A 72089-nucleotide genomic window follows, 5' to 3' on the forward strand; every position below is an offset into this window, starting at 1 on the left:
GCCAGGCAAGTTGCATGAACACCAGATGCTAGCATGATAACAGGGAGATTGGCCTGACATCACTGACATTGGCCTCTGCATTTTTGGAAATACTTCAATCTGGAAGATGAGTCAGAAGTAAGTCCCCATGTTTTCCGGTACAACCAAAAAGGTTCTAGTTGAGGAGATGAGGTACAAAGGGGCATCTTCTTTCCATCAGATGGGGAAAAGATGCCAAAGAAGAATATTTGAAAGGTCTGGAGAGAATTGGCAGTGTTGGCAATGCTAGCAGCACCACCCAAGTGACCTGGATTCAATGCAAGAAGAATCTCAGTGTCTTGGCAGCAAAGATGAATATAAGTCTTCGTATGCACATGTATACCTGGCAACAGCACTTTCCCAGCCTTCTGACCACTTATTTCCCTTGCGGTATATCCTTCATACTATTTCTTCTCTTTCTCATTCCAGTCACAAAATCTCTGTTGCTTGCAGACTTCACAGCAGGCACTAAAAGCATTCTGTTGTCACCATAGCAATTCCAAATTGATGAACTTCTGTGTTAACTAATTTCTAACTTCATGGTTCAGCCACTCTACAAGTATTAGCAGCACAGAAAACAGGTAATCGCAACGCACTGATGCTGGTGCATGCGATCCAAACAAGCTTCCTCCACCCCCTTGATCTAACCCCATCAGCACACTCTTCTATTCCCTTATCCTTCCTGTACTTAACTAGCTTCCCCTTGAATGCATTTATTCTATTTATCTCAATTATTTTCTGTGGTCATGTGATCCATATTCTAACCATTCTCGAGGTACATAAGTTTCTCCTAATTTCCCTAGACGCGATTCAGCGGCCTCAGTCATGATGGCAGCTCCGGGGGTCTTATTGGGGATGTACGTCACCGGGTCATCGGGCACTGGGCAGGTTGGCACCTTGGCACTCCCCTGGCACTCCCAGATTGGCACCTTGGCACTGTCACCTGGGCACCTTGGCACTGCCAGCCTGACACATTGGCACTGTCACCTGGGCACCTTGGCAGTGGCACCTCACACTGCCAGGGTGGCTTGGTGACATTGGCAGGCAGGCAGGGGCATTTCCAGGGTGCTAGGCTGGTAGGGCCCAGGGGTTCAGGTGCCAGGTTGCCCACGCCAGGGGCCGGGCCCTGGGGGGCCTTGCCCATAAGAGATGGGATGAAGGAGGGGGGGGGGGCTCAATGACACTGGAAGAGGTAAGTTAGGTGAAGTGGAGGGGAGGGCTTGGGGGGGGGATAGAGAGAGAGAGAGAGTCCTGAGGCCACGCTGAGGTGGGATCAAAAGATCGGAGCTGCATTTAGAAATGGCGCCCCGATCCGCATGGAGTCTTCCTGCATGGAGAGCTGAGTAAATGACTAAAATACGGCCTTTTCGGGCAGTTCCTCGTCGAGGCCAAGAAAACATCAAAGTGCCGTTGAACGGCGTGGTCTTTCTCAGTGCTGCAGGCACTGGGAAACACCCCTCTAAACGTGATGGTCAGTAGAGTTTACCTCAAGTCCGTTGATTGCGCGCCCCATTAATTTTATTGGTGACTATGGGCGCAATTCTCTGGCCTCATTGCACTCTCACTCAAGCGGAACAAGGTCAGTGAATAACAGGAGGGGCAGAAAATGAGAACCGCGCCAGGCATCAAACAGTTTGCGATACAACCGGCCCGCTCCACAGTCAAAATGGGATCTCGACGTAGCTTGGCAGGAAACCAATTATCACCACTTAAGCCTAATTTCCTTACAATTAACGAGAGTGACCCCGTATCCAACGGCCTCCCTTCATTCAGCGGCCTCCCCAGCAAATGGTCACGCTGACACCGATTGGTACTCCTTTTGAAAAACGTGAACCAGGTGGTAGGGCTTCTGTGGGGAGCCGAGGAGGTGAGTAGCCATCTTTCTTTACAGGCAAGGAGCCCGGGGGCATTGGACGTGCCACCCCAGTGCTTGGTGGGAGAGTGGGGGACCCTTGGCTGGGGGTGGGGGACCCTCCACAGGGATGAGCCGCCATGGGAAGATGGGGGGAATGCACTGGGGAGACAACCAGAGACAACCAGGGGGCAACCATGTGCAGCACCACCATGCCAACCCCTGGATCATGTGCACCCATTCCTGTGTCAACTCTTGTCCCTGTCTGTCTGCCCCACCAACCACCTATAACCCCCATCGACTGCCGAGGCCTCTGGCCGTGGGGTTAAAGGCTATTGCTAATAGGGAATTGGCAATCGTGGTTAAGTGAGCACTTCACACAACCCAAGTGGATTCTCGTGGATGCACAGGCAAGTAGCATGTGGGAGTCATTGCCTAACATTTCAATCACACCTTGAAGCATGGACACTGTGCTTGAACAGTGCAGGAGGCTACACCACACATGCAGCAGACAACATCCAAACACCCAGGGGATTGGACACAGCTCTGGGGACATGTCCATGGCTGGACGGTGGGTGAGTGCCACGGGGAGGGCGAGATTCCTGGAGAGATGGACCAAGGGTTGGGAGCTCGGCCTGCATTGCAGAAGTGACAGTCATCTTACTAATTGCGCACAAAGGTGTTTATTGTGTTTTACAATTCCCCACCTGCCCGATAGTGCTGCCCCCTCACCGATCCCCAGGCCCCTCACTTCCTACCTCCTCACCCCCCACCCCCTCCCCATGCCCTCAGTGATCCTCCTAGATCTACCACTACATCTAGGTGTGTCCCCAGGATGCACATATGAGGTGGAGGCAGCCAGCTGCTAACCTCATCCTGTGGCCTTAATTGGAAAACATTTTTAAAATATAGATATAAAATTTCCATTCCCTATCCTGCTCTAGGTAGCATTCCGCACCTTTGGGCCGGTGCGATGCCCGTCTGATTGGCGCCGTTTTTGGCGCCAGTCGGCGAACATCGCGCCGTTGGGGGAGAATTTCGCCCCTTGTATTGATATGGCAGCATGCCATCCTGTCGTACACACCCGGATACTGAGCGAGGATGTCGTCAATGCTAGCCTGAAGATCCACATTGGAGGATGCCATTGTATAAACCCGCTGCACGAGGTTCAGCTGCTTGCAGGCATGCATGCCAAGTAGGGATGCCCTGCCTGGCTTGACAATTTCAAACCGTAACCGAGCATGGGTGCTCCGGTTGGAGACGAGTAGATGGCAGGATCCCAGCGCCATGATGGCATTTCCATTGCAGTCCAGGAGCCTGAAGGCTGCTGGAAGGACCTTGTGGGGGCTTCTTGATTGGTTTGAAATCTGCCTGTGAGAGGAGGTTGGCAGAAGCACCTGTGTCCAGCTTAAACTGGATGGAGGAATGGTTGACCTGCATCACCGCACGCCATTCGTCCGCAGAATCCACAGCGAGGATGGATTGATTTTGTGATGAGTTGGATGTGGCCTATTCACATTTGGTAATGATGCCCACACAGTAGGCGGAGGCCAAGCATTTTCCCTCTGGATCCGTTGTGCTTCCAGGATCAGAATCCTGTAATCGTTGTTGCACACTCTGAACGCGCTGTCATCAGAATTGGGAGCGCTGGCCCCTGACTGGTGGTGCAGACCTGCACAAGGCTGCATAGTGTCCAGGCTTCCCGCAGTTTAAACAACGCCTGCCTCTTGCAGGGCAGTGATTCTTTAAGTGGGCGTTGTCGCAGTTCGAGCACGTCATATGACGTCGGCGTCCTGACGCTCCGCGCGCCGTCGCACATGCGCAGTGCGGGTGTCGGCCGCTTCGTTGTCCCGTTCGCATCGCGCATGCGTGGGGTCCTGGGAAAAACGTGCAAAATGGCCACTTTCATCAATGCTGAGGCGCTGCATCTGGGAGATGGCCTGCACACTCTCTGCCTCGTGGGAGGCAAGTTTCTCATTTTCAGCCGATTTGTACTCGGCATAGCGATTTTTGGCGTGCTCCTGCACTGTGCATGTTTCAATCGCGACTGGCAGGGTCATGTGATTGATTTTCAGTAGCTGCTATCTCAGAGGATCAGAGTGAACTTCAAAGACGATTTGGTCTCTGATCATGGAGTTAGCAATATCACCAAAGTTGTAGGACAGCGCTATCAGGGGGAGGTTAGTTAAGAAGGAGTTGAAAGATTCATCATCACCTTGTAGACGCTGTTTGAATATATGGCGCTCGAAGATTTCATTGGTGTCCACTTCACAGTGACTGTCAAAGTTGTCCAGAATAGTCTGAAACTTTGTCTTGTCCTGGCCTTCGGTGAAGTGAAAAGAGTTGAAGAGTTCGATGGCTTGATCACCCACTGTTGAGAGGAGAAGCGCGATCTTCCTTGCATCCGACGCACCCACGAGGTCTGAAGCTTCGATGTACAGCAGAAACTTTTGCTTGAATGTCCACCAGTTGGTACTGAGATTGCCGGAGGTCCTGAGCTGATGAGGAGCCTGAATCTTCTCCATTGTGGCAGGATACATTCGCTGGTCGTCACGGAACGGACTGAGGTAAACCACTTAGATTAAAAAGTCTCCTGGTAGCATGTTGTGTTATGTACTCTGGGATAACACAGGCTGCAACTGGATGCAGCTTTAACCAAAAGATACTCCAAACCTTGAAGTCAGTTCAATCTGATTTATTGAACCAGTAGCACAGTTAGCACAGTTCTTTATGAGTTCGACTCTCTGCTAACCTAAGTGTGGCTACTCTGTCTGACTGAACCAGACTAGCTCTTAGCCATGTGCTGGAGGTGTGATACTGTACATACACCCTGACTCACTCTGTCGATGTTCATCAGTGGAAAGAGGCGGAGTGTGAATGCCTCGTGCCTTTTATAGTGAGATACCACCCCTGAGTGTCCTGCCTGCTCATTGGTCATGTCCTGTACTCTGTGATCATTAGCTGCCTGTCTGTGTCTGTCTGTATATCATTATCTGCATGTCTGCATATCATGACAGGGGTGAGACCCACGCAGACACGGGGAGAATGTGCAAACTCCACAATGCCAGTGACCCCGGGGCTGGGATCGAACCTGGGTCCTCAGCGCCATGAGGCAGCTTTTGCTTGAATGTCCACTGTGCCGCCACGTCACCCTGAATGGAAATTTTGAATGAGATGGAGGAGTCAAAGGAGCTGAGATGCTCGTAGGAGGAGAAAGTGCCAGAGCAGTAAGAGATCAAGTCAAGGCGACTATCGATGATAAGTGCCACTGCGATGAACTAGGTAGGGCAAGTGCTGGAAGATATAGCCAGTAGGTAGGCTTTATTAAGGGGAAAGGTGTTATCACTCTTCAGACACATTGTTATCAAGGCTGTGATGTTGATACAAACATTCACAGCAAGCCCATGGGTGGCAAGGGCATTGTTCACAAGTGAACATCTGAAGAGATGTGCAGAGGGGTAGTGAGAGCAGTGAACAGAGAGTCAGCAGTGGGAGAGGTGAGTTTGTCAGGAATGAAGTTGGGAAAGTAACATCTAGCAGTGTACTGGACAGAAAGGTTGATGAGAGAGTGGGATTGGGCAATTGGGACTGCTGAGCTGCTTGGTCAATGCCTCAATGTGCCCTTTATTAGGATGCCAAGAGAGACACTGAAGAAAGCTGTAGGCTTCTCTAAGACGGAGTCTTAGTTTTAATTCTTAGCAAAGGTGTTAAGATACCTACCTCTCAATGTTCTTTAATTCTCCAACCCTGACACATCTTGCCTTACCAGCAGGACAGACAGACCAGAGGTGAGGACATGGTGGAATAGTCATTTAGGAACAGCCCAGGGAATCCTCAGCAGTGATGCTGGACCCCATGAAATCAATCACGATCAAGGGAAGCTGCTGCTGATTATCACCTATTGCTCTTTCAGGCAATGAATTATATTTAGCACCACTTGGAAGAACCACTGAGTGTAGAAAGCGGGCAAAATATCTTCTGAATGGGGAACTTCAATGTCCATCACCAAGTGACTCAGTTGTAGCACCACTGTCTGAACTGGCCATAGATTCATAGATTCATAGAATTTACAGTGCAGAAGGAGGCCATTCGGCCCATCAAGTCTGCACCGGCTCTTGGAAAGAGCACCCTACCCAAGGTCAACACCCCCACCCTATCCCCATAACCCCACCCAACACTAAGGGCAATTTTGGACACTAAGGGCAATTTATCATGGCCAATCCACCTAACCTGCACATCTTTGGACTGTGGGAGGAAACCGGAGCACCCGGAGGAAACCCACGCACACACGGGGAGGATGTGCAGACTCCGCACAGACAGTGACCCAAGCTGGAATCGAACCTGGGACCCTGGAGCTGTGAAGCAATTGTGCTATCCACAAGGCTACCGTGCTGCCCCCCTAAATTCATGGGGGATCACCACCCCGCCAGAAGCAAAGTCAGTCAATCCGCTAGCGGCTGTAGAGGGCGGAACTTCCTCCCACTGAGCGGGGGGGGGGATCCCTCAATCTCACCTTGTTAAGCAGGTGCCCCAGCATGTTATGGCTGTGGGCTGGGCTTCCTTCCGGCTTGTCGTCTGCTTTTCGGGGATGGTGGAGGAGGGCAGGCTGCTAATGCAGCCCCAAAAATGCTTAACGGGCTATAAAGCATCTTGGAGCAGCCCTGGGGGTTGTGAAAAGTAAGTTCATTTTTTTATTTCCAGGGCCGTGGGTTGAGAGTGTCACTCTCTCAAATTTACTCATGCTAGATTCATAGATTCATAGACACATAGGCCATGTGCTGACAAAACTGGATACCCGACCAGGCTTGTGGCAAATAGTAAGGAAACCAGCATGAGGGAATAAACTACGTGGCCTCATCCTCACCAGCCTATGCACATATATCTGTTCATGACAGTATTGGTACACGTGACCACAGCACAATCCTGTCTTCGCACTTAAGGAGAGCCTCTATTATGTCACTTGACACTATCACCATACCAAATGGGATAGGGTAGGAACAGATTCCGCGGCTGCAAATTGGGGATCCATGAGATGAATGGGCCATCAGCATCTGCAGGGCTGTATTCCACCACAATCTGTAATTTCATGGACCAACATATCCTTCAGTCCTTCTGCTCCATGAGGTGCAAGGAAGAGCGATGCCAACTGTAGCACCAAGTGAATCTGAAAATACCAAACTGGTGAAGCTACAACACAGCACTACATGCACGAAAAACAATAGAAGCTGTATGCTTTAAACAGCGGTGAGTGATCCGGTACCAAAAGATCAGATCAAAGCTCGGCAGTCCGGCCACATCCAGTTGCATTTCCTGGCACACTCTGACAGAGTTACAACAGCTGCCTAGAAACCTGAATTATTCTGTGGCACTGATTACTGACCAGCTGCACATTGATGGAATGAAATCTCCTCCTGTTAATGAATGGTCTTGGCTGTTTTCCTGGTGGTTTGATGGTTACATGTGTTCAGTCTATGACCCCAGGCACACACGGGGTGCCAGCCACCGCGACATACCCTAGTGACTTTTTATTCTGACTGCTGACATTCATTGGGAAGGCAATATAGCTGTTGGTTCCGTCAAAGTGGGCATTGGTGAGATGCTGATGTACATATGAGTAGCAGACTGAGAAATGCAGGAAATATTTTGCAGAATCTTAACAGTTCTGAGCTTTGACAAAGAGTCATCGGACTCGAAACGTTAGCTCTTTTCTCTCCCTACAGATGCTGCTAGACTTGCTGAGATTTTCCAGCACTTTCTCTTTCGTTTCAGGTTCCAGCATCCGCAGTAATTTGCTTTTATTAATTGAACCCCGGTCCCTGGCACTGTGAGGCTAACCGCTGAAGGCACTGGATACTGCAAGGGCCATGGCCCCAGACAATATTCTGGTAATAGTACTGAAGATTTGGGCACCCCTAGCCAAGCTTTTCCAGCACAGCTACAACACTGGCATCTACCATGGGGGGGCATGGTAGCAGCGGCTTGCACTGTGCTTCACAGCGCCAAGGACCCGGGTTCAATTCTCGGCTTGGGTCACTGTCTTTGCAGAATCTGCACATTCTCCCCATGGGTTTCCTCCGGGTGCTCCGGTTTCTTCCCACATGTCTTGAAAGATGCGCTTGTTAGGTGAATTGGACATTGGCTGTTTAGCACAGGGCTAAATCGCTGGCTTTGAAAGCAGACCAAGGCAGGCCAGCAGCGCGGTTCAATTCCCGTAACAGCCTACCAGAACAGGAGCCGGAATGTGGCAACTAGGGGCTTTTCACAGTAACTTCATTTGAAGCCTACTTGTGACAATAAGCGATTTTCATTAATTCATTTAATTCTGAATTCTCCCTCAGTGTACCCAAACAGACGCTGTAGTGTGGCGACTAAGGGATTTTCACAGTAACTTCATTGCAGTGTCAATGTCAGCCTTCTTGTGACAGTAATAAAGATTATTAAATTATTTTAACCTGGCAATGTAAAAATTGCCCACAAAAGTTGGACAAATCCAACCTGACCACTTACAGTCCCATCAATCTACTCTCGGTCATGAGTAAAGTGATGGAAGGGGTCAGCAACAGTGCTATCAAGTGACACTTGCTTAGCAATAACCTACTCACTGATGCTCAGTTTGGGTTCTGCCAGGGCCACTCAGCTCCTGACCTCATTATTACCTTGGTTCAAACATGGACAAAAGAGCTGAACTCCAGAGGTGGGATTGGTGCCTTTGACATCAAGGCTGCATTTAACCGAGTGCAGCACCAAGGAGCCCTAACAAAACTGGAGTCAATGGGAATCAGGGGGGGAACTCTCTGCTGGTTGGAGTCATGCCTGGCCCAAAGGGAAATGGTTGTGGTTGTTGGACCTTAATCATCTCAGCTCCAGGACATCACTACAGGAGTTCCTCAGGATAGTGTTCAAGGGCCCAACCATCTTCAACTGCTTCATCAATAATGGGTGGCATGGTGGCACACTGGTTAGCACTATTGCCTCACGGCCCCAGGAACCCGGGTTCAATTCCAGCCTCGGGTGACTGTGTGGAGTTTGCACTTTCTCCCCATGTCTGCGTGGGTTTCCTCCGGATGTTCCGGTTTCCTCCCACAGTTCAAAGATGTGCAGGTTAATTGGATTGGCACCTCTAAATTGCCCCTAAGTGTCCAAAAAGGTGGGGTGGGGTTACTGGGTTGCAGGGATAGGGAAGAGACATGGGCTTAAGTAAGGTGCTCTTTCAAGGGCCTCCTTCTGCACTGTAAATTCTATGATTCTATGATCTTCGTTCCATCATAAGGTAAGTGGGGTTGTTTGCTAATGATTGTACAGTGTTCAACATCATCCATGACTCATTAGATACTGAAGCAATCCTTGTCCATTTGCAACAAGATCTGGACAATATCCAGGCTAGGGCTAAGTAGCAAGTTACATTCGCGCCACAAAAGTGCGATACAAGGATCATCTCCAAAAAGAGAGACTCTAAGCATCACCCCTTGTGGTGGCATGGGCTTAGGTAGGGTGCTCTTACATAGTGCCCTCCTTAATCACAGCTGTGATATCATCTCTGACCAGTAATGCAACTCCTCCACCCCTTTTACCTCCCTCTCTATCCCTCCTGAAGCATCTATACCCTGGGATATTTAGTTGCCAATCTTGCCCTTCTCTCAACCAAGTCTCAGTAATACCAATAACATCATATTCCCAGGTACTAATCCAAGCCCTAAGTTCATCTGCCTTACCTACTACATTTCTCGCATTGAAACAAATGCACCTCAGACCACCTGTCCCTTTGCGTTCATCATCTCTTCCCTGTCTACTCTTCCCCTTAGTCACATTGAGTTTATTATCTAGTACCTTACTGGCTTTAGTTGCTGCCTCTTTACTGACCTCTAACTTCCTAATCTGGTTCCCATCCCCCTGCCATATTAGTTTAAAACCTCCCCAACAGTGTTAGCAAAAGCACCCCCTAGGACATTGGTTCCAGTCCTGCCCAGGTGTAGACCATCCGATTTGTAATGGTCCCACCGACCCCAGAACAGGTTCCAATGTCCCAAAAATCTGAATCTCTCCCTCCTGCACCATCTCTCAAGCCACGTATTCATTCTGACTATTCTTGAATTTCTACTCTGACTGTCTCATGGCACTGGTAGCAATCCTGAGATTACTACCTTTGAGGTGCTACTTTTTAACTTATCTCCTAACTCCCTAAATTCTTATTGTACGACCTCATCCCGTTTTTTACCTATATCGTTGGTGCCTATATGCACCACGACAACTGGCTGTTCACCCTCCCCCTTCAGTATGTCCTGCAGCTGATCTGAGACATCCCTGACCCGTGCACCCGGGAGGCAACATACCATTCGTGAGTCTCGTTTTCGACCACAGAAACGCCTGTCTACTACCCTTACAATTGAATCCCCTATGACTATAGCCCTGCCAGTCTTTTTCCCGCCCATCTGTGCAGCAGAGCCAGCCACGGTGCCATGAGCCTGGCTACTACTGCCTTCCCCTGGTGAGTCATCTCCCCCAACAGTATCCAAAACGGTATACCTGTTTTGGAGGGAGATGACCGCAGGGGACACCTGCATTGCCTTCCTGCTCTTTCTCTGCCTTTTGGTCACCCATTCCCTGTCTCCCTCACCAACCCTAATCTGCGGTGTGACTAATTCACTGAACGTGCTATCCACGACCTCCTCAGCATCGCGGATGCTCCAAAGTGAGTCCATCCGCAGCTCCAGAGCCGTCATGCGGTCTAACAGGAGCTGCAGCTGGAGATACTTCCCGCACATGAAGGAATCAGGGGCATCGGCCGCATATGGAAACATACCACCGTTCCTTCACTGTCGCTGAGTCCAAATCCTGGAACTCCTTCCCTGGCAGCACTGTGGGTGTACCCACACCACGTGGACTGCAGCAGTTCAATCAAGAAGGCAGCTCACTGATTGTCGTGGTCATTAGAGACCAATCATTTTAGCCCCAGGATATTGCTGCAGGAGTTCCTCAGACAGAGTCCATTGGGTCCAACCATCTTCAATTGTTTCATCAATGACCTTCCCTCTATCATAAGATCAGAAGTAGGGATGTTCTCCGATGATTCTGCAATATTCAGCATAATTTGTGACTACTTAGGTACTGAAGAACTCCGTATCCATATGCAGGAAAATCTGAGGTTTGGACTGATATGTCGCAGGTAACATTCACACCTCACAACCGCCCCCCCTCATCTTCTCAAGGGTTCTTAGGGATAGTCAACAAAAACGTGCCACTCATATCCCAGGAATGAAGAAAAAAACTTCAAAATACTATTTCAAGTTCCAATTACCTGTACATGTACCTTTATTCATGAGGCTCCCCTGTTTCTGGAGCGCGCCTTGAACATCTAATTAAATTAAGATGGTGGTGGGGATCAAAAAGAATTTGGCAGTATGTCTCCTGATACGATTTTTCTCTACTGCCTCCTTGTTCCAGCAAGGTGGGGAAATTAAGATTTTTGGGGCACGAAAATGCCCCAGTAATCCGGTGATGGTTATACTTTAGTTCCCTGAAAGTCAGGTGGCAAGTAAGTTGCTAATTCTCCAAAGGTTGTCCATAAATAAAGATCTTTATAAATTAGAATTTTGATTGGCTTGTAAATGTTAAAATTATTTTCAAAATAATGGGGCTCTTTCCAAAAGTAGGACGGTATGAATTCAGAGCGTTATTTGTGTCAGCTATTATTTACTTGCCAGTTGAAAAGTTAAATTCAATTGATTTAAACAGTATAGATGGTGGGGGACAATTTCCACAGCGTTCATCCAATTCCCTGCCACAATCTTGGTGGAGAATCTGCAGAGACACTAGAAAAATGTTATTAACTCTAATTTTTTTGCCATTTACACTGTTGTTCCACATGTTACGACTACGTTCCATAACAGCATTCCTGCAGGTATTCCAGACGTGTACTAATATAATTGATACAGCAATGATAACAAAGCAATTTTGTTCCAGTAAGCCTTTTTTTAATAAACGTGAATGTGTATATTTTATAAATGATTCACAAACTGCAATTTATCATAGTGTTATTTTAATGATTTGAACAAATGGGGCCATGCAGCTAGCTAGCTGTTACCTTATTCAGAGAGATGTGTGTTTCGGATCCAAACACACGGGCAAATTTGCATGGATAACGCCAGTAAACTGGCAAGACTAAACAGATCTGTTCCTTTGTTTGTCTTTGCAGATTTACTGTAGTGTTTGCGTTAATCAAGGGCCTCCTGAAGCCACTTGCATGTGGCTCAACAATGCCAGGCTTGTGTGTGACAACAGTCACTATTTATTACTTGTCAGACTTTAAACGTTTCTGCTTGTGCCATAGATTCCTACCATGGATCCCTGCAGCAGTACTTCAATTCGCTCCACAAGATAAATCAACAGTGAAAGAATGCATGACATGCTAATGTAATGAATAGCATAGATGCCAACAATACAGGTAATATTGATTTCTGGAAGCTGTGAAACCTGAACTCCTTTGATAACATTGAGCAGCTCATGATTTTCAGGAGTGAGACAAAAGCACCTTGAGTTGTCCTAGTTAATGTTAAAGACACTGTCTTGTCGTGCACATGCAGAATATAGTCGCTTTTCTGTGGCGTTGCTCAACCTCTAGTTCCTCAGCATCCTTTCTGGTTTTTCCATGGTTTCCATTCTTTCTGTCTCCCTTTCATAACTCTCCCTTCTTTTGTCATCTTTGTATCTGTTTACATCCAATGCTTTCCTCCTTCCTTTAAGTCTGTTTTCCACCATTTACCAACATCCTGGCCGGGATTCTCAGTTTCTGAGACTAAGGGCTGGATTTACCATTTTTGAGAAGTGTTGACGCCAGCGGAATATTATGACAAAGAAATCGGCACCTATCCAGCAATTTGTAATGGGCTAGCACCGGAGCCATGTGCAACACAATCAATTACAGGAGAAATGGTGCCGGATTCATCGGGTCTGTGATTGGCACTCATGAAGCTCACACACCGCGCAGCCGCACTTAAACGGTCCTTCGCCCACACACACCATCCCAGCCAACAAAATGGCTGGAAGGAGATCAGCGCCACGGTTCAGGGACGCTGAGATGGAGACCCTCCGGGCTGACGTGGAGGAGAGAAGGATGACCCTATATCCCGGCACGGGAGGAAAGCCGCCAGGCACCGCCGTCCGCCATATCTGGGCACAAGTGGGAGAGGTGGTCAGCGCCGTTGGCAATGTCGCCCGACTGGCATGCAGTGCCGGAAGAAACTCCGTGACTTTCTCAGGGTGGCCAGGGTGAGTCGACTGCTCCGTGCCCCTGACACTGACCCCACACACCTATAACCCTGCCCCTCCGCGCCCCCCCCCCCACCCAATCCGGGGAACAGCTGAATCTCCACCCTGCCCCACATGCCAGCACCCCCACACACTACTCACCATCACACCACCCCCTCAACAACCACCGACCCCCCCCCCCCCCCCCCACCACCCCGGCTTCTGCCTAATCATATATGTTGTCTTGTGTCTTGCAGGACCTGCTGGAGATGGGGTCGGCCATCCGGTGTCCCCCACCCCCAGCCAGTGTCAGAGCCAGTGCCCCTCAGACATCTGAGCACTGATAGGGAGAGAAGCCCAAAGACCAGCCCTCCACCCAACACCCCAGAGCTCGGGTCGGAGGATGACACTGGCTTTCTCTCAAAGCTGTCTCCTACACCTTCCACCATCCCTGAGACTATCTGGGGGCCCGGGCTCCGCAGCGAGTTCTGGCGGCTGGCCCCCTGCATCACCACCACCCCCCCCCAAACCCCGCTGGCTGACGAGTAGAGGCATCCTCCCTGCAACCACCATGGGAATTGCTGGGTCACTCCCCCGAAGAAGGCTGCATGTGTGTGACCCGGTTACACCTACTGATCCCCCGTCAGAGCCCCGCACCAGAGACTCCCACCAGAGACACCCACCAGAGATCACCCCATGTCAGAGAACCCCGTAACAGGGAACTGTAGCCATCTGAGATCGCCACCTGCAAAGGGCCATGGGAATTATGGCCAACCCAGGACTCAGGCAGATACAGAGCTTGTGTAAATTTGCAACCCAGATAGCTAGACCTGATCGAAACCCCTGCTCATGTGCATTCTAATGGCCCATTCCCCCAGAACAATAGGACTGCACTCAAGAAACCGATACAGACACAGACTGATCGGCGCCACTCCCTTTACTCAGAGAGCCGAACTGCCAAGGTCAATGACTGCTAAGGATCTGCCCAGCCACCAATACACCCGCCCCTTTATTGGCCAAAATCGAAGGCAGTGATCGAAGCCTGTCGAATTATTGGGTCCAAGATTAAGGACCGCCCCAAAGAGCGCAAAATGCCAGAGGGATAAAAGGAGACACAGCCATGTGTTCTGCCTCTTTTGGACCCAGCCTGTGCCAGCCTCTTTTGGATCCGGTCTGGGCCAGCCCAACTGCAACATAACGACCAGACAGCCAAGTTCAAGACCAACGATCGCTACCTGACGGATGAGCCCAGCAGAGACAGAGCCACTTCTTCAAACCAGCCACATGAGATCAAGATAAAGGCCTTATCCATTTGCACAGTGCCGGTCGCCTGAAGTTAAGTATAGGTTATTGTAGTTGATAGGTGTAGTTTAACTTGTCGTATATTGTGCTTGCATGTCGAAGTAACCCTTGTGTATAAATAAACCATCTTTGAACTTGAACTGACTAACTGGTTGTGTGGTCATTTGACCGATATACAGGAAAGCCTTGTGGTTCAGTAAGAGAAACAGAAACACCCACAGTATTGGCGACGCTGTTGGGACATAACATCATATCATAAAAAGAGCCTCAGTATCATATTGGCGACTCTAGAGAGCAACATTATTGGTGACGCTGGTGGGATAGTATTCCATTAAATTGGCAACAGAACCCACCCACATCAGAGAACACCCCATAGCAGAGAACATCCCCCATAGCAGAGAACCCCCATAACAGGGAGCCACCCAAACAGGGAACCCGCGCATTGCATAGAACCCCCCCCCCATAACAGAGAATACCTCATACCAGTGAACCCCCCATAACAGAGAACCCCCCCGTAACAGAGAATCCCCCATAGCAGAGAACCACCCCATAACAGAGAATCCCCCACATAACAGAGAATCCCCCATAGCAGAGACCCCCCCATAACAATAACAGAGAATCCCCCATAGCAGAGAACCCACCATAACAGTGAGCCCCCCCATAACAATAACAATAACAGAGAATCCCCATAACAGAGAACACCTCCATAACAGAGAATCCCCACAAAATAGAGAATCCCCAAGTAACAGAGAATCCGCATATAACTGGGACCCCCCCCCCCAAAAGCAGAGAACCACTCCCCCCCAATAACAGGGAACCCCCTTGACAGAGACCCCCCATAACTGGGAACCCCCATAATGGAAAACCCCCTCCAAATTCCAGAACCCCCAATAGAATAGAATCCTGCATTGCAGAGAAGTGACCCCCCCCCCCCACCCTCTCACTCCGCTGCCATACCAGAGAATCTCTGTCTGGAGGCTAAAGAGCAGTCCAGGCAGAAACAGTGAAAAAAATCACTGCCTTTTCACTTACCTGTGCCTTACACCTGCCACCTCAGACAGATGCCTAGGAAACAGCAGCTGTAAGTTAATAAAAAGCCAAATTCACATCACAAGGTTTGAAACCCCCTCGGATTCTTTGATCTGCAAGGCTTCTATTCACTTCAAAGATAAATAACTTTTAGTAGCCTGTAATTGACAGCTTCCAGAAATCCAGATGTCTCCCTTCACGCTTGAATGCATCTTAAGTAGCCGAACCACAACTTTGATAAACATCTAGGATGTCTTTTTCTCAGCAGATTTTGATATGGTGACAACCTAACAATCAAAATTAAATGCTTATAAAATGCTATTGGTGGGAGGGTTCTCTGTTATGGGGGAGATTCGCTGCTCTGGGAGGTTCTCTGATATTGCGGGTTCCCTGTTATGGGGGGAGGTTCTCTGTTATGGGAAGGTTCTCTACTTTGGGGGGGGGTCCTTGCTTTCAAGGTTCTCTGCAATGGGTGGGTCTCTGATATGGTGCGGGTCTCTGGTGGGGAGGCTGTGCGTCTCTGGTATGGGAGCTGTGAGTGGGGTCTCTGGTGGGGGTGGCTGGGGGAGGGGGTGGGCAGGATTTGCATTGTGGGTGCGGAGGGGTCTTCTGGTGAACCTTGGGGGCAACTAACTTAAATACTTAACGCCCTGACCAACTGTGAGATCCACCATATCAGGGCCATGCTGGCAAATACTTGCCCCAATCCATGCCAAAGTGACTCCTGCCCCAGAGAGCCAGAGCATCATGGAGCTGTGGAGAAGCCAGCGCCCAACCCGTTAATAGGATGCAAGTGGGTCATTTTGACCCATTTGCATCCTTCTGCTGGTGCGGGGCATCATCCTTGATGCCGTTGCCAGCTGGGGACCGGAGCTTCGCAAATCCCGTTTTTTCCCCCATATGGGATTCTCTGCTGCACCGGGAACGCCACTGCCGGTGGTGGGCAGTGGAGAATCCAACCCCAAATCTCCATCACCAACACTGACTTCTTCCCCCTGAGGCCCCCCCCAACCTGATACACACGGCATTACAATTCCCATCCAAACTCGCAGTGCAGTAACATGAGCTTTCATTTGTCGACCTCAGCATGACTAGTCTCCTTATGACACTGGTGGCTATCCTCCTTGGTGCACCTCACCTTCTACCACCCATCCATCTAAATCATCATCATGTACCACAAGGTCCAGCAACAAGGGAGATAAGTGCGACATTCAAATGCAGAATCAATCTTGAAAGTAGCAACCTACAACTAATGATGAAAATACTGGAAAATGAGCTTCATTTTTAAAGGAGCATCCAACCTTAAACTTCACCTAACTTCATTATTTTTCCCACCAAATGGTGTTTTAGAATTTTGATCAGGTCCTGACCATTCCAGCATTTGATTGCGAATTCAAATCTTATCGGAATGGATCTTTGTTGTGGTTGCATAAATCATGATAGTGTTAGTTTTCTTCCCAGCGCATCCATGCATCCATTTAGGACTTGAGACTGGAACAAACAAACCACAATACAAAGAGGTGCAGGTTAGGTGGGGTTACAGGGATAGGGCAGGGGTGGACCTAAGTAGAGTGCTCTTTCAGAGGGCCGGTGCACACTCGCTGGACTGAATGGCCTCCTTCTGTACTGTCGGGATTCGATGGATTCGATGGAAACCTTGCTCTCAGCCGCAGCAGCAGAGCTGAAGGAACAGGTAGGCCAGGACTCAAACTAATTACCATCTGGTTAGGAGACAGAGACTCCCACTACCTGTGTTCCTGAGATACCAACAGATGTGCCCACTGAAGAGAAGCTGAACTTCACCAACTAATTAAATTCTACTGACTGAAAATATTCCCAAACATCAGCAGAAGGTAGTAAATTTGACATTAAAATGCCCCAAAGACACACTTTACATTCCAAAATAAATATGGTAGTATATCCACAGCAATCTTTCTTTCTTCTTGGTAACTTGGCCATGCTCATTTTATTCCTTACTCTTCCAAAACAAGTCAAGTGGCACTTCACAAGTTACGGACACTGCTGTAAACCCTCAAATTATACATTGCCTTGAAGATTCTGCCCTAATCTCTGCTCACCAAGTAGCTTTTTGAGGCCTTGATGCCAGTTAGGGCTTCATTTCATTCCCACGGCATGGTCTTGGTAGCAGACCCTGAAACAGATGTTGTCACCACATGGAGGAATGCGGACAGCCAATCATAGTCATGCAGCGGGCAGTCAGCTGGCATCACAGAGGTGCAGGGCCCAGCCACTGCTGGAAATAAGGCACCAATATTGATGTCACCAGACTGAAAGGCAGGTGCTGGAACATGTTGCAATGCCGCCTTGGATCTTTGCAGCAACAATGTTGAAGACCCCTTTGGCTGCGTTCTGGATCCCTCTCTCCTGTGAGTGCCGTGCATAGCTCTCAACTCCAGAGGGTCAAAGTAGGATTCAAGGAGCGAACTGAGAGGCTGCTGCCAATATGCTGGCGGGAAGGAATAGATAGAGCTCTACTTTTTCACAACGCCTCAATGCTCGGGAAAGGCAGGAGCTACTCTTCCCAAAGGACAGCTGGCAGAGACACGCCTGCCTGACCAAAAAAGACTCAATGGAGGTATCAGTGGAAGTTAGCAGTCGATCTTGGGTGCAGTACTGCAATGACCTCCTCCAGTCCATCTGGGTGTGCCCTACTTAAGGCTCAACATTTTGGGGCTTGAATGAGGCAATGCGGGATGGATCACCACACTGTGGGGGAAGGGGTGGGGGGTGGTGCAGCTGGGTGTGGGTAGTGGCAAATCATAGAATCATAGAATTTACAGTGCAGAATGCCAGCAATAGTGCCCAAGGGTACATGGCCGCATCAAGACAACAGCCAACTATCTTTCCTCACCCTCACTATGTCTCATGAGAGTAGAGAGAATGGAAGAGACACTTGAGAGTCCCCCATCATTGGTCAGGTCGAGGGATGTCAGTAGCGGTTAGTCTATGTCTGTGTGGAGAATCACAGTATTCCTCCAGGAGAAATGGGTCCATAGCACCAAGCAGAGTCAAGATCAGTGGTGGAGTGTCCGACATGAGAACACCGATGCCTGCACGGGAGATGCCCTTGAACTGATTGTAGTGCCTAGTGTCCTGCTATCTCAGATGGTGAAACTGAAGTTGTGAGCCAAGAGAGTGAAGAGGCATCGGCCTCTGGCAGGCAAGGATGGGAGGTGATGTGACGCCCCGACCACTAAATGTTTGGGTTCTCTGGTGCTGGTTTCCAAACTCCAGGTTTCCACACTCCAGAAGTCAAGGTTGAACTCCTCATTTACCTGATCTGATTGATAAGTGAGGTCCAAATGCTCAGTCAGCAACTGATGCAGATCATTCATTTTAATCTGATTGGGTAGTTCTACTACATTTCCTTGCTGGAGTTATTGTTAATTGGTGTTAAACAAGCAGTCCGAGCTGTACGGCTAGAAAGTTAATGTTAAAACATCTCAAAAGGCTAAAAGCATAGATGTGGCCCATTAATGAGTCAATTGCTGCCTCACCAACAGTTTCTGTGCTCCTGGCTAAAATCTATTGGGCTGAATTCCCCGATTCTGCGACTATGTCCGCAGGATCCGTACGTCGGCGGCGCCCCCGCACCGATCCTCCACCCGGTGTAGGGTTGGCAGCCGCACCGCGTAAAGCCCCCGGCTTTACCCATGGATACGGCCGCAGAATGGCCGGGTAGAAGACTCCGGCTGAGCAGGGGGACAAGGCAACATATCTGCCAGATCATGGCATACCTGGCACCGCAGGGGAATGAGGGGGCATCGCTCCTGGTGGCCGTCAAGACACCGCAACCCGACCACACACCGCCTGTAACTAATCCGTGAAACATACCTGCCGCAGTACGGGGTGCAGGCCCTGGGTTGGCAGTAACAACAGGTATGGTCCTTGGGATAGAGGATGATAACAACCCGCTCTGCGATGAATTCTGGTGCTCCACATCGTTCGACAATGTCTGATTCCAGCCCATGGTTAACTTTCCACCATCCACCTGGGTGATCCTTGCATGCGAGCTGGCCATTCCATCACATGGTGTCATGAAATCCCTGGGGTGGCAGAGGTGGAGATGTTGGGGGGTGTTGGGATGGGGGTGGGGCACCAGAGCGAAGTGCGCTGGATTAACTGCAGTCCCTGAGCCAAGCCCACCCAAAATGTAGGCCTACCGCCTCCCCCCCCCCCCCACCCAACTGTGCCCCCTCTGCGGCAGCCCAGATCATCCCTCACACCCTTCTGACAGAGCACCGAGGCAGGTGTAACATTATGCACAGGTATTTAATGTGAAAACATAGAAACAGATACATGCCCAAGCCTCTATCACTAAACTGTGCCCTGCACCAGTGCCAACTTAACTGGTGTCTACTTTCCTGGCCTTACAGGCCATAACATTACATCTAGGTGGTTCCGCAGATGGCACATCAGGAGTGGGGGCGGGTGCTGTGGTTCCAGCCCTGTGGCCTGGCTTCCCGGGGGTGCGATCGGAGCTAGCCCCTGAGGCTTTCCTGCCACCTGGCACTGCCAGTCCTGGAGGCCCGCTACCATTATGACCAGGGTCTGAATGCTAGCGACCATGGAGCACAGGAAGTGGATCACCTTCTTCTGGGACTGCGCCACAACACTCATTGACTGTGCCACCTTCTGGGTCTGTACCACATCAGTCTGTGACTGTGCCATCTTCCTCTGGGATTGGGCCACCTCCCTCTGTGTCTGTGCCACATCGGCCAGTGCCTTGGCAATGCTGCCGATGCTCTCAACCATGGCCCGCTGCTGACACCATCTCCTATAGATCCAAGCACAATACCTGTCTGGACAACAGCTGGTTCCTGGGATCGAGCAGCCCTCCAGCTGTCTGCTCTCTCGGGGGGCCCTACCTCCACCTGATGTGCTGCAGCATGTGTGGCGTGCACACCTGAAGGTGACCCAGGAGCCTCTTCATTAAAATGCCCCACCGAGGTGATAGTATATGCTTTGGAGGAATGTGCAGGTGAATGCAATGCTGAGATGTCGGTGTCGTCCCAGGACTGGTCCTCCGGGGTGTGCTGGGTTTGTGGCAAGGGGTGATGTACCCAAGAGGGGCCGGCCTGATCTGATGGTGATCCTGCAAGAGAAAAGTCAAGACACATGGTGAGATCTTGGGAAGCAGTGGTCTGGGGGAAGAGAAGTGACTCACTTGCTATTGGGCCCTCATTTTGCATTGGGGTTCACTTTGTTGGCACATGCCAACCCCCACCTCAAAGATAGCCCTCTCCTGCACCTCCCCGGTTAACTCCATCGCCCTCTGCTCTGTGGGGTGAGAGCCTGGAGGTCCAAGATTAGAAGATCAGTCTTCTCCCAACCTTTCTGTTATGGTGCAGACTCGATGGGCCGAATGGCCTCCTTCTGCACTGCATGTTCTATGTTCTATGGATGCAGGTAGATGGGTTTGGATTTGTCTTCTCCAGGAGGGTAGGAGTGTGATGTGAGTAGTGAGGGGCAGGAGTGATGCCAGCGGAACAGAGGTGGTGAATCACCCGTGCTGCCCTAAAGAGGTCGTTCAACGTCTTGCGGCACTGTGTGCCAGACTGCCTGGTGAAGCTCACAGCGGGGAACGCCTGTGCCACACACACCCAAGCCCAGCTAAGGATAGCAGGTTGGAACCTCCTGCCCACCTTGGGGAAGAAGGGGTCCCGTCTCTCTTCCATTGCATCCAACATTTGGCCAAGCTCCGTATCTGCAAATCAGGGGGCAGCTCTTCTCTGGGTCATCTTCTTGGCTGGAATGAGAGTGTGTGGGGAGAGTCAAGCTCACCAGTGCCAATTCCGATCCCAGCGAATCTGATGCCGGCGGGAATGAGAATTGCTCTAGATTCACACAGGCAGAGTGCTAGTCCATTAGCAATTGCTTCACAGCTCCAGGGTCCCAGGTTCGATTCCCGGCTGGGTCACTGTCTGTGCGGAGTCTGCACGTTCTCCCCGTGTGTGCGTGGGTTTCCTCCGGGTGCTCCGGTTTCCTCCCACAGTCCAAAGATGTGCAGGTTAGGTGGATTGGCCATGCTAAATTGCCCTTAGTGTCCAAAATTGTCCTTAGTGTTGGTTGAGTGGGGTTACTGGGTTATGGGGATAGGGTGGTGTGGGCTTGGGTGGGGTGCTCTTTCCAAGAGCCGGTGCAGACTCGATGGGCCGAATGGCCTCCTTCTGCACTGTAAATTCTATGTCGAAAAAAAGTGCCCCCAATGGAAACGCAAACTGCACACAATTCAGTCCCGGTGTCACCACTTAGTCTCCCAAATGGAGACTTTCACCCAATGTCTGCAAAAAGAGCCTGAGAATTTTTTCCCTGGCTAAATGTTGTAGTCGAGATTTTATTTCACAATGTTTTCAATTACCCCATCTAAAACAATTTCATAATTATCATTGCAAGCATTTGGTAGTCTTGTTTTAATTCATTAGCAATGATCAAGCTACATGCGTATAATTTTCATATTTGGACCAAAATGTTACAGGAGCATATAAGATAAGGTCACAAGCAGGATAATTATAGCTAATAAGTGGCATAACTAATTACTGAAAGTAAAATAATTAGCATTTGTTTTTATAATCCAAATAATAGACAATGGAGATGGTTATGGAAATGAAATAAAAGAAAAATTGATGCTAAAAGTGTGAACGATTGATGCATTCGGAAATTTTGTCCTGTGCAAGCTAATGGCAGGTTAGATAGTCCTGAAATTTATAGGGTTCAAATTTATTCACATATGCAAACACTAATAAGGGCGAGGGGGTGGGTGGGAGTTGCTTTTCTAGAGTGCCTTAACGTTGAACAAAATTGCAAGCTGTTTGCAAAGCAATGTCGAATTGACAAAAATCCTTTACCATCCTGTTGCTTTGCTCCTGCACTTAGAAGTACATGGGCTGAATTCTCAGATTCTGCGGCTATGTCCGCATATTCTGTCTGGTCGTACGACCAAAACGTCAGCGCCGCTCCCGCGCCAATGCTCTGCCCGGTGGGGGGGGGGGGGCGAGCAGCCACGCCACGTAAAGCCCCGTCTTTACCTGCGGATACGGACACAAAATGGCCGGGTCTGTGTCCCCGCATGCGGCGTCCGCGCTGAATAACTTGGCGCAGGCCGCGCGCGGACCGGGCCTGCCAAAAACTGCCCCCTTTTACCCCCCCTCGCCACCCCCGGACCACCCCCCACCAGTCCCCCCCCCCCCCCCCCAGCCCCCGCCGAAGCCCCCCCCAACCAGCGGAATGACTCCTCCCCAACTGTGGCACAGTCTGCAGCCGCAGACATGTGCTCCACATGTGCTCCACGCTGTCGGGGACTCGGCCCATCGGGGGGGGGGCAGAGCATTGAGGTGACGTCCTGAGGCCGTCCCAATGGCGTGTGGCGTACTCCTCTAGTACTCCGTTTTTGAGGGTGCGAAGCACTGGAAAAACGGTGCTGCCTCGATTCCGGTGTAAAAATGGATTCTCCGGCCTATCGCTGAACGCGATGTCAGCGTCAGCGATTGGAGAATCCCGCCCCATACATTTCATCTGCCAGGATCCGGTGAGGAAGAAAAATAAACAGAGAAAGCTGTTAGACCTCTGCAGGTCAGACAGCATCTATGTGGAGACAAACCGAGTTAACACTTCCGGTTGATGACCGTTCATCAGGATGATTTGAAACAGTGGGCGGGATCTTCTGGCTATTCAGGCTGGCAGAATCTTGCGGTCCCATCAACATTGCACCCCCACCATAGAGTTTACAGCAGTGAGGGGAAACATCATTGACAGCGGCTGAACCAGAAAATCCCACCGTCGATCATCGACGAACCACCCACCGCTGCTGCAGAACGCACAGGTAGAGGGGAAGGAAAATTCCACCCATCAACTCTGTTTCTCACTCCATGGATGCTGCCTGACCTGCTGAGGATTTTACAGCCTTTCTGTTTTCCTTTCAAATCTCCAGAATTGGCGGTAGTTTTGTTTTTTATACCAGGTGCAAGAAAGCCAGATTTGGGTAGAAGGTGGGGCTGAAATGAATCTGAGCTGAGTGGGATGGATGGCAGGAAGGACCCAACAGAACAGGGGCATAAATCATCAGTCGCAACGCCTCAATAGGACAGGTAATGTAATTCCAACAGGAAATTGAGTCCATACGGTCAGATCAGTGGGGCATGAAATAGCACGATCTCAGGGAGAAGAGCATTGTTCAGCTTATGGGCTTAGAGGAGTGATACTGTGAACAGGGGGATGGATAGTAAACAAAGCTGTGATAATGACTGAAAAATAGGTTGGAATTTCCTTCCAAAAATATGATTGTCTATGGTAAATATTAAACAGTGCTGAAGTCAGATTGGTCAGTGGGAACTAAATGAGTGCCTTTTGCTTGGTTCAACTCTTCTCTGTGTCGTCAAGGCCGGAGCATCCAGCAATGGTTTTTCTTTCCACCCTTCAAGATTACTAACAAAATTCTTCAAAGAGCCAAAGAAGAGGAATGCAGGACTTGAAATGTTAACTCTGCTTCTTTCTTCACAGACGCTGCCAGACATGCTGAGCTTTTACAGCATTGTCTGTTTTGTATTTCAGACTTCCAACAACCACAGTATTTTGTTTTTCCTCAGGATCTACCTTTGATCTCCTACACTTCCTCATCTATAAGCAGTCCCTTGGCAACATCACCAACTGGCATGGAGTTTGTTTCTATGTGTATGCTGGGGACAGCTTCCATCCACTCTCTTGAACCCTCCATTGTCTCTGTGCTGTCAGACATCCAGTTTTGGATGAGCCACACATTCCTCCAATTAAACATTGGGAGGACCCCAGCTGTCGTCTTCAACTCCCAGTACAAAACTCATACCCTCACCACCGATTCCATCCCTTTTCCCCAAACGCTTGAACACCCAGATGTCGCTGGCTGTGAGCACCTCAGGGGTCCCAACATGAGCAACAGCAGCTGAGGCCATTGAGGAAGCTCCTTGTAGGAGTAGTAAAGTTTGCAGTCCTTTTAGAGTAAGGTACAATTGGCATTTCGGTGAGAAATATAATTATTGTCTTTGACATTAAAGTAATCTTGATCGCATTTGGGGACTTTTATTTGGAGTATCTTTGCATGGCAGTTTCTGAGTTGGTATTTGTGGTATTAGAGGTATTACGGTACCTGACAGGCTGTAGCACCATTGGTGGAAACTGTAGCTTTCTATTGGTTTGGATCTATGGTAGCTCCGCCCTGCTGGGCGGGGTATAAGAGCCTGTGCCATCCCAGCAGCCTTCATTCTGTATCTGAGCTGCTGGGGGAAACATTTAGCTTATTAAAGCCTTCAGTTGGACTACAGCCTCGCTTTAGTGGTCATTGATCGTGCATCAGTATTATCATTCATGAAGATTTAAGGGAGTGAAGAAGAGAATAACAAGGTTTATTAATGCAGAAATGTTTTGTGTGAAGCTTCAGGGCAGTAAAATGAACAGATTATGCCCCATCAACTGATCCCTAATCACGCTGGCCAGATTTTGGTGGCCTTTTTCTCCCTTACCCTCAGGCAATTCTTTCTCATCAGATGACCATTCCTCCTGTTGCTCTGCCTCTTTCATCTGCAATCCTCTCTTTTTTGCCCCATTGTGCAGCATGCAGGCAGACACCTGAACCTTTGCTTCAATAGTGCAATAGTTCCTGGAGGTCCCGTGACTATGATTGCATTTGAGTTGTTCAGCATGTCAGGGTTGCGGTTGGGTATAGTCAGCCACCTATTCAGCGAATAGCATTTATTTTGCAAGCTGCAATCTTGCTTAGTTCTGGATAGTGGACTAGTGGAATAAATGTGGGACTGAAACATCTTGGCAGCTGCCTATGTTACTGGCCCAGTTGTGCATGTTCCTTCTGCAATGATCACATACCAGCTGGACATTAGTTGAGTGATAGCCCTTTCTGTTGATAAAAGCTTCTGGTTGGTCCTCTAGTGCCCTGATGTTTGGTTGAGTGCTGTCTATAACTCCTTGTACACAAGGGAAGCCAGCCACTGTTGCAAATCTTAGAGTGCTTTCAGTGTTGGTACCCATAAGAAAGGTAATATTGGTCAGCTCTAGAAAAGACAGCATGGAAGCCTGCTCAATCCAACTATGCCTTGCAGACTGTGAGATGCCTGATGGAAATTAATTTATGGTAGTGGCCATTTTGACAGCTTTTGGTGAAGTATGACTACCAGCAATCCAGTTGCCAAAGACAAGGTAGGTTAACAATAGCCTGCCTGGTGATGCACAACTTTCTTCGACAATAAGACCAGAAGAAAAAGGAACAGGAGAAGGCCCTTCGGCCCCTTGAGCTTGTCCACCATTCAATAGGATCATGGCTGATCTGACATTTCTCACGTCCACTTTCATGTCCTTTTCCCGTAACCCTTGATTCCCTTACTGATCAAGGATCTATCTATCTTAGCCTTAAATATACACAATGCAGTGGCTCCTCCATTCCCTGCTGCCAGTAACGGGTTTCCCAGTCGCGTGAAGAACGGAACGTGGGAAAAAAATGGGATCGATGCCGGATGCCAATCCCGTTCCGGTGCCCCGTCCCCTGTGGCAGCAAGCTACGCGTCCTGCACTGGTGGGAGGATGTCAATGGGTCATTTGCATCTGATTAATGGGCTGGAAACCTGATTCTCCATCCCCCTGTGATCCCTCTCAGCCTGGATTCAGGCGGGCGTGAATTGGTGCAAGTATTTACAAGCGTGGCCCTGACCGTGTGGACCCCGTGGTGGGTCAAGGAGGTCAGTGCATAACAGAGGTGCCCCTCCAAAGTCCATCGGAAGGCCACTCTTCCCCCCACAATGCAAACCCTGCCTCCCTGCACTCCAAACCAAACCCCCCCCCAAATTAGGCCCCAGTCAGCAAGAGGTATTATTGTGTGCATCATGCAAGTTTGATCATCAAGGGCAACAAGTACAAGAGCCTGTCTGGAAAAAAGTTAATGAAAGATAGAAACACAATCCTGAAGTAAGGAGAACTGGGGCAAAATTCTCCGGTATCGGCACGATGCCCGCCGACTGGCGCCCAAAACGGCGCAAATCAGTCGGCCATCGCGCCGCCCCAAAGGTGCGGAATGCTCCGCATCTTGGGGGGTCGAGCCCCAACCTTAAGGGACTAGGCCCGCGCCGGACTAATTTCCGCCCCACCAGCTGGCGGAAAAGGCCTTTGGTGCCCCGCCAGCTGGCGCGGAAATGATATCTCCGGGCGGCGCATGCGCGGGAGCGTCAGCGGCCGCTGACGACCTTCCCGCGCATGCGCAGTGGAGGGAGTCTCTTCCGCCTCCGCCATGGTGGAGACCGTGGCGAAGGCGGAAGGAAAAGAGTGCCCCCACGGCACAGGCCCGCCCGCGGATCGGTGGGTCCTGATCGCGGGCCAGGCCACCGTGGGGGCACCCCCCGGGGCCAGATCGCCCCGCGCCCCCCCCAGGACCCCGGAGCCCGCCCGCGCTGCCTTGTCCCGCCAGTAAGGTAGGTGGTTTAATCTACGCCGCGGGACAGGCATTTTAGCAGCGGGACTTCGGCCCATCCGGGCCGGAGAATCGCCGTGGGGGGCCCGCCAACTGGCGCGGCGCGATTCCCGCCCCCCGCCGATATCCGGTGCCAGAGAATTCGGCAACTGGCGGGGGCGGGATTCACGCCAGCCCCCGGCGATTCTCCGACCCGACGGGGAGTCGGAGAATCTCGCCCCTGATGTATTTTGGTGAGAACGCGGAACAGACCAGTAGAGTCTAGAGAGACTCGAAGAGACTGGCAAGAAACAAAGGTGTGAATTCCTCCCTCATCATTGATGTGAACACGTCAATGGTAAAGGCCATACTGGGATGCTGTTATTATGTTGCTGTTACCTAGGTAATTGGAAATACAATCAACAGAAAAATAAACCCATGCCAGGTACAAGCTTAGATTAAAAAAAACAATGGGCTGGATTCTCTGTTCCTAAGACACCGGGGCAGGATTTGTGGACTTTCATGACAGCAAAACTGCCGCCAAATCTGGACTGATTCAACGACTGTGGGGGAGCTAGCAGAGGCACCACGTGGAACACACGTGGAACGCAATCGATTCCAATGAAAAACAGTGAGGAATTCGCCGAGAACGTGATTGACACTTGGGAAGCTGACAAGCTGCAGCCGCAAATAAACATTACAATCCCCCAACAGGATGGCACTGGTTGTGCTGGAGTGATTCGGCTGGGGCCAGAGGCCACCTGGGGGGGTGGCCTGGGAGAACACCTATACGACCCGTGGCCCTAAGTTCACAATGAGCTGTCAGCAGCATGTGCAGCTGCATGGCTGATTGCAGGCTGTGGCAATGGTGTTCCGTGCCCGTCCACCGGACCACAAGGCCCATCTCATGGCCACCCCCTGATACTCTCCCCGTCCCTGACAGAACCCCCCGCCCCCCCGCTGCCAGCAGCATAACTGTCAGCAAACAATGGTAATGTTCGATATTTTCCGGACCACCTCTCTCTCCCTCAGCAGCCACGACTCCGGTTTCATGAGTTTTAAAAGCACAAGTGAACCGCACCGTCGGGAACTCAGCCCATTGGAGGAGGAGAACCACAGAGGCCCTGGAGAATGCCGGGTCAGGCCTGATAATGATGTGCATACGGTGTTTACTGTATGTGTGTTCCGGACCGGATTGACACCGCTGTCGAGGGTAACGGAGAATTGAGATTTGCCGTTAAATCGGCGCCCGTCACGAATTTGCCGTCGGAACCTGTTCTCCGCCCAATCGCGTTTCAGATTTCGGCGTCAGCCAATGGAGAATCCCGTCCAATACGTTTGTTGAAGAACTTGGGTAATGCAGGCTTTATTGCAAATAACATAATCTTAAATATAGCCTATCCTCGTTGAAACATTATCCATTATGTCAAGCAAAGAACTAATGATGCCGTACCCTTCATTCTTGTAGAATTGCACAGAGTTTCAAAGGATGAGATCCTTCCATCTACCACCCTTTTGTATTTATAAGAAATTATTCACACCGGCAGAACAAATCAACATCAGTCAGGTATTTTAAAAATGTGCAATGGTTTTAGTTTTTGGGAACGTTCCACTCGGTGCGGCATTATAAATGGACATTTCAGAACGGTTTATATCAGGTCGGTTAGGTGGTCATGGCTGCTCATGCAGAGATGCTGAGGCTCTCTACAGTTTGAAGGAAGTCCCCAAAAGATGCCTGTACAACAAAACAGACCACCAGGTTCTTCATTGCCGTTGAGACAGGGAAGTCCGACTCCAGCACCTCCCAGGTAACAAGGAGAGACACTTTGTAGGAGTGCGTGTAAGCACAGGCTGCCGTCCCACTTCAAGCACTGATGAGTAATAATAATAATCGCTTATTGTCACAAGTAGGCTTCAATGAAGTTACTGTGAAAAGCCCCTAGTCACCACATTCCGGCGCCTGTTCGGGGAGGCCAATACGGGAACTGAACCCGCGCTGCTGGTATTGTTCTGCATTACAAGCCAGCTGTTTAGCCCACTGTGCTAAACCAGCCCCTTACACTGTGATTTCACTTTTCACATTATGTATATCACCTTGGAGCACTTCTTTTTTTTTTAAATTTAGAATACCCAATTAATTTTATTTTCCAATTAAGGGGCAATTTAGCGTGGCCAATCCAGCTGCCCAGCACATCTTTTGGGGTTGTGGGGGCGAAACCCACGCAAACACAGGGAGAACCTGCAAACTCCACACGGACAGTGACCCAGAGCTGGGATCGAACCTGGGCCCTCGGTGCCATGAGGCAGCAGTTCTAACCACTGCGCCACCATGTTGCCCCCTTGGAGCACTTCTTGAATATATTTTCTTGCACTTGTATATGACTCGGTGTGTTTGTACACGAGAGAGTTCCAAAAGAATAGTAACATTATGAAAGGAATTCTTACCAACAATGAGGGTGGCTTGCTGGGGTCAATCTCAACATGTCAACAGGAGGATCAAGGTTATCGTTTGTGATGCTCTGAAGGGCTATTTCTTTCTCTGGTGTATCACACAAGAATCCAGAGGTCAAACCGTCAAGCACTGAGATTCTCCTTGTATCTTTCATTGCCCACACAAGCTTTACTTTAAGGGAACCTCACTGATCAGACTCCACAAACAGACGCTGGGCAGCAGATACATCCCAAGCATGAGTGCTGGGTGCAAGTCTTTCATCCGTATTGCTGTGTTACACATTGGCCTATGGTGTCAACGTTGAAGCTCAAGAGGCCATGTAGCCTCCTAGTAATATTGGTCGTCTGCTTTCCCCATTATTTTGGCTGCATTTGCCTTCCAGGTTTTGCAAGATATGCTTTGTGTGGGAAGTAAAAGCATATTAATGCCAGGAATGCTGCATGTGGCACGCACATCAGAAACTGGGTTGGAATGGATGGTGTGCAATTCCTTTCAAAGAGCTGCTGCTGCACAGTTATGGCTTCTTCATGCGCTTATCTGCATATTTGCTATGACATGCAATACAATTAGCATGTATCCGGGTTTTATGTCTGCTGTTGTGTCACCTACGGCACTATGGCCATAGTTTGATTATGGACAATGCCTCACTGCACCAGGGACCTGGCTTCAATTCCGGCCTTGAGTGACTGTCTGTATGCAGTTTGGATCCAGTCAGATTCATATGACTGAAACCATCACCATCATAACCATGAATCTCATCATATTGCAAACGCACATGATAATAAGGCCTCCCACGGTCTGCGAGGGTTTCCTCCCGGTGCTCTGTTTTCCTCCCACAGTCCAAAGATGTGCAGGTTAGGTGGATTAGCCATGATCAATGCAGAGGTTACGGCAAGAGGGCAGGAAATGGGCTGAGGAGAGTGCTATTTTGGAGGATTGGTGCAGACTCGATGGGCCAAATGCCCTCCTTCTGCACAGTAGCGATTTTATGCTTCCAGGAATTTGGAAGCATGAGGCCCTCATTTACAGACACTGGTGTACATGTGAGGGGGCCATAAGAGTTTCCAAAACCCACTCCCAAAAACATGCTTTAAAATCTGCTTTCACAACAATGCTTTCCATTAGCGTTTTGCATTCTGAAATCCAATCCAGGTTTTCTAAATGACTCTTTGAAACAAAGCTTTCACTCCACTATTAATGGCAAATCCAGGTTTGACACCACCCCTTTAGGATTTATTTGTCTTGACAGTTGTATAAACTGTTCACAATTGCTTTAACTCTCGATTCCCAGACTCTATTAAAATGGCATCAAACTTTTGATTTGCCTCTGAAGTCTGCTTTCCCACTTTAAGTCAGGTTACTGAAATTGTCTCTTTAACTCAGAAAATGTTGTTTACTCTCCCTTGAATTCTTCTGAACAATGCCTTGATCTCTGTTCTCTTAACTTCAATTGTCTTAAGACATTCTTTCTGTCCCAATTCCCTCGTTATCTGGAGAGTAACTGGTTCTTTGGGATGCCTGCCTCTTTGCAGCTCCCGTCCTATCCAGTCTTTCCTCTGGCAGAGTTGAGAGATGTTCACTCCATGGTGTCATACTTCAACTGCATATTTCCACTGAAAGCCTAAAAACGTTCTGCCTTACAAGGCCCCCACAGTTGCTAAGCAACACTGCTAATTCATTTATTCTTCACACCATAACCCTTTCTAAGCACAGAAGAATCACAGTTGGAACTTAACATATACAAACACCGTAGTCCAGCATGAAACCAACTATAGCTATTACCCTTCCAGGCACTGAAACATTAAATTAAACCCATTTACAACTGTACCTTATTTCTAAATGTTTACCAATACAAATGTAAATCCCTTAAAACCATCTGTTCCCTAACAAAATTGCCTTCACAGCCAATGGCAGAGCATATTGGGGAGGGGGGGGTTGTGTTGATGGGCTGTGACTCAAGTTGCTGCTGAAACTTGCTGCAGATGTCTGTCACCACATCATGGCTTAGTTTCAGTAGTCTTTGACGCTGGTTTTCCATCATATTGAGGTACGGTGGTTTTGGTCTGTACACTTTTCCCACAAGGTTGTCCTGCCTCTCCTCCTTGATGAATGTGCGGCAGTCACTTGTTCCTGACATTCTGTCCACGCTCTGCTCATGGTGACTGGTTTCCATGGCCTCTATGTACAAAGATATCATGCCCATTTTCTATGTTACTTCACACATAGTACGCTGTGCCCTTGTCAAGCACAAGGTACTTCCTTGTACCTGGGTGCACAAGTGAGTAGGGACAAAATTAATTGTCCTGAGAGACCAGGAGTTCAATCCTCCAACAGCTTTGGTTTAAGGTAAGATGGTTGGAATTGATTTTGTGCCACTTCTGGGGCGGGGAATAACATTTTTAGAGCAAATTTTGACACTTAAGGAGCAATTTAGCAAGGCCAATCCACCTAACCTGTACATCTTTGGACTGTGGGAGGAAACCAGGGCACCCAGAGGAAACCCACATAGACAAGGGGAGAATGTGCAAACTCCACACAGTCACCCAAGACCAGAATTGAACCTGGGTCCCTGGCACTGTCAGGCAGCAGTGCTGACCACTGTGCCCCCGCGTTGCCCTTGGGGAAGACCATTAAAACGTGATTTTCCTGGCAGCCTGGGGGGCCCCAACCTTTGGAATTATAAGAATTATAAAGAGTTTTACCCACCGAGCTGCACCGGACTCCAAGTCATTTGATGAGTTGGTTACACTACTGGTTGAATGCTATGATCCAAAGCCTCCCATTATAATGCAACGTTATAGGTTCAATACGGCTGTACGTTCTCCGGGTGAATCGGTAACTGACGTTTTGACCCGCCTTAGGTGGCTGGCGGAGCACTGCGTGTTTGGGCTATCTCTTTCGGAAATGTTGAGGGATCGGCTTGTTTGTGGAAGCTGCTGGTGGAGCCCATGTTAGACTTAAAACAGGTCATTGAGTTGTCACTATCTACTGAAATTGCAGAGAAAAGGGTACAGGAGCTTCAGGGGCCCATGGACTATGGGGTCCATAGTTTGACCCGCCCACTGTATCGGATTCCCACAGCATCACAGGGCAGTGCCAGAATAGCCAGATGATCCACCAAGGGGCAATTACGCAGTCGAGCCCAATACTCAGGAGCCACTACAGGCCTGCAGGATACCTCCACCGAGGATGAAGGGAGGACTGACCACATTTCCAGATGTGTGGACAGAGGTGGTCAGGGCCGCCAGGACTGGCGGAGAGAACATTGTCCTGGGCAGCTGATGAGGTCACCATGAGCCAGGGCCTTGCACGTAGCCCCACCAGAAGAAGACAATAATGATGCTGCTAAACTGCATCACGACCCCAAAGATGTCACTGATCCAGGTCACAATACAGTGGGACGGACATCATCCGGTGATGGGAATGGACACGGGAGCTGCCATCTCCCTCGTTGTCCAGCAGACCTTCTGCCGGCTGCATACAGGGAGAGTATCCATAAGATAGGGAGAGTATCAGGGTCACCACAACTTCATCCACCACTGGTGGGGATGGGGGAATCATGGACAGCGGGAGAGCATCCTCCGTTTTGATTGGCAACAGATTTTCCGGATGGGTACCGGAAACTTGTATGAAGTCCTGTGCAAGTACCCTTACATATTCCAGGAGGATCTGGGCAGAATAAAGGGGGCCAAGGCTCATATCTAAATGGACCCAGAGGCTCAACCCAGATATTTTAGGGCAAGGTTCCTTACACCTTCCCTGCCAAAGTTGATGCAGAACAGCAGCACCTAAAGGATCTAGGAATCATACGCCCAGTACAGTGTGCAGAGTGGGCGGCACCCGTAGTGTCCGTTATGAAGCCGGACAAGTCTGTCCGACTCTGCGGAGATTACAAACTCACGGTAAAGGTAAAAATAAAGATCCTTTGTTGTCACAAGTAGGCTTACATTAACACTGCAATGAAGTAACTGTGAAAAGCCCCTAGTCACCACACTCCGGCACCTGTTCAGCTACACAGAGGGATAATTCAGAATTCTCAGCTGGTATGGGAATTGAACCCGCGCTGCTGGCCTTGTTCTGCATCACAAACCAGCTGTCTAGTCCACTGAGCTAAACCAGTGAATAGGGCTTCTCACCTGACCGTTACCTGAGGTCCAGCATGGAAGACTTATACGCGAAATTGGCTGGAGGTCCGTTTACAAAGCTCGATGTGAGTTATGCCTATTTGCAGGTAGAACTGGGCTCTTCATCCAGGAAATACACAACTATAAACACCTACAGGGGGTTGTGTGAGTACTCACCACCCATTTGGGATCTCGTCAGCTCCGGAAATCTTCCAAAGAGTAATGGAAAGTATTCTTCAAGGGCTCCCAAAGGCAGCTGTATACTTAGATGAGGTGCTCATCACGGTGCCATTGACAAGGAGCACAGGGAAGACATGGAGGAAGTGCTCAGGCAGCTCTCCCAAGTTGGCACCTGGCTAAAGAGGAGCAAATGCATGCTCAGAGCAAAGACAATATCAGCATTCAGGATGAAGAGGCATCTATCTTCTTTGCAATTCCTCACCCATCTCGATCGCTCGTCCTGATTTGTGATGCCTCCCCCTATGGCATTGGGGTGGTGCTGGCCCACAAATGGAATGATGGCATGGAGCGCCCTATTCCTTTTCTATCAAGAACTCTGGCAGACATGGAACACTGCGATGCCCAAATAGAAAAGGAAGGCTTGGCTGTGATATTTGGGGTCAAGAAATGTAATCAGCATGTCTAAGGGCGACACTTCATCATTGTTTCCAATCACAAGCTGGGTGTCTTTAAAAAGGACAAGAGGATTCCCCCGTTGCATCGACCCAGACTCAGCGTTGGGCACTCGTGCTCGCAGCATATGAGTACCCATTCCAACATCATCCAGATACACAGATACCCCACTTGGACACCCTTAATCCTCTCCCGCTGTCCATGATTCCCCCATCCCCACCAGTGGTGGATGAAGTTGTGGTGACCCTGAATTTTATGGATACTCTGCCGGTTGGCAAAGCTCTGTCACAGAATATTATATGGCTGGTTACAAGAGACCCCCAAGGGACCCCACCCCCCAGGGGACCACCCCAGGGGACCCCCTCCCCACCTGTAAGGGGTGGGGGGGGGGATGCTCACATGGTCTACCCACCATAGGGTCAGGAATCCCTCCTGAAGGACCTACACAGTGGTCACCTGTGTGTCTCAGAAATGAAGATGCTGGCTTGATGCTGCAACTAGTAGCCTGGCATCAATTGGGACATACAGTGAGTCACACAAAGTTGCCTGGCATGTCAGGAGCACCAAACATTCCCATTGGTGGTCTCCCTTCACCCCCGGGAATGGCCAGGGCGTCCCTGGGTGAGACTGCATGTTGATTACGCCAGATCTTTTATGGGGTCCATGTTTCCCATCGTTGTGGATGCTCATTCCATGTTGCTCAATGTCTATAAAATGACTTGGACTGCACCAAGGGCCCCCCATCGAGAAGCTGAGGTACTTGTTCAGCATTCACCAAGACCCAAGCGAAGAGTTTACCACATTCACTAAGCTGAACGGAATCCAACACATCAGAACCACCCCATACCATCCTTCATCTAACGGCCTGGCTGATAGGGCAGCTCAGATATTCAAAATAGGCCATAAAAAGGTAGTCGACCAACCGGTGTGCACCACCCGACCCAGACCCGCCGCAGGCAGAAGCTCAGCCTCGGGTGAAGCGGTGCTGAAGGCCTCCTCAGATGGCGGCAGAGGGGCAACGTTCAGACCTGCTGAGGGAAGGGTGTAATAACTCCCACCTGGCCCAAAGGGAAACCATTATTGGCCTTCCCATGTGGCTCATGGAGTAGGAACATCCCAGATAGGGGACAGAGGCCAACCTATGTGGGGCCTGTGAGAACCGGGCATTAAAACCAGCCCCAACAGGTACCAGTTGGTTATGAAAATCACTTATTGTCACAAGTAGGCTTCAATGAAGTTACTGGGCAAAGCCCCTAGTCGCCACATTCCGGCACCTGTTCGGGGAGGCTGGTACGGGAATTGAACCGTGCTGCTGGCCTGCTTGGCCTGCTTTAAAAGCCAACGATTTAGCCCAGTGTGCTAAACCAGCCCTTCTGGGACTGGGATTGTCGATAGTTACTGCCGTGGGAAGATTATTGTTCAAAGTAAAATAAATCTTTTCCTTCCTACCACTGGCTTCCTCAGTCATTAAACCGTGCTCAGGGACGGGATTTATGATTTTAAGCCACTTCTGCCATTTTCACCTCAAATCAGGGCCGCAAAATGCTGTCCTTTATTTTTCAGCGGACTCAAACTCTTCTCCTTCACGCTACACATGAATAATTTATAGTTTTAAAATAAATGTGCCAATTTGAATCCTCATGAGATGGTCACATTCAGAGCACTCACTGAAGAATAATATACTGCAATATGAAGTTCAATATGTGACAATATTTAACATTTTGTGGAGTTTGCCATTTTTACACAGTTTAATTATCACTACTCAACATCTTGTCTCATGTGCCTGAAGCAAACCCGAGTTGCAAAATAACTGAAAGTTAATGGATGATAACCAGAAACTTTGGATAAGTCCCGGGGTTCCCACGGGAGGCGAAACTTTTGTATTTGGTGGGCAGGATCGCAATTTTTGGCAGTTGTGATTTCTCTTGGCGAAAGCATAATAAATGCAAAACATTCCACATGTCTTCCTGCCTCCCATGGGATCCAGGGTCAGACAAGCAAAATTTGACAGCTATTATTTATGTAACTGATGAATCAATGGTTCTTCGAAAAGCATGCATTCAGCTTTAATGTAGTTGACAAAAAGGAATATTCGGAAGTACTTAGCTATATAGTGCTGGAGTATATCTTGCCAGTAAAAAGACTGAGTAGATGATTTCAATTTCCAAGCCTGGGATTTTCCGGCCCCGCTGTGGCGGGACTCGGCAGTGGGAGACGCGACTGCGGACCTGCTAAATGTCCATCGTCACCTTTCTAGAGAAGAGAAATGTTACATTATTGTCACTTTGCTGCACCTCCGGTTCGTGTGCCCACGGATGAAGAGTCAGTATGAGGGTGAATTCTGTGCCGGCGAGATTTTCCGTTCCACCGGCAGTGCGCCCGCGGATTTCCTGGCAGCATGGGGTGGCCACAATGGAAAATCCCATTGGCCGTCGGCGGGAACGGAGAATCCCGCTGCCGGTGATGGAGGGCCGCCGAGGGACACGCAGCTGGGGAGGAGGATAATTCACCCCATGGTCTATGTGCAGGTTGGATGCCAGTGTAGGTGCCGGCATCCTGCCACTTCCTACGCTGGAATGTGTGTACTCATCGAGTTGACAACCAATGATTCGACCAACTGCTTCTGGGACCATTGTGTGCGGCAACTCGGAGTTCCCATCCCTGGGATCCATTGCACTCAAGTGTCACTATAGGAGCTCCCTGTGGTGGCTCCCACACATTTTATGTCATAGACTGTGATCGGATGCCTATCAGTATGCAAATACTTGTCCTTGGTCACCATCGATGGGATCGCTGAGACCATGATGGGGGCCATGGGGTCCACGGGACGCACCATTGGGGGTCCTGTTCTTCCACTGGGTGAGGATTACCGAACTCTGCGCCATTGACCAGCAGACGACAGACTGTGCGGCACAGTTAGAGCTGAATGTTTATGTCCATTCTGAACTTGCAAACTTCATGCTGTGGAACCAACCTTCCAAACCCATGACCGTTACCATCGAGAAGGACAAAGACAGCAGACACACAGAAACACCACCTGCTGGAATTTCCCCTCCAAGTTACTCACTATCCTGACTTGGAAATAAATCGCCGTTCCTTCACTGTCGCCGAGTCAAATTCCTGGAACTCCCTCCCAAACAGCACTGCAGGTGTACCTACACCACAGGGATTGAAATGGTTCAAGAACCGTACAGCTCAGCACCACCATCTTCCCTAGGCCAAGCCAATGGTGCCACATCCCACAAATGAATTTTTAAAAATCATGCCTCAAGTTGTGGAAGCCAATCTGAAATTGCATTTTTAAAATTTGTACATGAAATGTTTTCTAAAACTCTCCAGCGGGGGATTGTGCCACTTGTCAGACTGGTCTCAATAGCTGTGACCATTGTGGAGGCCAAACCACCTGTACATCAGCTTCTTTTTCAAATCCAAGCTTTAGCAGTTTCCACCTCCATCTCTTGGTTGTTGGTTTACCTGTAAGGGGCAGATGTAAGTTCTTCCCTTTTCAAGATGCTGAGAAAATGTCTGAAAATGAGAGACTTGGGAGGACAAGGTTTCCATGTTTCTGACACCGGAATTGTGGGTGAAGACGGGTAAATCCCAATAAATCAGTGTTTGGAATTGTTTCGCAGTTTCAATCGCATCAGCGAGGAATTTATTTAGTTGGGTTTTCAGGTACGCAGAGCTCGGCATATGCCACCTGATGTCAGCACGACAGAGATTTCTGGAGTGAACGGACAGCGAGATCATTCGCAGGACTTTTGAAATTCTTACTGAGACTCGCGCTTCACCAAAATAAAGGCAGCCTTTGTGCATCTGAATTTGTGTTGGAGACGCCACCCACAGAGGTGCTGCAATTGAAATGGCCTCCTCCCCGTGGCCATATATTCACATTCTGCAAAGTTACAGAAGAGGAGGAGGAATAGCAGGAACGAGAGGCTCTGCGAATGAGCAGCCACAGCAGAGATGCACAGAGAGGAGATGGAATGGAATGGAAATCGCTTATTGTCACAAGTAGGCTTCAAATGAAGTTACTGTGAAAAAACCCGAGTCGCCACATTCCAGCGCCTGTTCGGGGAGGCTGGTACGGGAATTGAACCGTGCTGCTGGCCTGCCTTGGTCTGCTTTCAAAGCCAGCGATTTAGTCCTGTGCTAAACAGCCCCAGATGCAGGGTTAAGGAAAGGTAAGCAGCCATCTCACAAGACAATTATCAGATTTGACTGGATTAGCTTGTCATAGAAACTTCCAAGTGCTTCGCTGAGGCTTTAGAGAAAACGAATAGTGTTTTAATATAGAAAGGACAATTAAAGGCAGAAACCGAGCTTGTCAAAATATGATCTCCTAATGTCACTAATGCCACTGAACCTGAAGTGCACTAAATTCCGCTCTCCTTCATTTTAATGGAGAGTAAGTAATTGTGGGTATCCTTGCACTGACGCCGTGGGTTTCACTGAGTGTGCAGCAATAACCATTCCAGAAGATAATTACCTTTTCATTTCATCTTGGCAGTGAAAAAGATGAAATTCATTTTCAACCGAGAGGATTGAAAATAGTACTCATTACTCAACATCCTGTTACACGGTTATTCTGGTTCCCATAGTTGGTGAGTTATTCTCATTAACTCTGCACAACTTCATTAATTTAAATTTAATGTTTACGGTGAATTGCGTGTAGAATACTCTCTGAAAGGTTAACCAGCTAAAATCCATGAATTGCCTTCAGAGACTTATTTTGTCCTTCCTCCTGCTGAAGTGCCCCTTAATTGGGAAAAAAAAGGGAACTGGGTACTCTAAATTTATTTTAAGAAAAGAAAAAATTCCAGCGTCAATGCTTCCAAATTGTAAGGTAATGAACTCGCCATAATTCCAATATCTTGGTGGCGTTCCACTATTTTGTTTGTATTCTTTTGGCCTTGCCCCATCCTACCTCAGCAGTCTCTACCAGCATCAAGTCTTTGTATGTACACTTGAGGGCATCACGGTGGTTAGGACTGCTGCCTCACAGCGCCAGGGACCTGGGGCGTCATTCTCCGCCGGCGGGAGTCTCCGTTTTGCCGGCGCCCGGGGGTTTCCCGACGGCGTGGGGCTGCCCCACAATGGGAAACCCCATTGACCGGCCGGTGTTACGGAGACTCCCGCCGGCCGGTCGGGGCAGAAATGTGGCGGGGCGGGTAGGAGAATTTCGCCCCTGGTTTCAATTCCGGCCGTCAGTGACTGCATTGAGATTGCACTTTCCCCCCGTGTCTGCGCGGGTTTCCTCCAGGTGCTCACCACAGTTTCCTCCCGCAGTCTGAAGATATGCAGGTTAGGTGGATTGGCCATGATAAATTGCCCCTTAGTGTTCAAAGATGTGCAGGTTAGGTAGGGTAATGGGATAATGGGGATAGGGCAGGGGAGTGGGCCTGGGAGGGGTACTCCTTCAGAGGGTTAATGCAGACTCGATGGGCCGAAAGCCTTCCATCTTCACTGTAGGAATTCTATGATTCTGTGCTTCTATGATTCCCTCCTTCAATATTAGCCACTCCTTCCACCACTATTCCCCACCCAAGAGAATTTCTTCCCAGATTACCTTAAGTAGCTTTGCCTTGCCACCAAACCACTTTCCAAATACTCCCAATGAAACCCTGATTTCACTAGCTCTTGGTTCTCTCCTGTATTTTTCTCTATTTTCTTCATTTTCCTCCCAGTTGTGATGAGTTGCTTTTTATTTATCCTGTAAAAGAAGCAGACACCTTTCTAGAACCGTAGAATTCCTACAGCACAGAAGGAGGCCAGTCAGCGCATCAGGTCCCCATCGACCCTCTGAAAGAGCACCATACCCAGGCCCGCTCCCCTGCCTTATTCACATAACCCCACCGAACCCGCACATCCCTAGACACAAATTTATCATGGCCAATCCACCTAACCTGCACATCCCTGGACACAAATTTATCATGGCCAATCCACCTAACCTGCACATCCGTAGACACTAAGGGGTAATTCATCATGGCCAATTCACCTAACCTGCACATCCCTAGACACTAAGGGGCAATGTATCATGGCCAATCCACCTAACCTGCACATCTTTGTGGGAGGAAACCGGAGCACCCGGAGGAGAAAGTGGAGAGAAATGCAAACTCCACAAAAGCAGTCACCCAAGTCCAGAACTGAACCCAGGCCCCTAGAGCTGTGATGCAGCAGTGCTAACCACTGTGCGACAGCAGCGCTAACCACTGTGCCACCCATGCCGCTTCTAGAGGTGAGAAGTGTTACATTATTGTCACTTGCTGCAATTCAATGATCAGAATGAGAGGAATAATTAACATCTAGAAATATTTTCAAAATTCTTGCAATTCGAAGCTGAGACAGCAATAGAATCCCAACACTATCTTTAGCAGTGTTAATATACGCAAGCCACAACCGCAGACTCCTTCATACTACGAGCTTTACCTTCTCAACCAGCATCACTAAAAACTAATTATTCAGTCATGTCTCGCATTGCTGTTTTTGGAAACTTGCTCTGCAAATTGATTCTGTTCGCTACATCACAGCAGTGATCATACTTCAAGGGTTGGATTTTACAGTTCCTCACCAGGCATGATTTTGGCAAGAGTGGTGGGCTGCAGGTAAAATCGGTTGGGTGGCAAGCACACCCCACAACTGACTCTGCTAAAAAGCTGAATGGGCGAGCACCAAATCTGGCAGCCTGACCATCATATTTAACTATGTATGGTAAGAAAGAAGTCAGAAAGGGTGGACTTCTCCCACTCCTCCCTGCAGTGTATTGCTGTGGGGGGGGGGGGGGGGGGGGGGGGATCAAAGAATCTAGTGGGAGGCAAACCTGTCAGTGTAAAAACACATTGCATTTCTCCCAGTGGCGGGTTAATGGCGGCTCAATTTTCCAGCTGCCTGGTGTGAACACCATTTGCATCTTCTGAATGTGTATTAAAACAGCTGCTCGCTGGAATCTTCCCATGTGTTCCAATCTTGCGCCACCAGCAGGAAATTACATCAGCCTCAAAACTGTTTGGACGGGGTTGGTTTAGCACGGTGGGCTAAACAGCTGGCTTGTAATGCAGAACAATGGCAGCAGCGCGGGTTCAATTCCCGTACCGGCCTCCCCGAACAGGCGATGGAATGTGGTGACTAGGGGCTTTCCACAGTAACTTCATTGAAGCCTACTTGCGACAGTAAGCGATTATTATTATTAAAAGTGCATAAGTAGGAGCTCAGTTCGCTAGAGACTTTGAGGGAAGTATAACGTACATAGTCTACCTGCCATAGAGCTGCGTCACTGCTGCTGTGCTGAAAAGGTCTGCTGGGAAGACAAATTAGTGTCCTCCAGCTCTATGATGAGCTTGTCCTTATGGACAGCAAATGGCACTCAAGGTCCCTCCTGTTTCACCGACTCGGATCAGTACCAGACTGCTCCTGGTTCCGGACATCGTTGTCTGTCTGGACAGCACTCTGCTGCTGGACACATGCACCATCTACCTCAAACGACCAGAGTTCGACCAGGGGTGGGGCTGATGAAGATAAGGGGGGAAATGGAGAAGGTGGGCTGTGCAAGGGTGGGGGGGGGGGGGGGGGGAGGGGGAGGTGCGCAAAAGGGCATGATGAAAGGCAGAGAGGTAAGGAGGTGGATGAGGGTGACAAACAATGGAAGGCAGATAGACGACCGAGGGATGAAAAGCTGGACCCCGACAAGGCTGCATGAAACTCTGGCAAAACGAAGAGCCAAAGGGATACCACGTTGTTTACTGAAAGGGGACGCATTCAGATTCTAGAATGGTGGTGGGGGGTGGGGGGGGGGATCCAGGGGCTACGTGGACCTCAAAGTCAGAGGTCAGAGATAGGAGACAGTGCAGAAGTGCAGAGGACATGCAGCAGGAGCAAGGATTGGAAGCATAGCCTTACACAGCTGCAGAGAGATGGTGATGGTGACTGGGGCCATTTGCAGACTGTGGATACACTACAAGGTGGGCAGGGGTTCTATGTGAAGCTTTTGTGGTGGTGGGGGGGCCATTTCTGTACGTAATGGTGAGATAGATGAGGTGGATAGAGATCCAAGTGGAGCATGGGCTCTGTGCAGGTGATAGGCCCAAGTGTGAGGAATGTGCGCCACAAGATGGGATCCATTATTAGTCTGGGTGGCTGGAGAATAACAGGGGGTAGTCAGGATCCAGGTCAATTATGAAGGAGAGAAACCTCGTTGCCCAGGAAGCACCTGAATGAAAGCCAATCATTTCATTCAGTGCTGTTAAAAGGCTAGCCAGGACATCGTCAGAGGGCGAGGTCGGAAAACAGCCTTAGAGAGTGAAGGCAATAGTGAAGAGGGAACAGCTACATCATATCTGCCATCCCATCAGTGAAAGACAGACACGGGTTAACAATGAATGCTATTCATCACTCGCAAACGGATTCCATTCATTGACCGTGAGCAACTGAAAGGCTTTAAGGTGAGAGGTTTAAGGTGAGAGGGGCAAAGTTTAGAGTAGATGTACGAGGCAAGTTTTTTACGCAGAGGGTAGTGGGTGCCTGGAACTCACTACCGGAGGAGGTAGTGGAGGCAGGGACGATAGGGACATTTAAGGGGCATCTTGACAAATATATGAATAGGATGGGAATAGAAGGATACGGACCAAGGAAGTGTAGAAGATTGTAGTTTAGTCGGGCAGTATGGTCGGCACGGGCTTGGAGGGCCGAAGGGCCTGTTCCTGTGCTGTACATTTCTTTGTTCTTTGTTCTTTGTTCTTTGAAAGGTAATTTGTTTGCCACTTCAAAGAACGGGATGCAGAGCTACTTTGGTTTCATCATTCAAATCACATCTTATGACCCCCCCCTCAGAGAGCTCCAGATGTCATCTCTAGAATGGAATGTTGATCACCTCTGTGTGCACCAACATCTCAGGGGTAAGGCTGCATCAGGCACAATGCAATCAAGGCACCCAAAGCTGTGCAGCCCCACATCTCCCATAGGTCTCTCGTTCACAGCGTCCCTTTCTGCACCCTTTAACCATGATTGTCCTTGATGTTTAATTTCAGAACTAAGGCACAAGGACTAGTGCATGCAGTGCTCAATGCTACATTTCTCAGAGTCCTCATTCAATAGAGGAGGCGGAGGAAAGGGAGGCATCACTGTACACAGCTCCAGCAGGAGGCGCTGCCTGGGACACATGGCCAAAGGGAGCCTGAGCAGAAAGAGGAGGGTGAGAAAGAGTGACCCAGACAGCGGAGGTGACTTGCCACACCGAGGCTTTATCATCAAAGAGTCTCCTACCTATGAATGAGTGAAAGGAAGTGCCTGGCCCATCTGCGATTGTCCAGAAATCTCGTACATCACATGTGTCACATTCTTCATGAAGACCTGACGTCATGTGGGGCTGGAAGCTCCCTGTGCCAGTGGCTTTGACAGCAGCATTCAATTTCTAATAAAGATTCAAACATATTCTAAAATACAAAATCACAACACCTTCGGTTGACCTAGAACATTAACAGTACAAAGATTAGGTGGATTGGCCATGCTAAATTGCCCTTAGTGTCCAAAATTGCCCTGAGTGTTGCTGGGTTATGGGGATGGGGTGGAGTGTGGGCTTGGGCGGGGTGCTCTTTCCAGGAGCCGGTGCGGACTCGATGGGCCTAAGGGCCTCCTTCTGCACTGTAAATTCTATGATTCTATGCTCATCCAACGAATTACAATAATTGCAATTTATTTACAGTGATAGCACAGCCGTTAACCAGAAGTGACATCAACATTTTTGAACTTTCCTAATGGAGGCAGTCCGCTGACTGCTATGTCTGGATGCCTGTGATGACCTTAGTGGACATCCTCTGGTGGGCCATGGCCCGAGGGCCTCAGCCAGATAAGGTCTTCTGCTCAGAGGCAGCAACACCCTCGGGGGCCTGTAGACTTCGAGCAGCTACTACCATTGGAGTGCCTTGAGAAGAAGCCCCCAGGGTGTCCGGCTGACACTCATCCTCCCTGTGCATGCGGGAGAGCCCCGTCCTGACTCCTGCAGGAGGTCGATCAGCTGGAAGGAAGTCTAGGTGTGTCATCCCCATGTTGCCTACATCCTGATGGTGCCCACCAGGGTGTGTGGCCATGGAGTGCAGGGCCGAGCGCAAATCCAGCAAAACCTGCTGGACCAAGGCCTCAATGGTGGTTCCCAACCTTCCCACGGTGCCCTTGAGGCGCTTGCATGTCAGAGCCATGGCAGCAGGCAGAACACGGACAGACTCCTCCACCGTAGTCTGCTGAGTGACTCTCGAATCTCAGCCTGATGTTCCCCTGCCTGCTGTTGCATCTTCACTACTGAGCTGGCAGCCGCTTCCAGAGGCTCATCATCTGACTGGGCCTGAGCAGATAGTTGGTCTCTAGCAAGTCCCTGAGTGCTGGATAACTGGGCTGTCCCTGCCTCCGACCTCTGTGGGGGCGTATCTGCGAGGTGTTTTGCAGAAAGTGACCCCGAGTCTAATCTAGTGCTGCACCCCACTGAGGCGTGTGTCTCTGCACTGGTGGAGGGTGCGGGTGAACGCTGTGACGGTTCTCTGTGAGCCCCCTTGCCCTCGGACATGCTCTGAGGGTTTGGGTTGCTGCTCAGCTGTCTGATTGGCCATAATCTGCTGGTGCCACCAAGAAAGAAAAAGCAGTTTTAGCGGACGGGCTTATGCTATTTCAGAGTACATTTGACTCACTGTGATTGTCAGGATTTGATGAAGTGATGAAGCTGAGATCTGTACAAGGTTGTTGGGAATGGCCAATCTCCCCTTCCCCACAGAAGAAAGCCCCCAGCAAGGTCAGCTTCAGCCTCCTTGAATTTGGTCAAGGTGAGTAGCGCAGCCCAGGTCTGGGCTCGCCCTCTCTTGTTTTGTGCCAGCTCGACCTGTATGAAGACGTAAGAAAGGCACATGATCAGAGGAGGTGGAAGGTCGGGTTAAATTCATGGGGGATCGCCACCCCGCCAGAAGCAAAGTCAGTCAATCCGCTAGCGGCTGTAGAGGGCGGAACTTCCTCCCACTGAGCGGGGGGGGGGATCCCCCAATCTCACCTTGTTAAGCAGGTGCCCCAGCATGTTATGGCTGTGGGCTGGGCTTCCTTCCAGCTTGTCGTCTGCTTTTCGGGGATGGTGGAGGAGGGCAGGCTGCTAATGCAGCCCCAAAAATGCTTAACGGGCTATAAAGCATCTTGGAGCAGCCCTGGGAGTTGTGAAAAGTAAGTTCATTTTTTTATTTCCAGGGCCGTGGGTTGAGAGTGTCACTCTCTCAAATTTACTCATGCTGTTGGTCTTTATTCCTGAACTGCGAGCAGGGTATGCAGAGGCTGGTTGCGAATGCACAGAAAAGCTATGTCAAATTTGCCAGCGTGGCCGGCAGAAAATTTAAATCTTTTGATAAAATGAGGTATGTCATGACATCACGTGTGCAGTGGTATCATGAAAGCAACTTTTGGATTGTGCTTTTAGCACGCAGAATTAAACTGTCAACAAGCAACATGATCCAGTGAAAAATAGGTCTCCCTATCTATCAGTCTAAATCCAGCAGTTTTCCTTTCACCTGATTGCTAGCTACACAAGACCCAGTCTACAACAGCCGAGGATGGCTATAAAGGCGACAAAGAGAGAATCTTTGCCTCACCTTACTGTGCAAGGTTTAAACATATTGCAACAAAAATATTTTAACACATTTCCTTTCTGCAAGTAAAACGTTCTGTTTTGGTATGTTGCCTATTTAAATACGGGGCTGAACAAGGACTGTGATAAATTGGTGTCCTCCATCTTTTCAGTCAATTCTTCCTCAGGGGAACACTCAGCTGGCTTCGCTCAGAACTCTGCCCCTGGCGTCTTGTTACGAAACCATCTTTTCCACTCCCCAGACGAAAAAACGCCTGCGATGTATGCTAACCCATGCATCGCAGGCTGCTCACACAATACAGAAATTAGGACGAGCAACAAAAAAAAACAATGTTATGTCTTTTAGTCTCAGGAGGGGAAGCATGAGCTGGAGAAATAATGCGAAGAGACATAAAATGGCAATTTGCATTGTTGCTTTGGTCCTCAGCTGGATTATAAATATTTCATTCTTCAAAGAATAATGTAAAAGCACAGTCCCTTTCATCAGCATCATGCTGAAACTTGGAGGTCCACTTAATGGGTTTAGAAATAGGCCTCCCAGCTTTTGAGGTACTGCAGAATTTCAGTGCTGCGTGATGCTCAAAATAATGTGTTTGAAATTACAGTCAGTAATTAACAAATGGTAACTGAAATCTTTTATTAGTTTGCGAACTATGTGTCTGTGTACAATTCAATGAAGGCACCAACTTCATGGATTCCTTTATTTACGTGCTGAGTCACACCTCACCAGAATTACTGGCACAAGAGCACTTTAGTCTGTAACTGCTGCTTATCAGTCAAGAGTTGGGAGAAGCTGAAATGTGTATCTTCGTAGCTGGAGGAATGACTTGTGTTATGGAATACAGCACCCTTTAACTATTACTAGATGTTTAAGTGGTCAAACAGTTTGGCGCAAAATCTGTTGAACATAGATATTTCTGTAATTGTGACATGAAATATTTAAGTGTTTCAGTTGATAGGAGAGGCTGTCATGAGTGCAGACTCCATCAGAAGACTAAGCACCTAACCTGGAACATAGTACAAAGCAGCACTGTCAACTCTGAACCAGAGTACTGGGCGAGTACTGCATTGTCCTTCCTTAACCAAAGGTCTGCCTGGACTGGTAACTCAGGTCAATATAAAAGGTCGCAAGAGCAAGACGCTCGCATAAGATCCTGACAAACAATGCTTCCTTAAATAAACAGATTAATTAACCATTCTTCTACAGCCCTATGGACAAAATGCATAACTTCAAAAATAATTCATTGCATGTGAAACACTTTAAGATATTTCTATGAGATATGATAAGATGCAATTTGAATGCAAGGTTTTCTTTCAAATTAGAGTGCATCTCTGTCTAATTTTTATATTTTTGACTCAATTACACAGATAAAATCAGAAACTTTCTTCCTACCAAAATGGGTCTAGAAATTTGTTTTTCAAGATCCAGATAAAGTGTTATTGAATTATGCTTTAATCACAGAATCACAGATTACTACAGTGCAGAAGAGGCCCTTCGGCCCATTGAGTCTGCACCGACGCATGAAAGGCCCTGACCTGCCCGCCTAATCGCACTTGCCGCACAGCCTTTAATGTTAAGACATGCCAAGTACTCATCCAGGTACATTTTAAAGGATGTGACCCTGCATCTATCACCCTCCCAGGCAGTGCATTCCAGACCGTCACCACTCGCTGGGTAAAAAGGATTTTCCTCAAATCCTTCAAATAAAAAATAAAAAATTCTTTATTTCTAACCATTTGCTGTTCCCAGGTTTGAATTAACATATTTGGCTGTTAAATGACTAATTGAGTGGTTTAAGTTACTTGAGGCACAGAAATAAGTAATATTGGGAGGAAGGAAAGGACATTATCCAAGTTCCTCATCTAGTGATCCCCTGCCCCACAAAATGCATGTGTGTAGATTCAAGGCAAAGACAGCATTAGGCTTTGCTGCAACGCTCACCATACTTTATATGCTGCTCACAATCCCCGTGTTCAATCACACATGAAGAATGACCACTGTTGGCTCGGAGGGTACTCATTCGATTCAAGCAGTCATTGCCTTCACCTTCACAGGAGGAGGGAGAAGTAAAAGACCCTTTTTTTAAAACGAAATAGTGGAAGGCACAGGCGTTATTCAACACATGACACACTGAAAGATAAAAGGGAACATATTAACCCATTTTTCTATTTCAAATACTAACCAATATGTGATGCACTTCCAGCAATTTTTGTTTGCATCTCAGATTTAAATTATGGGTACGCAGTATCGGTTTACCTTGATTGCAGCTGCTGAAGATTTATTTTCAAGGTTTTTTTATAAAGACTTAAGATTGATTTGCAGCACAACTTCCTAATGTATAGGCAAATGATCAATAAAAACAACTTACTTCCGAAAATGCCCACCTATTGCCACTTACTCAAATGGATCCAATGCCGAGAAGGAAACCATAGTAATAGTGCAGAATAATCAGACAAATAATCTTTGCTTCTACAGTAACAGTTTGTCTTCTGCCTATAGAATTTCATTTTGCAAAGCTGTGATCGGCAGACTCCCTGCCAGTAATGATCGCCTGTTTGACTTCTCCATAAGACAAAGAGCCAGGATAATTCCCCATTTTAAATATGATCTACAATCCCTACTGTGTGAGGTTGATATTATTCTCAACAAGACATTAGCTTTCAATTTATATTGTAGATTGGAATTTACTGTCCGCAACATTTAGCCACTGGAGGTCTCCTATGCAGTTGTTGAGTGGCATTAATAGAATATGCTGCTGTGGCAAATCATTACCTGTGTGGAAGAAATTTTAAAAGACCCAGGGCCTTAATGTTTGCGCTATTGTGTGCATGTGAATGTTGATAGATATAGAAGGTATACATCTATTCATTTCTACTTTTATGATACGCTGTTTGGTTTTAAATGTTTGCACGTATAGATATTTAGCTAATCTGTAGTTACAAATAGAGTGCAGGAAAATGTAAAATAGCTATGAGAAATGGCAAGTCACCAATATTATAATGAGTACCGATTTCAAGCTGATTTTGGCCATATATCAGAGTTTAAATTTATGAGGAGTCTAAATAGGTTTTATCTGTTATTTCATCATAATTCCCACTGGACATATTATATGCTAAATTGAAGAGCTGGTACAAATAGAGAAAATTGTTTAACCTGTAAAATTACCTTAATCACGGCTGCGAAGTACTGTGGACTGTTGAATGGAGAAAGAAGGGAGGCTGAGATAACTCTTTCAACAGTCTGACCTTTTAATGGAGGCTTGGATTTTCTCTTGAAACAAGGGCACGATTTAACGGAAGAATTTATGACTGTAATTTTGGCCGCGATTGTCAAGGTGTTTCTCGACGGTCGCATTAGCGAGATCGCGGCCCGTATTTAACGGCACTTAGTTCTGGGAATGAGCCCCCACAAGCTCCTCCCCATTATGGGCTCCAGTGCCATCTGGTTCACCAGACTTGTGCCTCAGCTGAGAATGGCAGCTGCTTTTTTTAAAATTTAAAGTATCTAATTCTTTTTTTTCCAATTAAGGGGCAATTTAGTGTGGTCAATCCACCTAACCTGCACATCTTTAGGTTGTGGGGTGAGACCCGCGCAGACACGGGGAGAATGTACAAACTCCACATGGACAGTGACCCAGGGCTGGGATTGAATCCGGGGCCTTGGCAGCTGCTTGTAAATGCTTCCTCACCACTCACTCCCAGTCAGCACACAAGCATGGCAGCGCGGAGACCTGCTCCTCGCTTTGACGATAAAAAGCTCACAAGGCTTCGCCAAGCTGAGGGAAAAAGAAGGAAGAAGGGATGGGGGGTGGGGGGGGGGGGGGAGAAGTGGGGAGGGGGTGAGCTGACGGACAAAACATCATCCTGTGAGAAGCGAGTGAGGATGTGGACCTCCCTGGTCCTCCGGGCATGCCTGGCCCTTGCCGCCGCCTGTCCTCCACCCTCCGATTCCGCTTGCGAGTACTCCCCGGGCTTGTTCAATATCCTCCCCTGGTCCGGCTCCTACTCCTCAGAGGAGGTTGCATGGCCCTCCTCCTCCAGTATGCTGCCCAGCCGCTGTGCCAGATTGTGGAGGGCACAGCCGACCACCACAAAGCTGGAGACTTTCTGAGGCACCACCAGAGCAATCCAGACATCGGAACCATGTTTATAGCAGTCAAATGCCCTGTTCAAGGATAGCAGATGGCAACATGTCCAGTTTCCGCAACGGTCTTCGGCCTCCGCACTGGCGTCATCAGCCAGAATCTCAACCGGTACCCCTTACTCCCAAGAGCCAACCTGTCATCCTGGGGTGGTCTTCAGGACGCCGGGATCTCCCAGTGTCCCAGAATGTAGTTGTCTCGCACGCTCCCTAGGAACATGATCCGGAGGTGGTGGTCGTACACGAGTTGAACATTCAGGGAGTGGAACCCCTTCCTGTTAATGTAGGACACTCCCGATAACCCAGTATGTAGAAGGTGGCATGTGTTCTATCTATTGCCTCCTGGACCTGGGGCATCCCGGCAATGGCAGGTAATCCTGCTGCCCGGGCATCTTGGTGGGCCTTGTCCAGCTCAAAGTTAGTATAGTCTGCTGCCTGGGCATACAGAGCATCCGTGACCCCACTTATGAGCTATAGTTTGGGAAATGCCTCATAAAGTCCCCACTCGAGCCCTGGAATGAACCGGTGGCATAGAAGTTCAGGGTTTTGGTGACCTTCATAGCCACCGGGAGTGGGAGTCCTCCTCATCCACAGGGTGGCAAGCCTGTGAGACGGAGCCTCCTGTGACATATGTTGTCCGTCATCTCCTCGAAAGACTAACAATGCCTGTTTACCTTGGGCTATTGCTGGCACCCCCTCTGTGGTCATCCTTGGTCTGATGGGCGGCCGGGTCTTCAGGGTGTGCAGCAGCCCCCTGTATATGTGATACCACCTCCAGGCTGTGTCGTCACTGTTGTCAACGTCTCCGGCGTCTAGCCACCTGGGCTGTCACCAGCACTGCTTGGGCATCCTCTGCAGGATTGACACCACCATCCATTCTGGTCTCTGTAAGGAATTGGAGAAGGAGATAGACCGACAATCAGTTAGGACTTCCACCCCTGGATACACAAATTTCCCAAGCCTACCCTTCTCTTACATGTCCCGCCTTCTCTCAGAGTGCCATCCAGTGAGCCAGTCGCTCTGCACACTCACCCTGGCCATAGCAGGAGCCCCAGACCTTGGACCCCTGTCAGGAACATTAAGGAGGCCGTGCTCAGGTGCCCTCCCCTGATCATCGTGGGGATATCCCCACTGCTGAAGCCCAGATCTTGAGTGTTTGATTGTTGGCTGCTGCCTCTATGGTGCTGACTCTTCTAGAGTGCAGGAAAACTGTTCAGGCTTCAAAGTTTGATTGAAATGCGATGCAATAATCATTGTCAGAGACATAGTATGTGTACCCACGAGAAGCCACTTGAGGATATTTTGCTTATTAAATGGTCAACAGTGCCAGTACACAAGAAGAGGAAAACCAACTACTTAACAGTCCATATATCTCACCAATCATCAATCAACAAGGACAAGGAACCATGCCAAATACATAAGTACCTGTTCACTACAGAATATCAGTACAAACACAAAACTACAATAGTTCTCTTGTACAAAGAAAACTAAATACACTGTATCACCTACGCAGGTCCTCAACAAAATGGAGGATACTTGCAGCAAGGGGCGGCAGTAAACAAACACACATCTTCCGGGCACTAAACATTAAACATTCAACAGTACAATAAAGTCACCAGCAATCTGCAAAAACATTTATTCAACACCTTCATCAAGTTGCTCATTCAGATCAAGCTGCCTCCCTCTCCTGCTTCCACAGCTCCCAGCAGTAGACTCTCAACAGTGGAAAATCACTCCGGAAAGTCACACTGATGCAGAGCATGCCAGAAGAGGGAAAAAAGCACCCTTTCCCTTCTCCAGCACTGGCAGCTGGTCATCATACATTCTCCCTTTCCTTGCTCCAGGTCACAGAAGGAAAAGAGTTGGCAGCAAACAAACACCCAGCCTTCAGGTATTTGAAGCCACCAGCAGGAGCAATCTGCAAGCACAACCGGCAGCATCACTTGAGAATATTTTTTTTATTAAATGGTCAACAGTAACAAAGATTTAAAAGGGGCGGCACGGTGGCACAGTGGTTAGCACTGCTGCCTCCAGCGCTGAGGACCCAGGTTCGACCCTGGCCCCAGAGTTTGCACATTTTCCCTGTGTTTGCATGGGTTTCACCCCCACAACCTAAAGATGTGCAGGTTTGGTGGATTGACCACGCTAAATTGCCCCTTAATTGGAAAAAAATAATTGGGTACTCTAAATTCATTTTTTAAAAAGTATACGAAACATTCCACATATCACACCAACCATTAAACAACAAGTAAATGCCACGCTTCCATATTAGTACCAATACAAAGCTGCATCAGCTCAGTTTCACACAAAACAAACAAACACACAGTATCACCCCTCGCAGGGTCCTCAACAGAAATGGAGGCTAAGCCTGAGAATTTGTTATCATGTCCAGAACTTTGTTGTTGAAATGACTTGTCATCAATGTGTTATTTATTCCACTTATCAGTGCCATTCTCCGTCCAGGGGCCACAGCTGTGCAGGCCCTCCCACAGGAGCCAATCTCACTGGGACCAAATCTGGGATCCACATAGTCCACTGCTGCTCAAGGTGCAGTTGAACATCCTTGACTTCCAGCATGTTTAACCCGCAGTGATGTGCCGGTTACATGCAGCACTCACCACACCAGCAACAAAAGCATCAGTAATCTGCGAAAGCATTTCTCCAACTGGGTCATCAGGTGGCCCATTTGGATCAATGTCGTGCACTGGGTCCCGCAGCGTCTCCTTGCTTCAAACCAGATTGCCTTCTGGACTCATACGTCCCCCAGAGCCCAATGTTCCAGGACCCAGGTATCTTAGAAAATGTAGTCCTTCTTTCCGGCTACAGAAAAGGAAAGAAGCAGTAACAGCAGCATCCAGGCATCTGCAGCCACCAGCAGGAGCAAGCAGCAAACGCAACCTGCAGCTGTGAAGTGCTCGCACAACTAGCAATGCCAATTCCTTATTAGCAATAGCCTTCAGCTGTGAAGTTAGAGGCTGCTCACAGTCAAAGGGAGTTAAAGTGACCGTCAATACATAACCAAGTACAGGGCTCTGTCCAGGAAGTTTTTAGTAGGACAGACAGGCAGCAGCTGTAGTTGCCTCTGTTATGGGCATACACAATATTTAAAGATGGCTTTAAGGCCTCACGGACAAACCCCTCCCCCCCCACCCCCCACCCCAGCCCAGCGGCACCCCTGACCTGAACTGCTTCAGCCCCCCGACAAGCCCAACTCCCCTGAAGGTTGCCGCGAATCAGATGCAAATGAATGCAAATTGGGGTTAATGATATGCTCGTCATATTTGGACATGATCCAGAACTCGCCATCAGGAGCGGGCCGGTTAGGAAGCAAACTGATTCACGCCTGGTGCGAATCTTGATTTTACCCTTTCCTGATATTTAACCGGCGCGTCCAGATCCACACTGGGATTATGCAGTGGATAAATCGTGCCCTCGGGCCTGAGTTTTCGCTCTTGAGTCAGGAGGACATAGCCGAGACAATTTCCGGCTCCAAAAATCTGACCTGGGAAAGAAGTGCCCTGGATGGTCAGATTTTCATTCCAGAAAGGGGTAGGCCCATCTCCCCAGATATAATTTAGAATCAGCACAGGGGCTGCTGGATGGGGATGCAGACGCGGCAAAATGTCATAGAATTGCATTTCATAGAATTTACAGTGCAGAAGGAGGCCATTCGGCCCATCGAGTCTGCACCGGCTCTTTTTGAAAGAGCACCCTCCCCAAACCCACACCTCCACCCTATCCCCATAACCCAGTAACCCCACCCAACACTAAGGGCAATTTTAGGCACTAAGGGCAATTTAGCATGGCCAAACCACCTAACCTGCACATCTTTGGACTGTGGGAGGAAACCGGAGCACCCGGAGGAAACCCACGCACACACAGGGAGAACGTGCAGACTCCGCACAGACAGTGGCCCAAGCCAGGAATCGAACATGGGACCCTGGAGCTGTGAAGTAATTGTGCTAACCACCATGCTACCGTACCCGCCCAATGCTTCAACACTGAGAGACAAGAAATAAAAGGAAAAAAAGCCCTCCCCATCACACACTCTCACCCCCACATACTCGCCATGCCCCATTGGCATATTATTGAAGGAAAAATACTGAAATACCTCTGGAAATATTGAACATTTTTTAAAAAGTGGACACCAAAGCCCAAAGAAGGCGCAGGATGTAAAGTCAGTCGCTGGCTTGCTAGCTGGTGGCTTATACTCTGAGAGACAAGGGTACCCTGCCCTGTTTTCAGACAAATATACTCTAAAGCATACAGAAATTAATTGCCATCTCTGGTGGAGACAAAGAGACACGAGTATCATCTCATCAAGAGCTATTCTCTGCTTAATGTCCAAATGGATATTTCCAGAAATATCCAAAGACTGAGATAAAAGCCAGCTGAAAACTTCCCCAAGTGTGAGTATGTGTCTGCACATGTGTGTGAACCCGAGGTCAGGTGTCAGAATGCCTGTGACACAGAAGCAAAAAGCAGCAGCAGCACCTTTTCAAAAGCTTTTAGCAGGTATATTTCTATCTTCCTCTCTGGTTGTTGAAGTAAGCCAAGTCAGCAAAGACCACAGCTGAAATGGAAACAAAGAGGCTTTTCCACCTAACTGCAGAATACTGGAACCCAGGAACTGACTATTCTCCTGCTGAAGTCAGTGCCACTGGAATTACAAAACTGACTATTGGCCTGCCAAATCAGCACTACTGGAATCGCAAAACGCAACAGCCGCAGCACTCAATTACCTCTCACAAGCATCCCCAAGTCTGTGAACATGTTGAGGGCTGTGTCCAGGACGGGACTTCCAGATTTGGGCCACCGGAGCCATTTTTGAAAAGGCAGAGAGCCTCGCTGTCTGCATGAAAATTCAGTCCTTGGTGTTTCATACACAGTGGGCTGAATTCTCTGATTGGGCGATCAGTGTTCTCCCGCCAGAGCCGAATTGCACCAGTTTTACGACCCCCTTGTGCATGGCATGGAATAAGAGGGATTCCCAGGACTGGCAGCCCATTAGCGAGGCCTTGCGGCCAGCCAACCCCCTCCCCCCCACCCAACCACCACCACCACGCATCGCAAATCGGCCCCGACCCCCCCCACCCCCCGGACGAATAAGCAAAACCCCCAATCAGCCTATCACTAAGAATAAAGAAGAAGAACAAAGAAAAATTACAGCACAGGAACAGGCCCTTCAGCCTTCCAAGCCTGCGCCGATCCGGATCCTCTATCTAAAACTGTTGCCTATTTTCTAAGGTTCTGTATCCCTCTGCTCCCTGCCCATTCATGTATCTGTCTAGATACATCTTAAATGACGCTATGGTGCCCGCCTCTATCACCTCACTAGTCGCCACATTACAGCGCCTGTTCGGGTAGTGCACCATGGGGGAAGCTTGTAATCCTCACAAAGCTGAGCACTCACTCCGCTTGCTCCTCTCTGACAAAAGGAAATGAAATGTATTCAGCTCTCTGAGAACACAGAACCGCAGCAACCTCCCTTATGCAACAGTGGACAGCAGGTTTGGAGATATTGTAAATAACATCCACTTTTTTTTTAGAAAATATTTTATTGAACCATTTGTAATTTTCACGATTTAACATATTGACATTTCTAAAACAACCGCGCGGGTCGACGCACAAAATACCCCCTAAAAGAACAAACAATGAACCACGTCCCCCATTTCTCCCGCCCTGTCCTCAATTTCCCATATACAGAGTCCCCTGTCCTTATTTAACATTACCAGGCCTCCTGTATTCCTCCCACCCCCCCCCCACTTTTCCCTTTCCCCCCTTATTGCTGACGTTCAGTTTTCGCTGAAGAAATCGATGAACGGCCGCCAACTCCGGGCGAATCCTTGTATTGATCCTCTCAGAGTGAACTTGATTTTTTGCAGACTGAGAAACCCTACCATATCGCTGACCCACACTCCTGACTTTAGGGGCTCCGAGTCCCTCCACCTCAGCAAGATCTGTCTCCGGGCCACCAGGGAGGATAAGGCCAGGATATTGGCCTCCCTCCCCACCTTTGCCCCCGAATCCTTCGACACCCGAAGTATTGCCAATTCTCGGAGTTACCCTACATTCCAGGACTTCTGACACAACATCTGCAAATCCCTGCCAGAATTCCCTCAGTTTCGGACATGCCCAAAACATATGAACATGATTGGCCGGGCTAGCCCCACACCGTCCACATCTGTCCTCCACCTCCTTGAAGAACCTACTCATCTGGGCTACCGTCTTGTGGGTAAATATCATCTACTAAGATGATATCTTCGTCTGGAATGAGCCAAATGCATGAAGGTTCATGACCACAGTCACCATCACAGCCATTGGCAATGCTGTCCTCATCCTGCTCTGAGACTTCACTTGTGACTGCAGCAAGTGGCAGATTTCAGTTAGGACTCTTTAGTGAAGTGAAGACATCTGACACAATCCCGTTCAAGGGTCAGAAAGGAGCGTTGCTCCCTCAACATTATGGGCAGATACGAGCCTTTCTCCCTCTCCTCCTCCTCCTTTGTCTTCCAGCAGCTTGTTCTGCTCTATGGATCCTCTGCTCACTCTCTCTGTAATTCTGTGGTCCAAGGAGAATGCAAACAATTGCATCCCTATTTGGGAGCGAGTGATTTATGAAGAATCTTTGAAGTCAGGAAGGACAAAGTCCTTCAGCACATGTCACATGTCATGTAGACATCAGCAACTTTAAACAACTCTGAAAGCCACCAAACCCTTCTACATCTGCAGTACGAGTCAGTAGAAATCAATCAATCTGCAACAAACCTGAAAGTAGTTGATGATCCCTTAAATAGAGCTGGTGGCAGGAATGGGTCCTTCCTGGTGTTAAATACATGTTTAGTTGTGTGGAGTTAAGAGGGTAGGGTATTAGCTGGAATGTTGAGTTCCAAGATAGCATGATCTGCTTGCTCTGCATACAAGTGTAGAAACATACTGCACACATGCTAACAACCTTGCCAAAATGGTGTCCAGCATGGCTAGCACACAAACTAAGGCGCACATGGTGAGGTGCCATTTTGGAAGCCAGGCTGCAGTGAACGGGCACAGTCTTCAAGAAATGGAGGAATATATTTTGATTTATCAGAGAGGCAAGAATGATTTTAAAGTACAACTCAGCCTGAATCCCTAAAATATGGGAAATTAAATGTAGAAAATTACGTTGCATTTACCTACAAAACTGACGGAATTTTGAGTGAGGCAGATTGGTGAATAAGGTAAGTGATAAAGTGTAGTTAACCTTTGTAACAGCTTGATTTTTAAAAGGACATCTGGAATTTTTCCTTAAAGATTGAATTTCCTCTATTATCAGCATTTGGACTGGGATGTGCATGTTAAGATACTTCTTTGCCCCTGTGTTAACATTAGTAAATCAAAACACATCTCTCCATCCATTGAAAGCTATGTGATTGTCATGGGTCACTGGTTCTATTTCAACTTCATTGTAAATGGATTCTTGAAATTCTCACAACACACACAGAAGGAACCACATTTAAAATGCAATTTTGTCTTGCTCTTTGCCCTTCTCAGCTACACTCTTAACCCACTGGAAATCATTTCCATAACACTGAAGATCAGATACTGAATTATCATTGTACGATAAATATGTAATATAGAGATATAAAATAGACCAAGAAGTCAACTGTAGTTGCAGCGCTTCCACAGTAATGTCAATACAAAGTTATACAGAATAAACGTTGCTTTGTCAGAGACTCATTGCAGAGTTTGTAAATATTTTGATCCCTATTTCGTATCGAAGCAGCTCGCTTTTGATATTGCCCATGGTAAATTAAGTAATATACTGTTCATAATGAACAGTGTTAAATCAATTCAGGTTACATGTATCAATGCTGTTAAGGAATTTGTCCCTTTAATGCTACAAAATTCAAATGCTTTAAGGGCTTAAGTTTGTCAACAGACAGATGTTTCTAAATTTCCACAACAGCTTGCATTTATATAACACCTTAAAAGTGGCAAAATATGCAGAGGCACTGACACGGCGGACATCTTCAATAGAGACTTTGAAAAAGTTGAAATCTCTCCAAAGGCAGTGATGTAAACATATTTAGACAGTTCCTTTTGTATTTCAATTGACAGCTTTTGCTGTCCATCTGTTCAAGAAATGCTCTTTGTGACAAATGATGCAAGATTTATCAACTTTCTTTAAACATTGCACCTTATTTGCAAGGGTTTGCTTCTGAATTAAACATCTCGGTGACAATGCTCAGAAAATTTAAGCAGAAACTGCCAGTAAGATATTTTTCATTCAGATTTTTGTTCAAAATCTTCCTCCAAATTTGAATAATTATACAGCCCTTCTGTTGCAATCGGTTTACATCAAGAAATCACAAATATGACACCAAAAAAAGTTGCAATAAGCATTTCAGATTTCATTTTAAAATTTGGTATCGTTTAAAGTGCAGTTGAGGACAAACACTTGAAAATATGAAATATCTTTATTCTGGAAAAGGTCCCTTCGCGTAACTTATGTTTAAAAAATAAATTTAGAGTACCCAATTATTTATTTTTTTCCAATTAAGGGGCAATTTAGCATGGCCAATCCACCGACCCTGCACATTTTTGGGTTGTGGGGGCGAAACCCACGCAAACACGGGGAGAATGAGCAAACTTCACACGGACAGTGACCCAGAGCCGGGATCGAACCTGGGAAATCGGCCCCGTGAGGCAGCAGTGCTAACCACTGTGCCACCGTGCTGCCCCTCTTAGCGTAACTTCAAGAGGTAGCAGAAACCATGGGGAAATGGTATAAGTGGCAATATTTAGCCATTTATATCGCTCTTCCACTTTGACAGCCAAAGGGTCTTTGGGATAAATTTGATGAGTGACATCACAGCAAAGCAGTGACCTGATTGGCTGGTAAGGAAAGTGCTCCAATTAGCAGGAGCTGGGAGAAATTTAACTCTTTGTGTGTTGGTAAGTATTGTGATTGGTAAGTAAAATCTTTATTCCTTTCACTTATTCATTATTTGATATTATATTTGTAACCAGTTACGGTAAAATGTAAAAATGGCAGGAGATCCCAGACCCGTGTTATGCTCCTCGTGCTCAATGGGGGAGTTCAGGGACGCGGCTGATGCCCCCGACTCCTTCATGTGCGGGAAGTGTGTCCAGCTGCAGCTCCTGTTAGACTGCATGATGGCTCTGGAGCTGCGGATGGACTCACTTTGGAGCATCCGCGATGCTAAGGAGGTTGTGGATAGCACGTTCAGTGAGTTGGTCACACCGCAGATTAGGATTGGTGAGGAAGACAGGGAATGGGTGACCAAAAGGCAGAGAAAGAGCAGGAAGGCAGTGCAGGTGTCCCCTGCGGTCATCTCCCTCCAAAACAGTTATACCATTTTGGATACTGTTGGGGGAGATGACTCACCAGGGGAAGGCAGTAGGTGCCAGGTTCATGGCACCGTGGCTGGCTCTGCTGCACAGAAGAGCGGGAAAAAGACTGGCAGGGCTATAGGCATAGGGGATTCAATCGTAAGGGGAGTAGACAGGCGTTTCTGTGGTCGAAAATGAGACTCCCGAATGGTATGTTGCCTCAAGGGTGCATGGGTCAGGGATGTCTCAGATCGGCTGCAGGACATACTGAAGGGGAGGGTGAACAGCCAGTTGTCGTGGTGCATATAAGCATCAACGATATAGGTAAAAAACGGGATGAGGTCGTACAATCAGAATTTAGGGAGTTAGGAGATAAGTTAAAAAGTAGGACCTCAAAGGTAGTAATCTCAGGACGGCTACCAGTGCCACGAGACAGAGTAGAAATTCAAGAATAGTCAGAATGAATACGTAGCTTGAGAGATGGTGAAGGAGGGAGGGGCTCAGATCTTTGGGACATTGGAACCGGTTCTGGGGGCGGTGTGACCATTACAAATCGGATGGTCTACACCTGGGCAGGACTAGAACCAATGTCCCAGGGGGTGCTTTTGCTAACACTGTTGGGGCGGTTTAAAACTAATGTGGCATGGGGATGGGAACCAGATGAGGAAGTTAGAATGAATGAAATGAAAATCGCTTATTGTCACAAGTAGGCTTCAAATGAAGTTACTGATAAAAGCCCCGAGTCGCCACATTCCGGCGCCTGTTCGGGGAGGCTGGTATGGGAATTGAACTATGCTGCTGGCCTGCCTTGGTCTGCTTTCAAAGCCAGAAATTTAGCCCTGTGCTAAACAGCCCCAGTGGTCAGTAAAGAGGCAGCAACTAAAGCCAGTAAGATACTAGATAATAAACTCATTGTGACTAAGGGGAAGAGTAGACAGGGAAGAGATGATGAACGCAAAGGGACAGGTGATCTGAGGTGCATTTGTTTTAATGCGAGAAGTGTAGCAGGTAAGGCAGATGAACTTATGGCTTGGATTAGTACCTGGGAATATGATGTTATTGGTATTACTGAGACTTGGTTGAGGGAAGGGCAAGATTGGCAACTAAATATCCCAGGGTATAAATGCTTCAGGAGGGATAGAGAGGGAGATAAAAGGGGTGGAGGAGTTGCATTACTGGTCAGAGATGATATCACAGCTGTGATTAAGGAGGGCACTATGGAGGATTTGAGCACTGAGGCAATATGGGTAGAGCTAAGAAATAGGAAGGGTGCAGTAACATTGTTGGGACTTTACTACAGGCCTCCCAAAAGCGAGCGTGAAGTAGAGGTACAAATATATAGACAGGTTATAGAAAAATGTAGGAGCAATAGGATGGTCGTGATGGGAGATTTTAACTTCCCCAACATTGAATGGGACTCCTGTAGTGTTGGAGGCGTAGATGGAGCAGAATTTGTAAAGAGCATCCAGGAGAGTTTTTTTTAGAGCAGTATGTAAATAGTTCAACTCGTGAAGGGGCCATACTAGACCTGGTATTGGGGAATGATCCCGGCCAGGTGGTTGAAGTTTCAGTCGGTGATTACTTTGGGAATAGCGATCACAATTCCGTAAGTTTTAGAATACTCATGGGCAAAGACGAGAGTGGTCCTAAAGGAAGAGTGCTAAATTGGGGAAAGGCCAACTATACCAAAATTCGGCAGGAGCTGAGGTATGTGGATTGGGAGCAGCTGTTTGAAGGTAAATCCACATTTGAAATGTGGGAGTCTTTTAAGGAAAGGTTGATTAGAACATAAGAGCATAAGAACTAGGAGCAGGAGTAGGCCATCTGGCCCCTCGAGCCTGCTCCGACATTCAATGAGATCATGGCTGATCTTTTGTGGACTCAGCTCCACTTTCCGGCCCGAACACCATAACCCTTAATCCCTTTATTCTTCAAAAAACTATCTATCTTTATCTTAAAAACATTTAATGAAGGAGCCTCAACTGCTTCACTGGGCAAGGAATTCCATAGATTCACAACCCTTTGCGTGAAGAAGTTCCTCCGAAACTCAGTCCTAAATCTACTTCCCCTTATTTTGAGGCTATGCCCCCTAGTTCTGCTTTCACTCGCCAGTGGAAACAACCTGCCCGCATCTATCCTATCTATTCCCTTCATAATTTTATATGTTTCTATAAGATCCCCCCTCATCCTTCTAAATTCCAACAAGTACAGTCCCAGTCTACTCAACCTCTCCTCGTAATCCAACCCCTTCAGCTCTGGGATTAATTTAGTGAATCTCCTCTGCACACCCTCCAGTGCCAGTACGTCCTTTCTCAGGTAAGGAGACCAAAACTGAACACAATACTTCAGGTGTGGCCTCACTAACACCTTATACAATTGCAGCATAACATCCCTAGTCTTAAAGTCCATCCTTCTAGCAATGAAGGACAAAATTCCATTTGCCTTCTTAATCACCTGTTGCATCTGTAAACCAACTTTTTGCGACTCATGCACTAGCACACCCAGAGCATGTTTTAATATTTTATCATTTAAATAATAATGCCTTTTGCTGTTATTCCGACCAAAATGGATAACCTCACATTTGTCAACATTGTATTCCATCTGCCAGACCCTAGCCCATTCACTTAACCTATTCAAATCCCTCTGTAGACTTCCAGTATCCTCTGCACTTTTTGCTTTACCACTCATCTTAGTGTCATCTGCAAACTTGAACACATTGCCCTTGGTCCCCAACTCCAAATCATTTATGTAAATTGTGAACAATTGTGGGCCCAACACTGATCCCTGAGGAACACCACTAGCTACTGATTGACAACCAGGGAAACACCTATTAATCCCCACTCTTTGCTTTCTATTAATTAACCAAGCCTCTATCCATGCTACTACTTTACCCTTAATGCCATGCATCTTTATCTTATGCAGCAACCTTTTGTGTGGCACCTTGTCAAAGGCTTTCTGGAAATCCAGATATACCACATCCATTGGCTCCCCATTATCTACCGCACTGGTAATGTCCTCAAAAAATTCCACTAAATTAGTTAGGCACGACCTGCCCTTTATGAACCCATGCTGCGTCTGCCCAATGGGACAATTTCCATCCAAATGCCTCGCTATTTCCTCCTTGATGATAGATTCCAGCATCTTCCCTACTACCGAAGTTAAGCTCACTAGCCTATAATTACCCGCTTTCTGCCTACCTCCTTATTTAAACAGTGGTGTCACGTTTGCTAATATCCAATCTGCCGGGACCACCCAGAGTCTAGTGAATTTTGGTAAATTATCACTAGTGCATTTGCAATTTCCCTAGCCATCTCTTTTAGTACTCTGGGATGCATTCATCAGGGCCAGGAGACTTGTCTACCTTTAGCCCCATTAGCTTGCCCATCACTACCTCCTTAGTGATAACAATCATCTCAAGGTCCTCACCTGTCATAGCCTCATTTCTATCAGTCACTGGCATGTTATTTGTGTCTTCCACTGTGAAGACTGACCCAAAAAACCTGTTCAGTTCCTCAGCCATTTCCTCATCTCCCATTATTAAATCTCCCTTCTCATCCTCTAAAGGATCAATATTTACCTTAGCCACTCTTTTTGTTTTATATATTTGTAGAAACTTTTACTATCTGTTTTTATATTCTGAGCAAGTTTACTCTCATAATCTATCTTACTCTTCTTTATAGCTTTTTTAGTAGCTTTCTGTTGCCCCCTAAAGATTTCCCAGTCCTCTAGTCTCCCACTAATCTTTGCCACTTTGTATGCATTTTCCTTCAATTTGATACTCTCCCTTATTTCCTTAGAGTGCAGGACAGACATGTACCTGTGAAAATAAGGGATAGAAATGGCAGGATTAGGGAACCATGGATGACGGGTGGAATTGTGAGACTAGCTAAGATGAAAAGGAAGCATACATAAGATCCAGGCGACTTAAAACTGATGACGCTTTGGAGGAATATCGTGAAAGTAGGACAAATCTCAAAAGCGCAATAAAGAGGGCTTAAAGGGGTCTTGAAATATCTTTGGCTAACAGGGTTAAGGAAAATCCCAAAGCCTTTTATTCGTATATAAGGAGCAAGAGGGTAACTAGAGAAAGGATTGGCCCACCCAAAGACAAAACAGGGAATTTATGCGTGGACTCAGAGGAAATGGGTGAGATTCTTAATGAGTACTTTGCATCGGGATTCACCAAAGAGAGGGACATGACGGATGGATGTTTAAATACACTAGGTCAAGTCGGCATAAGGAAGGGGGAGGTTTTGGGTATTCTAAAAGGCATTAAGGTGGACAAGTCCCCAGGTCCGGATGGGATCTATCCCAGGTTACTGAGGGAAGCGTGGGAAGAAATAGCTGGGGCCTTAACAGATATCTTTGCAGCATCCTTGAGCACGGGTGAGGTCCCGGAAGACTGGAGAATTTCTAATGTTGTCCCTTTGTTTAAGGGGGTAGCAGGGATAATCCAGGGAATTTTAGACCTGTGAGCTTGACATCAGTGGTAGGCAAACTGTTGGAGAAGATACTGAGGGATAGGATCTATTCACATTTGGAAGAAAATAGACTTATCAGTGATAGGCAGCATGATTTTGAGCAGGGAAGGTCATGTCTTACAAGCCTAATAGAATTCTTTGAGGAAGTGACAACGTTAATTGATGAGGGAAGGGCTGTAGATGTCATATACATGGACTTCAGTAAGGCATTTGATAAAGTTTCCCATGACAGGTTGATGGAAAAAGTGACATCGCATGGTTTCAGGGTGTACTAGCTAGATGGATAAAGAACTGGCTGGGCAACAGGAGACAGAGAGTAGTGGTGGAAGGGAGTGTCTCAAAATGGAGAAAGGTGACGAGTGGTGTTCCACAGGGATCCGTGCTCGGACCACTGTTGTTTGTGATATACATAAATGATCTGGACGAAGGTATAGGTGGTCTGATTAGCAAGTTTGCAGATGATACTAAGATTGGTGGAGTTGCAGATAGCGAGTGGGACTGTCAGAGAATACAGCAAAATATAAATAGATTGGAGAGTTGGGCAGAGAAATGGCAGATGGAGTTCAATCCAGGCAAATGCGAGGTGATGCATTTTGGAAGATCCAATTCAAGAGCAGATTATACGGTCAATGGAAGAGTCCTGGGGAAAATTGATGTACAGAGAGATCTGGGAGTTCAGGTCCATTGTACCCTAAAGCTGGGTCAAGAAGGCATACAGCATGCTTGCCTTCACCGGACGGGGTATTGAGTACAAGAGTCGGCAGGTCATGTTACAGTTGTATAGAACTTTGGTTAGGCCACATTTGGAATACTGCGTGCAGTTCTGGTTACCACATTACCAGAAGGATGTGGATGCTTTAGAGAGGGTGTAGAGGAGGTTCACCAGGATATTGCCTGGTATGGAGGGTGTTAGCTATTTAGAAAGGTTGAGTAGATTAGGATTGTTTTCATTGGAAAGACGGAGGTTGAGGGGGGACCTGATTGAGATCTACAAAATTATGAGAGGTATGGACAGGGTGGATAGCAACAAGTTTCTTCCAAGAGTGGGGGTGTCAATTACAAGGGGTCATGATTTCAAGGTGAGAGGGGGAAAGTTTAAGGGAGATGTGCATGAAAAGTTTTTTACGCGGAGGGTGGTGGGTGCCTGGAACGCTTTGCCAGCAGAGGTGGTAGAGGCGGGCACGATGGCATCATTTAAGATGCATCTAGACAGATATATGAACGGGCGGGGAACAGAGGGAAGTAGATCCTTGGAAAATAGGCGACAGGTTTAGATAAAGGATCTGGATCGGCGCAGGCTGGGAGGGCCGAAGGGCATGATCCTGTGCTGTAATTTTCTTTGTTCTTTGTTTATATAAGGCTGCTTGATTCAACTTGAGAGCGGCCTGTAGATGAATGAGACTGTCCACTTGAAACAGGCGGAAAGCTGTTTAAATATGTAAATCCGGGCCCTACATCAGTTCCAAGACCCTGCTGGCAAATGGCACAAAACGTTTCAGAATTTCTTTTTTGGTCGGACGCTTGTGAGGACTGTCACTGGTCGTGCCCTTAAAAAACACAGAACAGGGCAGCACGCTGGCAGAGTGGTGAGCACTGCTGCTTCCAATCTCCCCATTACAAGGTCTGATTGCTGCTTTATTTCTTCCAGTGAGGTTACTGAACATCTGGCACTGCATTGCAGTGGAGAATTTACTGGCCTGGCATCATTGTAAAAGCAACCTCTTTCCAAGTGGAACACCAATTTCATTCCGTTCCTTGGATTACCAACTTGCTGTGGTGGAAAGGCTTGAATGTTCTGTTCCGATGATCCCGAGAGCAATGACATTAGGCTCCTGGCAGGGACACCCATGATGCTAAGGTTGGAGGGGAGGAACCAGATAAAGCGCGATCCAAAACAATTCCTGAACGGCAGATCAGGTGCAGATACCCATATGGTATCAACAGTTGCAAGGGCGGATGAAGGCTGCAGCAGTAGACAGATCCCCAGTCATCGAGGTTCCCTTGCCACTGGAACTGTGCCTACCTTCTCAGGACAGTGTGTCTGCTGTGTGCAACGGCACACCCACTCAAAAGATGTTGCGCACCAGGCGTCTACCTAGAAGAAAACAGCACAACCCCCACACAGACAAGGTGAGGGGTGATGGGAGATTTGGAAGTCCCTAGCTTCTGACCGACATGTAGGGGACGGAGTGTGATTCAGTCGTCTCGCTCTTGGAATAGGAAGAGAGCATTTCGGCAACTTCCTTCATCACTGAGCAGCCCTCTTCAGGATCCACTCTGCTCACGCTGCATGAGGAAGGGACTAGAAAAGGTGCCCTAAAAATAGTCTGTTCCATCCCCAACCTGGCTGGTAAACCCCATCCAGCAGCTCATCTACCTGAGGTCAGGAACGCAAAGTTAAACTCAATTTCGGAACCTGGAATGTACGAACCCTCATAGCTAATGAGCAAAACAATCGACCGGAACATAAAACTGCCTTTGTTGCCGTGAACTCAGGCACTTCAACACTAACGTTGCTGCCCAGCAAGAGACCCGTACAGCAGCGAAGGGCAACTGAGGGAAGATGGAGGTGGTTACACATTCTTCTGGAGAAGAAAATCTGAGGATCAACTCAAGACGCATGGAATCGGTTTTGCCATCATTAAACAACTCGTCAACTGACTCTTGGAGCTCTCTGTCGGCATCAATAAGAGCAGTACAGTAGCACAGTGCTTAGACTGTTGCTTTACAGCACCAGGGAACCGGATTTGATTCCCGGTTTGGGGTCACTGTCTGTACCGAATCTGCATGTTCTCCCCGTGTCTGCGTGGGTTTCCTCCGGGTGCCTCCCACAAGTCCTGAAAAACGTGCTTGTTAGGTGAATTGGACATTCTGAATTCTCCCTCAGTGTACCCGAACAGGTGGCGGAGTGTTGCAACTAGGGGATTTTCACAGTAACTTCATTGCAGTATTAATGTAAACATATTTGTGACACTAATAGAGATTATGAGTCCCTTTTGACCCTCCATTTACAAATTTCCAAGAACGAGCTGACAATGGATGTGAGGGCCCACACCCCAACTTTTGATGCCAGTGGTGAGTCCAAAGAAGGCTTCTACCCCACCCTGTGCATCGTAATCTCCAACATTCCTAAGGAAGGTGAGATCATCCTCCTTGGGGACTGCAATGCCAGCTTTGGAAAGGACTCTCAAATCTGGAAAGGAACCATTGGAAAAAAAGGAGTTGGGAATTACAACTCCAACAGGGTTCTTCAGCTTGTCAAATGTGTGGAACACGAGCTTTTCGTAACTAACATATTGTCCTGCCAAAAAGACAAGTTTCAAGACTTCCTGGAAACATCCACGATCAAAGCACTGGCACATGATCGACTTAATCATTCCGACCCAGAGACCAAAAGGATGCCCTTATCACCAAAGCAGTGACCAGGCTATGGACCACCAGCTCATCTGCTCCTCTAAGTCCATCAAACTCCACCAGAAACAGCGGAAGACGAAGAAACAGCTCAGAAAAACAATCAACGTTGAGCGGCTTCAAGAGCGAAGCATGCTAGTGAACGTTCAATCATGTCTTCTCCAAAATCTCCAAAGAGTTCATTCAAATGGAGTGGAGGATAAACTGGAACATGCTGAAAACAGCTATCATCTCAAGCTGAGAAGAAACCATCAATTTCAAGACCAGGAAACACCAAGACTGGTTTGATGAGAATGACCACACCATCCCTGACCTCAGCCAGAAGAAGAAGAAAGCTCTGTGTCCAACAAAACGGCATAACCAGCAAAGCAAAGAGGAGAGCTCATCAATTAGCGAAGGTGGAGGTACAAAGAGAAACTCGGGAAATCAAGAAACAATGGTGGACTGAGAAAGCTAAGGAGCAGCAACCCCTCGCTGACAAGCATGACACCCAGGCCTTCTTCCTTGCCACCAAGGCAATATATGGACCCAATACCCTAGGCCTCAAATCAGTGCAGAGTAAGGACGGAACCCTCTTGAGAGACAGTGAAGCCACTGGCTTTCAGTGGAGAAAACCCTTCAAAGAACTCTTAAACCATGATGCAACCGTAGATGAGGACGTGTTTGAGCTCTGCAATCCTGCCACATCCAGCCGTGAATGGTGGTGGACAATTAAACAACTCACTGGAGGAGGAGGCTCCACAAATATCACCATCCTCAATGATGGAGGAGCCAGCCCATGTGTGCAAAAGACAAGGCTGAGGTATTCGCAACAATCTTCAGCCAGAAGTGCCGAGTGGATGATTCATTTCGGTCTCCTCTAGTGGTCCCCAGCATCACAGATGCCAGTCTTTAGCCAATACGATTAACCCTACATGATATCAAAAAATGGCTGAGGGCACTGGATACTGCAAAGCTATGGGCCCTGACAATATTCTGGCAATACTACTAAAGACATGCACTGTTCCAGTACAGCTACAACATTGGCATCACCCAGCAATGTAGAAAATTGTCCAGCTGTGCATACATGAGAAACAGGACAAATCCAATCTAACTAACTACCACCTTTTCATTCTACTCACCATCGTCAGGAGCTGAGTGACCCTGATGGAACTTAACCTGAGCGTCCGTGAGCAGGTTGCTGCTGAGTAAGTACCGCATGATAGCACTGTTGACGACTCCTTCCATCACAAGAAGCTCGACACCATCCAGGACAAAGTAGCCCACTTGATTGCTACCCCTTCCACAAACATTCAATCCCTCCACCACCGATGAACAGTAACAGCCATGTGTACCATCTACATGATGCACTGCAGTAACTCGGCAAGGTTCCTTAGGCAACACCTTCCAAACCCACGACCAGTACCATCTAGAAGGACAAGAGCAGCAGATACCTGGGAACCCCACCACTTAGAGGTTCACCTCCAAGTCGCTCACCACCCTGACTTGGAAATATATCACTCTTCCTTCACTGTCGCTCGTTCAAAATCCTGGCACTCCCACCCTAACAGAACTCTGGGTGTGCCTACACCTCAGGGATGGCAGCGCCTCAAGAAGGGAGCTCATCACCACCATCTGAAGGGCAATAAATGCTGGCCTAACCAGTGACGCCCACATCCCATAAATTAATAAATCCCCAAACTCCCCATCAAAGAAGATCTAGGACTCCCGCCAAGCATGGACTAAGCCGAAGCTACCATTAAACACAAAAAAAGTGGAAACGCCTCAGGGGTGGATGGGATCCCAGTGGATATTTTCGAAGCATATCAAAGAAGCAGTCTCAACATCATGAAAATTCAACTCCTGTACCATCCCGCCTCAGGGCAAGGTCCCGTCTCTACCTGACTCTTCTAAACAGCTCAGAAATTTGGATGCCCCCTCAAGGCCCTGGAGAGGTACCATCAATGCTGTCGGAGACGGGTTTTTCACATCAACTGGGAGGACAGGAGTACTAACATCAGTGTCCTTGATGGCGCCAGGAGCACCAGCACTGAGGTCACGATAATCCGAAACCGACTCCGCTGGGCTAGCTACGTGCTTACGATGTCAGACTTCTGACTTTCAAAAGCAATCTTCTTTGCCCAGCTCAAAGAAAGCTTCTGAACAAGAGCAGGACAAAGGAAATGCTTCAAAGGTACCTTGAAGGCTTACCTCAAGAAATGCAACATCGACGTCAATGCCTGGGAGACCCATGCTCAGAAGAGACTTTCTTGGAGGAACCTCCTGATTGAAGCGACACAATTCTTCAGGGACACTCAACGGCATTCGGCAGCTCGGAAAAGGAGCCTGAGAAAGGAATACCAGCAATATAGAGTCCAAGGCCCAATCCCAACTCCTGGAACACCTACCAAGTGTGCAATCAAAGATACGCTCCACGTGTGCTACCGTACTGCCCTCTGATTCCGGAGATGGAATGGTGGGGGTGGAGGGAAACGGTGGAGGAAAAGCTTTCACTGCTGCAACATTTAAATAGCTGTAGATTAGGGTCAGGATACAAATTTTAAATGTAAAAGACTTCAGTTTGTGCCACAAAGAAGATTGTCTGAGGACCCAGCAGCACATGACAAAGTCAAAATCACAAACTTCTCCAGTGATATTTTGTTATAATAAAGGGAATGAATGAAGTCTTCTACAGTGATCATTCACTGATGAGTATTATTGTCCACCTAAGAAACTCCTTGTCATTGTTTATGGGTTCTGTGGGTCCTTGTGCGGCTGATGAGACTGGCTAGCACTGTGGCTTCACAGCGCCAGGGTCCCAGGTTCGATTCCCCGCTGGGTCACTGACTGTGCGGAGTCTGCACGTTCTCCCCGTGTCTGCGTGGGTTTCCTCCGGGTGCTCCAGTTTCCTCCCACAGTCCAAAGGCATGCGGGTTAGGTGGATTGGCCATGCTAAATTGCCCTTAGTGTCCAAAAAGGTTAGATGGGGTTATTGGGTTATAGGGATAGGGTAGAGGGGAGGGCTTAAGTAGGTCGGTGCACACTCGATGGGCCGAATGGCCTCCTTCTGCACTGTATGTTCTATGTATCTATGTATGTATGTATCCAGAAATGTAGTCAATCATGCTGAGAGCACCTCATTTTATAAGTGAAACTCATGGTGCCAAATTCAATGTGCTCATATCAATCTGTGGAAGTCCTCTCCCAGCCCATAGGGACATTTGACAAATTGGGAAATCCAGTCAGAAATTCATAGATACTTCTTTGTCATCCATAGAATTGAAAGAATCCTCACTGTGGAGGAGGAGGCCATTTAGCCCATCGAGCCTGCACCAACCCTCCGACAGAGCACCCTACCTAGGCCCACTCCCCCACCCTATACCCGTAACCCTGTGCATTGATCATGGCCAAGCAACCTAACCTGCGCACCTTTGGACCGTGAGAGGAAACCTGAGCACCCGGAGGAAACCCACGCAGACACTGGGAGAATATGCAACCTGCACACAGTCACCCAAGGTCAGATTCGAACCCGGGTTCCTGGTGTTGTGAGGCAGCAATGCTAACCACTGTGCCACCGTCATATGGTTCTGAAACTTCGTTAAGAAATCTCTAATCTGTGGAATCCAGTTGAGGCTTTGTTGCCAGGCAGAAAGTGGGGAATTATCCCCAGAAGACCACAGCGACATTTTTAAACAGCATTCCGAACCCAGGAGAGGGGAACAAGAAGTAAATCAGCACACTTCAAAATATATTAAATAAATGAGTAGAAATGTGTGTGCAAAAGGGGGCTTAATAGGGCAAATTAATTTAAAAGAATCATTGGCCCAAATGTTTCTTTTTTGGAGGAGGGACAGAGGTAGGAGGAAATGAGATTGAGTTTAGTGATTACAATTTGTACTTTAGAAGCAATTTGCTCTCATGTCAATATTTTTGCTTTAGGCCTTACTTAATAAAGACTGCTTTGATCACAATGGACATGTTCCCATTAAGTGACTTACACTGAACTTGGAAAATTGCAAGGACAGTTCTCAAAGTTAATGATAAAAAGACTTTACATGCCATCACTAGAATTTGATGAGTTTTTTGCAAACGTGCCTGTACTTAGGAAAAGGTTTAGTGGCCTTTGAAAATATGCAGATCGGTAGATAGATTAATGGAACATGAGTTTCACCCTATCGTCGTAACCCAATAACCCCTCCTAACCTTTTTGGTCACGAAGGGCAATTTATCATGGCCAATCCACCTAACCTGCACGTCTTTGGGAGGAAATCGGAGCACCCGGAGGAAACCCACGCAGACACGGGGAGAACGTGCAGACTCCGCACAGTGACCCAGTGGGGAATCGAACCTGGGACCCTGCCGCTGTGAAGCCACAGTGCTAGTCACTTGTTCTACTGTGCTGCCCGTGTTGTGAAGGTGAAAGTTTCAAAGAGGGGGCACCGGTGGCATGTTTTAATGTCACTGGAGTAGTGATCCAGAGGCCCACTGCGGTAGCTAGCCCCTTTAAGGGGCTGTGCATCAGAAAGGTCATGTGACCTGATTGCCTAATGGGGAACGTCCATGGGGATCTTGCAACCAATTGTGATTCTAGTGTTAATTCTATTCTATTTTTGATTTGGAAATCAGGGCAGAGCATTAACGCAGTTCCCCACTACCACAAATTTTGCCGTCGGGTATCCCTCATTTGGGGACATCGTAGGTGTCAGCACACCCGAAGTGCAATGGGCTAGCCTCGTCCTGGGCAAACCACCTTCTTGATTATGGTTTTAACCCTGCCAGGTAAGTATGACCCTTGTGCTGAGAATGCAGACATCGATATAATGCTTTGTTTATTGTTTGAATTTGAACCAGGGGCTGGTTTAGCACACTGGGCTTAATAGCTGGCTTCTTAAGCAGACCAAGGCAGGCCAGCAGCACGGTTCAATTCCCGTACCAACCTCCCCGAACAGACGCTGGAATGTGGCGACTAGGGGCTTTTCACAGTAACTTAATTGACGCCTACTTGTGACAATAAGCGATTTTCAATTCATAATAAA

General features: G+C 48.1%; 1 non-coding gene across 1 annotated transcript; it reads right to left on the minus strand.

Moving 5' to 3' along the window:
* Positions 1 to 71676: 71676 nt before the first annotated feature.
* On the minus strand, positions 71677 to 71840 carry LOC140428955 (U1 spliceosomal RNA). The gene has a single exon (XR_011948958.1). It is a non-coding gene; the product is annotated as a U1 spliceosomal RNA (small nuclear RNA).
* Positions 71841 to 72089: the final 249 nt, after the last annotated feature.

This window comes from Scyliorhinus torazame, chromosome 8 (genome assembly GCF_047496885.1).
Source record: "Scyliorhinus torazame isolate Kashiwa2021f chromosome 8, sScyTor2.1, whole genome shotgun sequence".
Taxonomy (NCBI): Eukaryota; Metazoa; Chordata; class Chondrichthyes; order Carcharhiniformes; family Scyliorhinidae; genus Scyliorhinus; species Scyliorhinus torazame.